Source organism: Zosterops lateralis, assembly GCF_965231275.1.
Source record: "Zosterops lateralis genome assembly, chromosome: 5".
Taxonomy (NCBI): domain Eukaryota; kingdom Metazoa; phylum Chordata; class Aves; order Passeriformes; family Zosteropidae; genus Zosterops; species Zosterops lateralis.
The window spans coordinates 15591035-15663123 of record NC_139766.1 but is presented as its reverse complement, the minus strand read 5'-3'; the positions used below and the strand labels follow the sequence as shown (position 1 = coordinate 15663123).

Here is a 72089-nt window from a genome sequence, read left to right as displayed (position 1 = left end):
AGGTTATCTTGAATAAAAGCAATGCTCTGTTCCTCTGATCTTAGTAAAATAGGAGATTCTTTATACTCTTGAAGTATTTAAAGCTATGAAAGACTGTGCTCTATCTATCCTCTAACACAGTGTTGTAGGATTAACAACTGTCTCCCCCTACCAAACACTGTTTTTAGAATTTCTTCTGCAAAACATTCCATGGATAGTGAGAAAAACTTCTTATTCAAAATGGCTGTTTTTTCCTTAATGGAAGTGACTTCCCAGTACAAAGTTGCATCTATACTCTGCTTAAATAGTCAAAGTCAGACACAGCCCACCAGACTCCCTGCCCTGACTCTCTGAGGGTATATTTATGGCTATGGGATTGGTTATAGCTGAGCTCCCAGTGTCCACAGTATGAGACACTCGGGCTGCCCATCAGTCCCAGCTACCTTTGTAGCATATGGTATGAGGCACAGGCTGAGTGCCCTCCTAGGAAAGATGCCAAGAAATTCAGTCTGCAGGCTGTCAGCCAGACCATGGCACCAGCATGGCAAAAGCCATGCAGAGCAGCAGGCTGGTCATCCTGCAGCTCAGCAGCCTGGTCATCCTGCAGCTCAGCCTGCAGACACACCAGCACAGCCCAGCCCACAGCAAGGGACAGAGGTACCCAGGAATCCATTCTGACCCTGCTCTTCCCTGGCTGCTTTGAGGCATGCAGTGCTGGTGTGCAGAGAGCTTATGATGAAAAAGCAGAGTAGAAGAAGCTTAAATCCACAGAGAGATTTTGAGGAGAACGGCATGTTTCCATTGTTCTTCCTGCAGCTGAGATCACAGGCTTCCCTTAATGAAACTAGCTGCTGGCTATATTCTTAATGGCAACATTATGATGACACAAGGAAAAAAAAAAAATTCTATTTTTAGGCCAACATTTGAATCTGGAACTAGAAATACAAAATTCCCCTCACTGGAATGATTTATTTTATTTGATGATGTTAGCAGAGCTTTCTTGGATGCTGTTTCTGAGCATTTCTCATGCTATTTTCTATGTACCTCCCTAAAAGGTCAATTTCCTTTGAAATTTTACATATTATATATATTGGATTTTGGATAATTACATGATTTCTACAAACTTCTTGTTTAGCTTGAGCTTAAATTTAACTTTATTTCAATGAAATCGGTCTTTTTCCTTGACACAGAATATTTTCTGCTTTTAAGCACCTGCTACTTGCACATAGGTCCTTGAAAACAGAATAAATAGGTCATTCTGTCTATTTCTCTGCCTCAAGGAAGAATCAACCATACCTAGGTCATTCCTGGCAGATATTTGTCCAACTTGTGCTAAACAGTTCTAACGATTGAATTTTCACAATTTCCTTATCTATTCCAGCACTTAAATATCTTCTCAAAATTGCAATTCTTATGAGATTATTAAGAATTAAACCATGCCACCACATCTTGAACTGAAGTCCTTTAAATTAATGTGAAATGACATCTTAATGTAAAAATGAACAACTGTGCCTAGCAGTTTGTTCATGATGGGTGCCCTCCCACTCACACAAGAGATAAAGAATGATCCCTAACCTTCCAGCTCTACAAGCAATTGCAAATTCCTTCTCTTCATTTCCCTTTTCCTAATTCTATGAGCACACATTCCATATCTGAACTACCTGCACGTCTTTCAAAGTTTCTCAGGAGGCCTTTACTGAGGAGATGTTGGATGTTTATGCAGGAGCAATCTGGTGCTATGATTAAAATTATACAGTAAGCATCTAGACAGTGTATCATGAACACAGATCTTCCAATTTTATGTACTTTCTCCTTGAATCATGTTCTCTAGCTGATCTATTATTTGAGACCTTGGCAATAATCTTGTGTCTTTGGGCCCCACCCAGCTATTGCATGCAATATAGAACCTTTACAAGAGGGATAGCTTTCCACTGACTGGCTTTGTCTGCTTTTGCCATCTCCCAGATGCTCACCCCATCCTGCCTCCTTGCAGGACTGAACTCTGGCTGTGAACTCCTGGAGAAAAGCTGTCTCCTCACCACACACTGGCACGCCTTGTTGAGCAACACCCTGATCCTTTCACAGTGCCAGTAATGAATAGTAACAAAGCATAACTAAATTCAAAATAATGACAGTATATCATCAAAAGCTGGTTCAGTAATATTAGTAGCAAACAGTTGTGAGTATTTCAAGTAAATAGCCAATCTTTTAAATTAAGCTGCTCTACAGGAAATATATTGCATTTCTTTAGAGATTCACAAAACAATGTTTTTATTTAAGAACTCTTCATAACACACAGTTTTTTGAAGAAATTTCAAGGTAGACATATAAAATTTTTGCTGTTGGTTTGGGTTTTGGGTTTTTTGGTGGTTGTGTTTTTTTTTTTTTTTTTTTTTTTTTTTTTTTTTTTTTTTTTTTTTTTTTTGTTGTTGTTTTTTTTTTTTTTTTTTTCACAATAGGGGCAGTAGCTGGCATGCTCCCTTCATTCACCCTCCTGCCAGCTACTTTATTAGCTGTTTTAGCTGTCGCAGCATAGGACAAACAAGCCACCAGAGAGACCAGTTGAAAGGCAGGTTAAGCAGCTGAATGAAAGAGGGCTGGAGGAATAGGGGAGCATAAAGCAAATACTTTTAAAAAAAATAAATATTTTGTTCTGCTTTTCTTTAAAGTAAAAAATGCTATGGGATTTACTGAGGTACCTGTTCTTTCTCCTGAAGTGCAGAACACTGATTTTCTAAAAAGCTGGAGACTGCTGAAATTGTCTGCACTCATAACCTGAACAAAGACTGACCCATCCTAGGGATATTTTTCTCTGTAAGTTATAACAACCAAGCCTGAATAGGCTTATTTATTATTGTGAGGGCACAAAGTAATTGGGAAGAAGAAGAAAATTAAGAGATCTTTTCCTGCCTCCATTACTGTTGGTTGCTGGGTCACTCTCTCTACCTCCTGAAAGACAATGGTGGGTTTGCAACTCTCCCTTGTCTCCAGCCAAGGTTGCCTGGGGTCATGCATCATACTTCCCTTGGGCACCCCTGCAACCTCTGCACTCTAAAATCCTTGTGGTTTTTATCTGCAGAGCACAGTGGGAAGTCCAAAGGGACCTCTGCTGCAGTGCAAAATGGAGCCAATCCTTTATGGGATACATCAAACCGAGTGTCCAAACTGCTTGGGAACCTCACTCTATAAAGAGAAGCTTCAGAAAAAGCAGATTCAGCTCCTTAAAGGACGAGCCCTGGTGGGGTTCTCCTGAATCTGGGAAGCAGTAAGGCACCTCCTGTCCCAGCAGAGCAGCTCAGAGGCAGATTACCCTGCTCTGCATGCACGCAGCTGAGCACAACTCCAACATATGTTCTTTGCTTTTTTGGCTGAAGTTACTGTTGTCTTTCCTTTCCTCTTTCTCTCCCCACAACTCTCTCTCGCTCTAACTCTCACAGGAGCAATAAATGCCAGCAGTAAATATTCTCAGCCTTACAAGGATTTCAGTAAATTAAGGTTCACATCCAAGCTTTGGGCAACTTCCTGTGTTCTAAATGGGATCCAAATGAAGGTTTTCCAAAGCCTATACAGTATAATAATAATAAAAACCATATCTAAATCATTAAAATGAGTGACAGCATTCCCTATACTAGTTCTAGGCTCCATAAATAATGTATAAAACCAATCTGCATTATATTAGCAAAAGATAAAAATTAGAAAAGGGTGAGAATAAAACGTTTTTATTTTTCGGTGACACAAAGAACATCATCCCCGCTCCTGAGCTGCGAGCTCCATCTTGTGGGGGCTGGTGGAGGTGCAGTCGTTTTCTGCTTAAGGCAATACTATTATTCTTTAAATTTTCGGGCATTTTAAATATATCATTATGCTAATGCAAACTCTTTATTGAAAAATAACAGCAAAATCAAAGGAGGTTAAGCAAACTAGCACAACACACCCCTTACAGCCTCACCACCTGACATGCCTCTGCTGCATCCCACCTTTTATCCCAAACTCTTGTTAGAAACGGGCCAGTAATTTGTTCTCATCACTTGTGGTTATAGCCCAAATGAATGCAGGATGTCATCCACCGTGTCCCCACTCGTGAGCCGAGTGCTGCAGTGCAGGGCCTCCCCTGCTCGCCCTGCCGCCGGCAGGATGCCCGTGGAGGCAGGGATGGGCTTCCAGGGATCACACGGGCTTTGGGCTTCATGGAGGTATCTGGGCCAAGCCCTGCTTCTGGTCCTACCTGGGGATGTTTCCACCAATGTGAGCCTTGTAATAGCGCTTTGGTTCAGCTCAGCTTTGCAGGGGTCCGGGCTCCCAGAAGGGCTCCCCGGGGCTGGACCCCGTGGGACACAGCTCCACCTGCTCTGGGCGGCAGAGGCAGCGTGGGAGCCCTGCTGTGCTGGGCAGGACAAGGGCTCTGCTCAGCCTCCCCTGCCGCCTGCTGTCCTGCCCACACCTGGCAGATCCCGCTGGCAGGAATCCTCCCCAAAAAAATGGTTGCAATTCCTATTTCATATGTGCAACATTTGGGATGTACTTCTAGGATGAAAGACTACTTATCTGGTTAGCTTTATTGCCTAATTTCATCCCATTATGCCTTGATATATACCCTTTGATGCCAGGAGTTCCTGTAGGGCAGCACTATCTCTTTGAGCCACTCTTCAGATATTTGTGAATACATCACTCATTCTCTTACCAAGAAACATGAGATAAAGCATTTAAAACCTAAGCTTTTCTAGTGATTGCCTTTTTCTTTTCTTTTTGTTAACGCACTCTACAAAGTTGGAGAGGCTTTAAATTTGACCATTATTTTCTGGGTGTTATTAACCAACAAGAAGTGCTTTGTTACAGGCAATGGTGAATAGAAATGTGGAGTTTACAAAGCAATACCCTCCTAAGCACTACCAAATGCAGCAACCTCAGTTCTGTCAGTCTTGTAAGTAATAGAAATTTGGACACAGCCTTGGCTTTTAAAAATTGCAGACCAGAGTTCAGAGAAGGCTTAAGGAATGAGACAATATCAAAAAAGGAAGGACATAGATATTTCATTAAAAAAAGGAGGACACGGATATTTCATAAAAAATGGGGAGAGTCTCCCTGGAAGACAGACCACAACAGAAATGACACGCAGAGTAAGCACATTAATGAAGTGTGTGGGTTTCCACAGCAGTTGTGCCACCAGAGAGACGCACAGGTAAGGAGCCACTTCCCTCCACCCACTGCTGAGACTGGAGCTGGATGTTTTTGGACTCAGGACATGCTTTGCATGCAAGGAATGGGAGGTGGGGGCTGAGCAGGGGACTCTCTCTGAACGCCCAGGTGTTTCTAAACTGAAGTTCTAGCTGAGTGTCCCAGCTCTTAGGGATCTGGAAAAGAATAAAATGCAGATCTAGTCCTCTTCCTTTTTGCTTCCAAAGCAACTATGTAGTTTGGCCACTTACGCTCAAAAGGATCTGCACTAGACCTCAAAAGTCCAAATTTCGTATTAAACTCATGGGACAAGTGGAAGCCTGCAGAGAGATGAAGGACAATGCCATTTCTTTCTCAGCTGAGGCAGGAGCTCACCTTGACAGTACTGGAAGGTAGAAGGTGCTTATCCTGCTCTCGAGTGCAGCAAAGCACAGACTTTCAAGCAAGGTGGTGAGCTGGGGGTCTGAGATCAACAATGCCTTTTGTGATGGAGGAGGAAAAAGCAAGACCAGAGGAAAGAGAGGCAAAATTAAGGTGCTTACAAATTTAGCCTTGTATATATTAGGTAGAATATAATGTTGGTGCTCTGTAACATTCATACTCAAAGCAGGAGGAAGTACTGTTAGGTGGATTGCTGCAGTTCAATGTCCATCAGCTGTTCATAAATCAAGTATCCAGACAGACTGCAAACTGCCCTGCTGCCATGACAAAGACACGGTGATTAATGGTCCTGTTATGGATTAGGGAGGCACTGAGGTAGTATTACAAACAATACTAAGATGTCACCTTTTTTTTTACTTCTCAGCAAAATTCAGTCAATATTGGTCAGAATCAAACTGTTAGGACAGTGCCATATGTTTTATAACATAAACACTTGCCTGTACTTGCAAATAGTTTTATATTTTTTTTTTATTATTTTGGTAAATTCAATAATTATTATGCAGTAAATTTGTCAGTATTTTCTTGCACTTATTTCCCTATTTGTGTTATTTAAGTTTCTGTACAGGCTGTATTTTAGCTTTTATGTATATATAATTCCATTCCCTTTGCTGAGGCAGTTTTTCAGTCTCTGCAGTATGGCATCAATCCAGTAGCTACAAATCATCTAGTCTTTTCAGCCTGGAGAAGAAAGGAATGGCTAGAAAACCTCCAGATTCTGCAGGGAGAATGAGCAAAAGAGAGTCTGAAGACTTTCAGCAGGAAGAACCATGCCCCAATTTGCACAGACACTGATCCTCTACTGCCCAGAGGATCAGGAGAGGGCTGGGATGGGGTGGGTACAGCACACATGGCTGTCCTGCATCGTCCCTCCCCTCTAGACCACAAGGCTCTTTCCTGTCAAATGCTTTTTGTATACAAACTCCTGCTAGTAAGCTCTGATTAGCCCAGCTTTTGGAAAGAAATAAATACAGGTGTGTAGCTGGACTGTTTTCCCCCATTAAATACATTCTGATAAACCTCAAAAAACTATAAAGTCTGTAAGAACCGCTCTTCTCCAATGCCTTTTTATGCTCCCTGTGATTCTTCTCTGCCTTTGTGCAAAAATTCAGAGGATTCCACAAAGGCATTTCCCAATCTCATTAACTGACCATGTTGAGGGGAAAATAAATCACAGACACTGATAGAGCTAATATCTGAGTCTGGATTTCTAGATGTTAAAATGTACCTGTGCCTTTGGTTTTCTTGCACAGCTGACCTACAGCAGGTCTGTTGCTACCCATTGCATATGCCTAGTGCCCATGATTGTGGGATTCTGGTGTTTTTAGCTGAAGGCACTGTCTGATAGATGGCACTATTCTAACCTAAACTGAAATACATTTGTGTGAATCACTGTAAGGAAAAAATCTAACCCTAAATTTAAAAACGTACTCTTCTGTGGTTTTGTTTGTTGATGAAAAAATAAGCGAAACGAAATGAACTAACATGCAAAATACATCCATCCCTACATTCATAGAAAAAGTCATTTGCTGCTATTTTAGCAAAATGTTCACAGAACTCATAAAACATATTTCCTCAGTTTCATGTTATTATAGGGCAATTGGTTCACGTCTATCAAAAACTTGGCAAAACATAATGTTCTTATGAGTGTTCTTTATATCTTTGTAATGTCCTTTATGATAAAAGCACAATATTAGTAGACTGTTCACCTAATTTTTTTTTTTGGCTTCACAAAAAAGGTAGCTGCTGTGTTTCGAATACCCACCATATTTCCAGTGCATTGCTTTGTGCACATCTCACTGTTTGCCTGCTCAATTCTGTCAGTAGGTATCTTATGGAGGGTACAGACTGCTGCAAATGATTCCAAATACTTTGAAATGTATTCACCCCTTTCTTTTTGCCTTTATTTATTAAAAAGACAAGAACAAAAGTCTTCCAGATCTTTTACTGAATTAAATAGTGCAGCTTTTGTGAAGCACAGAGGTTTCATGAGAAAAGCTCATCAAAGTAATTCATATTCTATACTTATTTGTATCAATCAATCCTCAATTATTCTTTTATATAAATATAATAATTTCTTCTTCATATTTCTCTATTATCCATTTCTTCCTTGTACAATTGATTACATTTTTAGTTTGACTTTACCAGGCAAAATCAAGACCATTACATGGGGTCAAAATTAAAAATAACATTATTGATGCTGGTTTTTCCCTTGGTAAAATATTAGAAGACATATTTTATTCACATTAATCTTCCTTAGCATACATTTTCTGGTTCAGTAGGTTTCTGTGATTTTCCTTTTGATTTTAAATAAAGCTTTTCAGTACAAATATTTCTTTCAGTCTATTCAAATCTTTTAACATGATAAACAGGCACTGAAATTTGAATGAATCACTAAATAGGTAAACAGTTCTTTATTCCACAAAAATTACAGAAAGTGTTGTGACAAGTATTTGCATTTTCATATACAGTTATAGCTCTTTCAGATACTCAGGAGAAGTATTTACACTAAATGCTTTGCAGTTAAGTCATAGGAAAGGCTCTTTCTTAGGTATGCATCTCATTTCATAAAGTGTCTCATTTGGGAATAACTCTATCATCTAACATTATTTCATCAGACAGGTCTAATCTTAAGTAACTTCAGAGCCTGAGAAGACAAAACACTCAGGCCTTATACTTACTGTGGGTACACAAAAGTCTTCCTCAGACTTCTCATATGACCTCAACATACCTGGTTGTGGTCTGCTGAGGTGCATGGAGCTCCAGGATATAGCAATGTACCTTAAGTCCTGATTTGGGGGCCCTAAGCTCTAATTCCTACCTTAGAGATCCTGGCAGTTAACAGTTTTGTTCTGTTTTCTATACACAGAAATGGTCACTACACATTTGCAGCGTGGATACTGCTCTTACACACTGGCTCATCCCTGCAGGACTTAGAGCTGTCTTCCTGGCACCCAGCTTTAAATGGACACTCAGCTTTCCAAGAGTATGGGATTCTCTGCAAGGCATAGCAAAATCTAAATAGGAGTAGGAAGGAGGTTGAGTCTACTTTTACTGTTCTTCTCACTAACTAGTTTACTAGTAGTTTGTTGCAAGAAGAACATACAGTAAATCAAAGTGGTTCCTAATAAAAGTGAGCAATAACATTTTTCAGTTGGTTTTTCTCAGGGGAGGAAGAGCTTCCTCTTGGCAGTGTCTGAATAAGATGATGCTCTGCTGGCTGGGGCCTCATCAGCCTTTGTCTTTTTAAATTTCCTTTGGCAAAGACAGGTCCTTGGCTCTATCAGTACCAATGGGAGAGGTGTGGATTATGGAACTTCTTTCTTCTCAAGAGGAGGAACTTCTCATGTGGTTTAAAACTGCAAGTGTGAAAATCTGTCAAGTTTTATCACCTACATGCTTTAATTATTGCAACTCAAAGTCTGGCGATATCTTACATTGAGGAATAAAGACATTTACAAAGCCCCAGCTCTTTATGGTAATGGTCAATGACTGATCAATAAATACAAAAAAAAAAAACTTCCCTGTGATGTAAAACAATGGCCCAGAGGAGACCAATAGTTTAGTGACACTAAACTGCAGCTTTCCTTATTAGAGCTCTTGGTAAGGTGTGCCCTGTGATTAATGACAGATCATTTATACAGCATTACCAGCAGGCAAATAATTCTAATTACCAATAACATTAAATCCTGATCACTATGCAAATAATTTACATAATGTAATGGAATATCTGGTCATTACAGGGCAAACAATTCACAATGTTAACAGAGGTTAGTCAGTTATCACAGAGTAAATAACATTAGAAATTAAACAAAGCCAAGCTAATATCAGGTTTTATCCAGTTAATAAGCAGTGAATGTATCCCTAGCAAAACACATCAGACCATGTAAAAACACATCAGAGCATGTTACTTTGCTGTCTAACGCAATACAAATTGGAGATAACATAAAAACATCTTATCTAGCAGGATGTTCCTGGCTATCTGGAGGTGTGCAAACAAAGGGGTGGAGGAATTCACAGCAAAGCTTACTGATTTTTATTGCTTCATAGATTATGTTTTCCTGTCTTTGATGCTTTGCCTTTGATCCTGTCTTCAGATGCAGGCCACAGGATCCTTACACTGTGGAGGATAAAGCACCATGGCAGTCAAAACCACCCCAGATGAGGCCATTCTGTGTTCACACACTTGAAACGTGGCTGTGGAAGTAGTATTATATTAAATCTGGCATCAATCTAAATCTGTTAACAATTATTTATAATCATGTAATCAGATAATGTCCTCGTCCAACATTCCAGGAATATGGTGGAAAGGAAGAACAGCACAATATACAGGAGGTAATATATTTGGGGAAAAAAGGCAAAAGGCAGCCCAGAGAAAGCTGGGTTACCACAATTCTGAAAATATGGATGCAAGAATTGAGTTACATACTTGACTGAGGAGATAAGGGTGGAGAGAGGCAAAAGGAATGGTTGGGTTTTAGTTTTTCATTTCCCTACTGAGAGGAAAGGATAAGAGACAGACATTACTACTTGAAATAATGCCTGAAACCTAACAGCTGTACTTGTGAGCTTCAACAGAGATTTTTTTACTAAATATATATTGATTTTATTTGCTTTTTCTCATTTTGTTTTGTCTTCTGAAAAAATGAAGCAGAAAAAGGTATTTGGGTTACAACACTGTACACTCAGGTACTCTAGGTAATCTTAGGGGCATTAAAGAATTTTTCACAAGGGACAAGTCTTCTTGTGATGTTGAACAACAGTTGGACATCAGCAGTGATTTGTAGTTGAAAACTCCATCCATGGTAATCAAACGAGAGACAAAGTCTTCATTTGGCCTCTATCCTTATTTAGCATTGCTCTTGTGACTAGCTTTTGTTTTCCCAGTCATTCAGGATAGGACAGACATTCTCTGCAAGATCCTACATGCCCGTCCAACCATTCTACCCCAGCTGTTTGCACAGCCAGCACTGTCTGAAGGCTCTGCTCCTGGAAGGGATCTTGGGTGGATGTGCTAAAATGCTTCTGGCAACCTTCACCCTGCTAGTCCAAACCAGTTCCATTGGCTGTTTAGATTAACCCAGTTGTGGTTGACTGAAGCAGAGCAGCAAATGCTGACAAGACTCTTCCAGAGGTCAGTACCCTCTAGCATAAGCAAGTACATCTGGGGGAGAGAGAGTATTTCCAATGGGCATAGCTGAGTGAATGTCCACCCTGATTTGGCTGGCTGAGATGAACAGCTGTACAGTAACTGAGCATATTGAAAGCAGATTAACAAAACTGGGTCCTCAAAGGGATGGGAAATATGGGGCATAGTCTTGAGGTTGGCATGTTCAAGGACCTACAAAAAAAGCTTCATTTTCATACATGCTGCCTGGTTTCTGCTCTTACAGAAATAGAGAATATGCTGAGTTGGAAGGAGGCATCAGGATCATCGAGTCCAACTCCTGGCTCTGTGCAGGACACCCCAAGAATCATCATGTTCCTGAAAGCTCATCTTGTCTTTTTTCTTACACACATAGGGATATGCAGGATAGGGAATACTGTTTGGAAATTATTTATGGAAACACTGTTGCATTACCTATGATCCACCTATGCTGTATTGAGGCTACATAACCTAAACTAGAGAAGAAAGGACATAGAACCTCCCTGTATCTACATGTTTACTATATGAGTATTTATTTGGCAATTTTCTCATCAGAGAACAGTTTTTGCATTTCATGCATATTCACATATTCTTCTTCCTAACCCTAACGTTGAGGTCATCACCTCTTTCATTTTAATTAGCATTGAGCAGAAGATGGAAATCTCACCAAAAAGTATTTATTTGCTGACCCCTCTAAATCTGGGCAGAGAAGATAGTGTTTGATGGATTGTACGCAGCAAGAAAAAAATAACAGTGTTTGCCTCTTTAAAGCTGATATAGCTAAGAGAACATAAATGAAGCAGGAGTAAGGCAGCAAAAAAGAAAGGAAAGTGATAACTGACTTTAGAAAATGACTTTAGAAAGGGGAAAAGTGCCTATACTCTGAACTAGGAAGGAGACAACTGGAGTAAGCAGCAGTAGAAGGCTTCAGGAAAATTTCAGGTTATGAAAGTAAGTTTTATGGAAAGGCAAGCACAAGCAGAAATGGGAGATAAAACTTGACAAATTTTTTAACTTGAGAGAGCGGAAAAGCAGAGCAACCTCCTATGTTGAGTGAGTCACAGGTCAGTATTGCAAGTATTGAAAACTTTCCAAAACCTTGAGAGAAAAGGTAATTTAAAAAAATAAATATTTTGCAAAGTCAAGAGAATAGAAACAGTGATACTGAAATAACTGCATGACCTCTGACAAATTAAGTCTTTTACCTGAGCGTTGTCAAACTTAACTATGAGTATCTAGCCAGCTCTTAAGCAGTATCACTTATGTCTGTGATCCTTGAAAACTGAAATAAACTTAACCATTCCATGCAAAACAACAGATCAAAATACATTAGAAAACCTTCAAAATTTTTGAAACCTTATGGCTGATAAAAGATATATTACTTTAACAAGTAAATATTTTAACCAAGGTTGCCCTGTTTCGGTGACTGAAATAGTCAGGAAGGCCCACAGCCAAAAGTCATTCCCATATGATTTTATTTATTTTTCTAAAGCCAGCAGTTACACTGGGCAGGCCAAACACAGGCCAGCTTTCCTACTGCAAGTTCAAGCTGTTAGGGAAGCAGCAAAGGTAGAAGCTCCCCAGTTCTTCCAAGGTGCAGCACATCCAGACACAGCACAGCCTTGTTCAGACAAAGATGCAGGGAACTGCAGGGGCACATGCAGAGCAGTCAGGATTCTGGAGGTGGCTGCAACTTGCATGTCACTTTTCAGCTGGGTTATCGGGGTATCTCTAAGATACAGAATGCAGGAGTTGTGCAGACCTCTCTGGGGAATGGTATAGAGTGCAGGAAAGGTTTATGGCCATAATGATTTAATAAATAGCCCCCAACCCAGTTTTATTACCACATGGCTTTGCCTTCCAACCACAAAGTAGGTTCAGAAAAGGATGGTATATGAGCTATGCATCCCACTACTAGCTCCCAGCAGTTCAGAGAAAGCAGGTTATTCTGTTAGAATTTGTCAAAGCAAACTGTGAGAAAGCAGGAGCATCATGGCACATACAGGTTCAAGAGCTTAATTTCCTCTGTCTGACACCCCTCATCAATCTCCAGCCTGCTGTGCTTTCTGAGCACCTGTAAATGGAAGTGGATTTGTTTTTACTTTGCTATATCCAGTGGAGTATTCAAAAGATCTGCTAAATGCCACTTCTCTCCTACACGAATCTTATATATTGCTGTGGTATAACTCAATAATTACAAAATATCTGTTATAGCAACATCTGGCTTCCTCTACAACTTTCATCAACAGTCAATCTTCAATGCAAGCTCCATCTCTGCCCCTCACTTAACTAGCTGCCACTGCCTTCTTCAAGGTGCCTGAAAATACCTTCTAACAGAAAAAGAACTGCCACTCTGCTGATGTACATACACAACGTGCTCAGTATGTCAGCTCAGATACATCATGAAATGCACCACTGCATTCACTGAAGTTTAGCAAATGTGTGAGTCATGAAATATGGGTAATATAGGCATTATCTGTGTATATAAAACAGGTACTTTATCCTGCACACAAGATAAAGTGCAACATACCAGACCTGGTGCATGTGCTAATAAAAAATCAGTTCTACCTACTTTCTACAAAACATTATTTCTTAATTCCCTGTGATCATGTTCCATTTGATCAAAACTGAAGGTGAACAAAGAAAGTAGAAAATATTTAAAGCAATCCAATAACATGGTGTTGTCTTAACTGAACTTCTCACTCTTCCCTAAGCAATCTTCCAAACTGGAGCTACCTGCCACAAATTCTTTCAAGAGAAGTTTCGCCACCTCATTACACGTGCACCTCCCTAGGAAAAAGTATCTCGGATTTTGTTCTACACCAGCAGGTCACAGGAGCAGTCACAAGATGGCAGCAGAGAATAAAAGATTTCTGATACTTTGCGTTTGCGCTTATGTGCTTCAATTAACGTTGATTTACACTAAAAAACAGTGAGATATTTTAGCAGTACCCAAAACATTTTATCTTTGGCGCTAAATTTATTAAATATTTTAAAGAAGCATAGTCAAATATTTAGTTTACATTGTTCTAAAGAATTTCAGGCTTTTCTTTAAAAATCTGCTTACCTTTTGATTTTTTCCATAGTGAGTCTTTCAAAGAGAAATTGTTCTTAAAAGCAGACAAGCATACAAAATTTACATCCATGTCAGAATTAGAGAATTAGTGATAATTCAACTCCTGGCAAGAATTTTTCACTACCAACTATGTAGATCTAAGTCCACAGTGAAAATAAAAAATACAGTGCAGGGAAAGATGCACTTTTAAAACTCAAGGAGTTACTCATAAATAACTGGACACATCAGTAAGACAGAGTAGTGAACAGAGTTCTGAGTTGAAGGTCTCTAAGATCAACAGAGAGGCAAGAATTAAAAAGGCTACCACAGGTGTATGCAGCCCCTGGAGTAAACTTGTCTAATCTAAATGTCCCTCAGAATTTGTGCTGTCTGCTTATTTTTCCCTCCAGAACTTGCAAGAGCCAAGCCACAGGTGGAATGATAGACTAGCCAGGGCATATTTTTCTCCTACTTTAAATATTCTCCCAAGGTGGCTTTGACACATCTCACATCAGCTCAGCAAGTGCTGTGTCAGTACCAGCAGCTGCACACAGCTATGTTGTGGGGCCTTTTGGTTTGGCCATGCAGTCTTTCTTTGTTAACCTAGCTGTGGCAAGTCTCTAGAATACAAACTATAACTAATTGCTGATTGTTTCCACAGCTCACAATGCTTTGTATTATTACTAAAAGTGTTAATCAGTGAATGTCAACAGAGATTGTGGGCTTGTTACCATTATTACAGGTATGCAGATTCAATAGGCTATGTCACCAATGTTTCCAACATATCCATATAATCCACGCATATTCAGACTCTATGGAATCCCTTCATCACATACATGACCAGTCCCTGCATGGTTTTCACCTCCAAAATGGCATAAGCTCACAACTGACAAATCAGGACCATATGAGTCACCCAGAAGCAATCTTCCCTTTGTGACTGCTGACACAAAGCCACCAGGATCACATGGAAGCAGAAGGCAAGCAGAGTGTGATGCCCTGGTCCTGCCTCCCGTGTGGTCCAGGTTACAGCAGCAGTGTGAGGTAGAGACCAGTATCCACCAACCAGCGAGACATGAATGATCTCAGTCAGACTGAAATACTTCTGAGCCAATTTTGTCAAAGCTGCAAAAGGGGGTGAAAGGAGAATATAGCAGAAGCATGAGGTGTGTCAGAGCTAGTCCACTACTTGACCTAGCTCATCCACAGGAGTGCAACCCCCAGCATTCAGTCACTTGGGGGCCTCTTTTGGGTTTAAGTGGTGAATTCTTTTCTGGTACTGCTAATTGCTCATTGTGTATTTGTACAAAGATCTATCATACTGGAATGCACAAAATCAGTGCATGTTTTGTTTAAACAGCTAAGCATGGGGACAGCTGGTGAGATTTCTCCTTTACTATGAGGCAGTATCCTGTCTCCAGCAGCCTAGCTTCAATCCCAATTGTTTTCTTCTGAGGAAAGAGCAAGCAATCCTGAAGCATACCAGGCTGGAATAAAAAGTGGTCATATAGACAGATTTTTCTAATTCTCATCAGCTAAACTTTGATTCATGTCCAAAAAAATGAAAATTAATTCTTACGACAGAACTGAATCTTTGCCAATTCAATTCTGGATATTATAGCTTCATTTCCTATTTGAAGCTGTTGTGCAGCATACCTATATGCTGTTAAAAGAGCTTTACTTTATCCCTATTTTGATTCAGTTTCAGCTGGGGCAATAGTCTGAATGCTTTTAGCCGGGTGGGGGTTTATATACTTGTGTATATATATGTATTTCTGACAAGCATGATTACACAATCTCTAGATGACAAAGTAAACCATTGCTAGCCTTTTGCTGAGTGTCTATCCTACACTGACGTGAATGATCTCAAATATTACCTTTTGTTAATTTATTGTAGCTATATGACTCCAGTAATAACAAAAAAATAAAATTTTGTGGGGCCTATATATTTTAAATCCAAGCTTAAGTTAATTAAAATATTAAAAAAACTGCTATTATTTTGAAGAATAACTAAAAGTCATTGTGCTTTAGATAATTAATGTAACCCTTCATTCACCTGCTATATCTGCAACCTTCCCATCTATCTTGTACTCAGAAATAAAACCTCATAGCTTGTAAAAAGCACCTTGTCCTTCCCTTTTGTTTCTCAGGCAAACTAAAAAAAATGTGTATATCATAGTGACTGCTTTTTTTACCTCTCACAGCTGTACTCTTCATTTCCTCTTAGTTCATTCATTTTTCATTGTTATCACTTGCTTTGTATTCATTATACTCTCCTGTTCAGACAGGAAAATTCTTGGAACAAAATTTTGTTTGCTTTTGTTGTGATTTTGTTGTAGGGATGATGCAATGAATTGATATGACTACATACACAACTGTAGCCATCATGCCAAGTAAATCTAGATGTAAACCAAAGTGATGGTATTTGCCTTCCTGTTTTATTTCCTATTTGAGGATTTCAGAGATTTCACAGCTATAACACTCATTACACACACCCCACTCCACGGCAGCAGGATTGGAACTAGATGATCTTTAAGATCCTTTCCAACCCAAATTGTTCCATGATTTTATGTTCCAGGACTAAGCACCACAGTTCTGGTAAAAGGTGGCATATGTAGTAGTATCCTCATTTTATATATAGGAAAAGAAGTGCTATAATGATTCTACATCTGGAGTAAAGAAAGAAACATGCTCATTCCATATGCTTTAATGATATACCCTTCTATTTTTCTTCTATTTTAAATGGTCATTTGTGAGTCTTCTGCTGCAGAGAAATCCTTACTTAGCCCCTTTGGCTGGGAAGCAGAGATGCTTTTAATTTGTATCCAAATTGATGAGATGGCTTTTTACTAAAATACTCTACTTTTTGTTCCACACAGTTCATTTCTTGTTGGATTCAAATGTCAACAAATTGATCCTTGGCAAACCAAGCTTTCCACTACGTAATATCATTTCCTCATTGAACTAATTACTTCATCATATCATTGCCTTTAAAGTAATTGGAATCTTACATATCCATATTCTTTATTCTTCTTATTCAAATTAAAATGGGGAAACTGCCTTGTTAGAATAGTTCTCAACCTGGAAATCCATTTCCCACAAGAGATGAAGTTCAGTTGTTAACCCACACCTAAATTTAAGTTCCAACTTTTAAACTTGAGTATCTAAAATGACACTTTACAATGCAGATCTAAAATTTTAAATACAAATGGCCTCCTTGCAAAACTGCTTGCCACCTCCAACTGCCTCTAATTCCAGTAGGACACAGTGCTCTCACGTTCTCAGCACTGAATTATCTGCTCAGTGATCCCTGAAAGCCCATAGAAACTGGGCTTTGCTTCACAGAAAGAGCTGGCCCAGGATCAGTCTATTCCTTAACTTCCTAGAACAGACAGCTTCTAGCATAACAGTGTTTGAGCAGTTATTGCAAACAAATGGGAGGGTGTTCTTCTTTCCCAGGACACCAGTTATTTTCCAGAGGGAAACACGCAGCTCCTGGCTGTGCCTGCTGGACACTGTGGTGCTCATCATGTGGCTGATTCAGCCAGGCATTAAATGTGCTCACCCAAGTTGGGCTAGAGGTCTGAAAAGCCCACAGGACTGTTCAGGCAAAGTTGTAAAGTTTGGCTGCTGAAGATTGGAGCAAAACATGTTTAAGGGGGCAAAAACAAGATGTGCCCTGGAGACATTGTAGGAAAAAAAAGGGTGATTTGGCATCACTTAAGTCACAGCCTCAGAAATCAAGAGCACACCGTGAGTAGGAAAGAGTAAATAAGAAGGCACACTAGTTCTGTGAACATCATTAAGTTTTTCTGCTAATTCTCAGGTATCTCTTTCTTAGTCCATATCAGGGACTCCAATTTAAATGTACACTTGGGCTCTGTGGATAATCTGAAGGCATACTTTGTATACTACCATAAAGTATGGTGCTTTCAATTAAGATGATGGCTTTGCATTCATCCAAGGGACAACATTCAGGCATTCAAATGTTCTTATTTCAATCTATAAATCTCCTGATTTCATTTCAAACAATCTCACTTAAGGAAATGGGAGAATGATTGTTATGGATTGTGAAATATAGGAGTACTGGGAGGGAACTGAACGTACCAGTTGGGAATATAAAAACGAGGGAATGAGTCATGTAATTTCCAGTAATTCGGAAAGGGTCATCCTGACTGGGCAGGGCTACAATTATTAAAATTTATGTATCGAGCATTTTATTCCTGAGTTGAATGAATAGTCTTCTAGCGGACCATAATGATCATAAACGACCTGTTAGCAATGCTGCAATAAAGGTTCTGTCAGCAATTATATTATAGGGATTTATAACACAGAACTAAAATAGTGCACCCTGGTCACTAAAATAACTCCAGAGTCAGACTTTGGATCAAGTTATCATAACCAAGCAACTGACTAATGCCCACAAAAATATCCTTATACAAGAGAGTCATCTTTGTGCAAGCTGGTTGGATAATTGCTTGTCTGGACTTGTTTTCATCAACACCTCCATGGGATTTTGGTTACTTGGTCAGGTGAACAGGCCTTTTTCTGTGTGCAGGTGCTCTAAACATGAATATCAATGCATATTGGTGCAAGTTTTTTAGGTCAGAACAAGCCATTAGAATGTAAATCAGCATATATTCATACAGCTGAGATAGAAATTAATCTAGTATTCCCCAGTAAATCCTGCTAACTCAAATGTTGTCGGTACTTTGAATGTAACAGTGTTTAGATACATCATTTACATGGCTTTTTCTTAGTCATCTGCCTGTGTTTGAAAACGTGATCTCATTTTCCAAGAATGAATATATTTCATTTTGTTTCAATTGCTAGATTTTTTAACCTTTGATGGTTTCCTCAATACATATGTTCTGGTATTCCAAATGTGAATTCAGCAGCTGACAAACAGAATCTCAAGTTTTACTCTTGATGTCTCTCCATGAGTTCTGTCAGCTCAAAATGTGACTCTGGGAAATATAAATTGCTGAAAATTACAGAATCTCACAACAATAATAATTTGAAAATGGAAAGGAAAAACATGTTTAATTACTGTTGTGCTATTTGCTTCAAATATAGGGCAGGTAGGGTTATTCTGCAGGAATATCAAGCATTTTCAGTGTCAAGTGCCTTTCTTTATGATCTGTCAGGGCTGAAAGAGCAATCCCAACACATTCCAGTGGATCTTGTTACTCATCGAGGTAGAGCAATACTCCTGCAGTTCCAAATGATAATTGGACTTGTATGGAGCCTGCCAAATTAAAATTGCCTGCTTAAAATATAAAACTTGAGCAAAAAAAGGACAGGAGATTTTGAGATCCAGCTGATGATGTGTTCTTATCTCATCAAGATACTACAGAGGGTCTTTGGCACATAAGAAATCACTCCCTTGATGCTCTAACTATGCTGTTGATAGACACAATTTGATATATTCATAGACATAGTTTGTAAAAGTATCAAAACTCTACACCTGCACACTAACATATAAAAGATCATCCTCGTTTTGATCAAAATAAAAGATCATACAGACTATACTGGTGTTACTGAAATTAATAAATAAAGCAAAAAAAATCTAAAGGGATGATTATTATTTAACAAAACCACAGCACTGAACAAGAATGGCTGATTTTAGAACATCTTTTACGTTAAAAAATACTTAAAGTTGACCTTGATTTCAGCTCCTAAAGTTGATTTTGATTTCAGTATTTTGTTGTCATATGTAAATAAACGTTTGTGTGTCTATACATAATAAAACCCAATATGTTTTCAAGAAGAGCAGTTCTGTATAAAGCTTCTCACTCTCATTATATTGTGCACAGTGACTGTGATGAATGTCCATATACCTCCTCAGCAAGTTCACTGACAACACAAAGCCGGGAGGAGTTTTGGGCTGACCCCCTTGAGTGCTGTGCAGCCTTTCAAAAGGACCTGGACAGGTTGGAGAGACAGGCAAAAAGAAAACATCTGAAATTCAGCAAAGGCAAGTTCATGGTCCTTAATGTGGGAAAGAATAAACTGGGGCACCAGCACAGGCTGGGGGCTGACCTGCTGGAAAGCCCAGCTCTGTGGAAAAAAACCTGGGGTCCTGGTGGACAACAAGCTGCCTGTGAGCCACCAGTGTGTCCTTGGGGCCGAGAGGGCCAATGGTGTCCCAGGGTGAATTGTGGAGAACATTGCCAGCAGGCTGAGGGATGGGATCCTGCCCCTCTACTCAGCCCTACTGAGGCCACACCTGAAGTGCTGTGTCCAGTTCTGGGCTCCTCAGTACAAGAGAGACACGGAGCTCCTGGAGCAGGTCCAGCAGTGGGCAATGAAGATGATGAAGGGACATGAGCATCTCTCTTATGAAAAAAGGCTGTTGGACCTGGGCCTGTTCAGCCTCGAGAAGAGAAAACTGAGAGAGGACCTCATCAATGTCTGTCAGTGTCTGAAGGGAGGGTGCCAGGAGGATGGAGCCAGGCTCTGCTCAGTGCTGCCAAGCAATAGATAAAGAGGCAATGGGCAGAGATTGATGCACAGAGGTTCCACCTGAATGTGAAGAAAAATTTCTGTACTGTGCAGGTGACCAAACACTGGAACAGGTTGCCATTAGAGAGGTTGTGGAGTCACCTTCACTGGAGATATTCAAAAAGTGTCTGGGTGCAATCCTGTGCCATGTGCTCTGGGATGGCTCTGCTTGAGCAGGGAAGTTGGACCAGATGACCCACTGTGGTCCCTCCCAATCTCACTCATTCTGTGATTCTTTACTGACTAAAGTCAGAAAACACTCTTATGTTTGAATTTAACATAAATTAATTCTCTTCTGAGTAGAGCTGTTTCCCAGAAGCAAGAGACTTAAGATCTAGAGATCTCACAACTTAATTTTAGACACAAAACTTGTATATGTATATATCTATACATATCTACATTTCTATATCTATATATCTTCTTACATTATCATAATAGAAATGCTCTTGCTGAATTGAGATTGTCAACTTATTAAAATCAATAGGACCATTTACAGCAAACCTAATTGCTAATGATTCTTTTAACAGAGATTTCCATCCCCACTTGGGTTTGGCATGACTGAAAACTCATAATGTAAACTCAGTCATAACCCCAGACACAATAAAACCGGGATTTTACCTCTGCTTCCTGCACCTGAAAAATATGAAGAAATGGTAGACTGAAACTTACACATTAGGAAACTCATATTTAGAAGTAACTTATTTTCTGACACACCAAAACAAAACACCAACCAGTTTCTGTAGGATACTGGAAGTTTCATTCTCAGGTACAGGAAACTCATGTTTAGGTGCTAAGACCCTATTTATGAGGTGATCTTTCTCAATTCTTGACTTTTGGAGCTCTTTATAACCATTTTTCCATCTGCATTTTCTCCACCGATTTCCTCCCACCTAGTTCTCTCACACTTCATGTCTGGCTTAGCCTTCCTGAGGAAGCAGCTGAGGATGGAGTCAAAGACAGCTGCACTTTTATTTTATAACACTTAAAACTATCTTGTCATGTATAGAGCCATCTTTGAATGTTACGTAGCTACAGTCACATAATATGAGAAAAAGAGAAGAGATTACAAAACCTTTTTTTTCCAGCATCTCAAGGTGAAGGTTGTGATGAAAGTAACTTGGAATTGAAGAGACTTAGAAATCTTGGTATTACTCTGCTTTCAAACTTTACTTTGAACTTCATGGGGAAATGTCCCATTGCAGAGTTCAGTGATGCTGAGGCTGAAAAGACACTTTGTTGCTTTTCATACATAAAAAAACTGTCAGAGGTTCAGATATCTGCACTCCAACAGAGGCAGCAGTTAAATATTAGTTGCGGAATTTTAAACAAGATATAAAACCTGGAGAAATCTTGGCACTGAGAAATGGAGATCAGGTCATGGGCAGGGAAACACTGTCACTGATGGTCACAAAAAAAGGATTGCCTTGATTAAAAAAAATCATGAAATTTGGAAGAGAAAGAAATATAAAAATAATACATTGGAAAACTCTTAGAAGTCTTAAAAATCAAATAATATCAATTTTATTTTTAAACTAATGTGAGCACTAATGTGAGCATGCATTTAAAAACTTGTAATACTGAACTAACTTTCTGTACCACTTCCCTTCAGTTCTGCTTGAACAATGGTCACAGGATAAAATGCCATATTAAAGTATCTCAAAGAACTATTTCTCCAAAACTTTCAGAGATGGCAGGTGTGGACAATTGATGTCGCTGGAAAGCACCACTGATTTTTAACTCTGGAGTAGCTATATAATGTGGTATCCAAAGCAAACAAACAATGGAAATGTACCAGTGAGAAGTCAAACTCGACTTTCAGGTATTGTAGTATTGCATAACATGATTTGTACTTTCACTATTCAAGGACAGGCTGATGTTGAGTAATGCCCCTAGCTTACCTAGGAGTCAACCTAATCTTTGGCTTACAACACAAGAAGAAATACAGTAAATTCTAGCATTGTTATTTTCTATTGAGATTTTGTTAAAAAGTAAAACAGCATATGAAAATTTCTTATACTGATTATTTTTCATATGTGAGGATTATCCCATGCAAAATTAATGTGCTGCTTAGATGTCGAACATAAAATGGAGAAAAAAGTCTTTACGGGATCTTTCCCCTGTGGGCGTAAACAGATATTTTTAACTTCAGCTACCAAACACAACTGACTGAGACAGAATTAGATTATATTTCCAACCAATATTTTTTTACCTTGCAAATATATGACAGCTGCAACTCTGAAAGATTTAGAACGAAGTTTGTTAATATCAGTTGTTGCTAAGAGATGCATTGCCAACAGTAGAAGAATTAATATGCACTCACATAATAACCCAACACAAAATAAATTGTTTATATTGCAAAAGGGGCCAAAAATATTTTATTGTGGAAATAAATCAGCATTATTGCACTTTGAATTCACCATGAATTTTGTTAACTTGCCTTCTCACAGAAAGTGTACACACCAATGACACTTCTAAAAATGAAAAATTATTGAAAATCACATTCAAGAGCATAAGTCAAGATGATTCTTGCAGCAAAGTCAATAAATTAAATAATTAAACTATACATTTTTAGTATCTAATCTGTTCTGAATGATATTGTGAAGCCTAAAGAAGTTTGGCCCTCACTAGCAAAAAGCTTACAATGGAAAGAAACCAGATGTTTTCACACTGTTATGAGTATTGCAGTTCCTTGTAACTGCTTCATATTGCATTGTTATTATCATCATTTTAATACCTGCCTCTTCTTTATTGTTGCTTAATAATGTATTCTTGTTTCACTTAACTCTGCTTGGGGCAGTACACCGATTTTCTCTAGACTTCTTTCACATTTCCTAATCACATGTCAACAATTTACTTCTCATATGAAATACAATTTTGGTGAGAGATCATTTTTACATGTTTCTATTATTACCTAAAAAGAAGATCTGAGTTTACCTCTTTTTAACACACACCACACCACTCATATATCATCTCTCTTAAAAGGGCTGAGTTGGTGGGGGTGAATGACATAGATGGCAAGGTCTGAAAAGACAACGAAGTTCTGCCAAAAAAAAGCACTAATAAAAAAAAAAAAAAAGCATTTTCTGAACATTTTTCAGTGACCTTTTGTTGGGCCTTGTGAGGGAAAAAAATCCACTACAAAAAAAGGAGTTTTAAGCTTTGTAAAATGTTCTTCAGAGTAAAAGAACTCTCCTCAGTAGGAGAGAGAGTAGTTGCAGCAATGAGTACTCAGGGACTAAATCACAGCTGAGCTGGATACGCTCTAAAAGTTTTAACACTTAACAGTGCCAGAAAAACTTTTCTGATATCAAATCAGTAAAACTCCCTCTGTGATGATTATGCATAAGATGCTTTTTGGGTAGTTTAAACATTAGTCTACTATACGTATGGAAAATTTAAGGCAAAAAATTAAGTAGTTTGTACAAAGAAAGCCCCAAAGATCAAAAGAGCTGACATTCCTAATAAAATTTAAGTAGCCCTTCTCTGTCTATATTCACTATCCTAGTGGGTTTTGCTGTTCTATGAATGAATCTGGGTTTTTTCCTGGGAGACAGTCATTGTTTTGAAACAATCCTCCCTCTCTGCCCCACCTGCTAATTATCTCTTGGGGGAAAAGGTGGAAATGCGGCTGCAGGAACATTGACAGAACTGTGTTTTGTTCTAAGAAAATCATTTCAGGACAAAGATCCGTGAACAATTATGAAACTGTAAAGTAGATTCTGACTGCAGAGTCACTCCATAGCATGTCTCAAAGCAGATAGGCTATAGAAGGAAAAAAAAAAAATCCACTTTTCCTGCCCAAAGAGCAGATGGTTCCAGATAACTCCCAACAGCATATATCATAATGAACCACTACTTCCTATATGAACACTGCTAACGTTTCTCACCAAACAACTTTTCTCCTCTGTCTTTGCTAATTCAAGGCCTCAGACACCTAAACACTGGATTCTGCTGCAGTTGGGTTGACCTTCCAGAAGTGGCCACTGTGCCAAAATATCCCATGTAATATTTGGAATATACATATTTGCATGTGAAAAAGAACATACTAATAATCCAGCAAATGATGTTTATAAACAGAATGTAAATACAGAAAAAATAATAAAAAAAAAAATGCAGAAGGACTCCATGGGTAGAAACTCAAGGGTATCTGCTCAAAGCACTTTTGAAGTGCCAAAAGTAGAGTGAATTCTACCCAAAAGTAAAGTGAATCATATTGCAGTCATAATATTATTGTGCCTTCAGCTGAATTACTTCAAGCAGAAAACTGAAGATCTTGTAAATTAAGCAAGGTTGTCTTGGGTCAACCCCTGAAGACAAAAATGTATGTGCTGTCACAACTGTTGCCAGCAACTCATTAGGCAGCTTCTCAGTGGGCCTTAATAAGATGTTAGATGATGTTTGATGCTGCAAGCACCTTCATTTTGGTAAGACTGATAATGAGGCTGTGACAATTTGTTGTCCTTAAATATCATGCAATGCACCTTATGGTCGGATAAGAGTTTCATACAGTTGGAAGAAGAGAAGCAGAACATCTCTCAGGGCACCATGTAACTTTGTATAGACTGCACCAGCCCTTCAACTGAGACAATCTCTTGGTTCTTTTTGGAGCTTTTGTTCTGCATCCTATTTTTCCAACTGCTTTTCACATCTAAAGAGAAAAGATGAAACTCCGCACTGATAATGTATAGTATAGTAGCCATCCTTGATGGCTCCTTTTATGATACTCTTATTACACAGTATCCCTGTCTGCAAAAAGCACTCCGCTGCCCTAAAACACAAGATTTGGATTTGGATACAAAAATTGGATTGAATACAAAATTAGATTGGATACAAAATTTGGATTGAAAATACAAGATTTGGCTTGAAATGCCAGATTTGGGGCATTTAGAATTACTAATGGACACATCCAGTCTATCCGAAGCCCGAAATGCTCTTTGAGACAATCATAAAATTAACTTAGAGTTATAGACGAAGACTGCTGTGGCCTTCCAAAGAACGAATAAAGCATTCTTTGTTTTCCCAGGGTGAGTGGCTAAATATTAAGCTGACTGAATCTGGCCTGTGAATGCATGATAAGAACACGAGAACTGAATGTGAAAGAGATCTGGTACTTGAAGTTCAGGCCAGGTATTTTGTCCTCATGCCCACGTGAATTCCCCTGCAAACAAGCGCTACCTCGAGCTGCCTGCTCATTACGCTCACGTTCGTGTGTAAATTACAAGCAGTCTGTAGCAGGAACAATTATTTTTCATTAGTGTGGTCTCTAGCAATCCTTATCACCGCCAGTACCGTGCCGCCAGGAACGAATGGCATTTCCAGCAGGCGATTTCAGGCGGTTTTTGGGTCTGGCGGGGCTCCCCGAGCTTTGCGGGCAGGGCAGCCGCGGTCCCGGCAGGGCGGCCCGGCCGGGGCAGCGCGGGGCCGTGACCTCAGGCGCCCGGCCCGGGCCAACTCGTGCTCTCCCGTTCATCGAAACCCTGTTGGCTTTAGAGTTAATAATTCACCACTCGCTTTCCATTTTTGAACAAGGTCTTTATTTGCGTAGCTCAAGGTTTAATCACCTCGTTACCAACCGCTTTGAGCTGCTGTCCCACGGCCCGTGGGGAGGGGAGCGTGAAACCGTGACCGCCACCGTGGGGAGGGGAAGGGGGGCGTGTAACCGTGACCGTCGCACGCGTTTTGCGAAAAAACCGGCAGAGGGCCCGCCGGTTTTGTCGCCCCACGCAAACCCGGTGCCTTCCGCTGCAGGGGCCCCAGAGCCGGGGGAGCCTCGGGGCGGGGCAGAGCAGCGCGCCGGGAGCGGGCCCGACCCCTGAGGGGTTAAGGGCGGCAAGATGGCGGCGCGCCGGCCCGCCCCTCTCCGCCCCCCGCGCGCGGGGCAGTGGCGCGCGGCCGGGCCCGCGGCTGTCGCGCGGTGATGAGTCACCGGCAGGCGCGCGGCGCGGGGGCGGCGGGCGCGCAGCGGGCGGCGAACATGGCCGGCGTGGCCGACCCCGCCGCCGCCGCGCCGGGCACCGGCGGGGACGGGCGGCAGGACGGCGGCCGCGACGGGCGGCAGGACAGCGGCCGCGGGGAGCCGAAAACTCTCTGGGGGAGCAGCGAGCCGCGGCCGCCCGCCGCCGGCTCGGGGCAGCCGTCCCCGCAGCAGCGAACGGAGACGTTGGGCTTCTACGAGAGCGACCGAGGCAGGAAGAAGAAGCGGAGCCTCTCGGGTGAGGGGCGGCGGCGGGGCCAGCGGCCTCCTCCTCGCGGTAGCGGGGCCGCGGGGTGGGGTGGTCCCCGCGGGACCCGGGGCGGCCGTGGCGGTGTTTCCCGGGGTGGCCGTGGCGGAGTTTCCCGGGGCGGGAGGCTCTTGGCAGCGCTGCCGCCCGTGAGAACTTGGGCGAGCGACTTCAGAAAGTGCCGCGGGACCGGCCGGGCCCGGGAGCGCGGGGCGGCCCGCAGGGAGCTCTCCCTCACCCCCTGCCCGGGGATTTGTTCCGTGGAGTGTCCCGGTGGGTCAGCCGTGTCCCGGCCCCCCGCACGGCTCTGTCGGGGAAGGGGAGCGCGGGCGGGCGGGTCCCCGTGCCCTGTCGCGCAGTTTGTCAACTGCTGCTGCTGCTTGGGAGGTTTGCGGGCAGCACGGAGCTCCGTGGAGTTGTGTTGTGCCCCGAAGGGGGGACTCTGGCTGTCAGGCTCGGTCCCTGCCCGGTTCCAGCGGGCGCAGTGTGTGTCGGAGCGTTCCCCGAGCCCGGCGGGCCGGGAGGCTGCGGCTCCTCAACTTTGTTCCTGAAGTGCTAGAGATGTTTCGTGGTCTTAGCAGTTCCTGTTACACGCTCACAGCTGTATCTACAGCGGTCTTTGCCTCTCCTGCTGGCAGTAGCGATGCCGTTAGAGCTTTGAAGTTGTACGCAGGTTATTAAAAGTCATTTAAAGTAAATGAAATTTACCAACTGGGGATTTATAAGGAAAAATAAGAGGAACTGTCCTGGCCTTTCCTATCAATATGCAGCTATATTTACATTCACACTTCAACTGGCTATTTCGGGTATCTACCAAGTAATTTTTGTAAATAGCCCTGCCGTTTTTGTAAAAACTGTCAGTCACCGTGTCAGAATTAATTTAATGTTGGTAAGGTTATAAATAACTGTATTAACACTGTATTCTTAATTAATTGGCTTGCTGAAAATCTGGAAAGTACTTGAAGTGTTAAACTTTCATGACTTTCTCAATCTTTGCCTGAATGTCATAAAACACAGGTCTTAAAAAAAGAATGGGAATTAGGATTTATCTTTAATAATGTGTCAACAATTGAATGCTTATGTTCTGAGTTTGGTGGATGCTGTATCTGTTTCTAATGTGTTATATCATCAGACATGCAGCATCGACTGCAGTTCTGTGCTGTTGATGAACACTACAGACTGTAAAGGTGATGTAATTTCCATAGGTATAAAGGAATTGGCTTGCTTGTAGTAGTACGAATTGCTTTGAGGTGAAAAAAAAAGAATGATCGAGATACATACTGATGTGTCTGAAAAATAACTGAACAAGTAACTTTATAAAAAGGGGATTGTTACTGGAGGTGGTGGAGAATACTTAACTATGTTCATGAAATTGATTTGAAATTTTAAAGTAGTTAAAAATCTTCGGTACTGTCTGACTCTTTATGGCAAGAAAACATAAGAACAGGCTTCTTGATTGAACAACTGAAAACTTTAACTCGTCTAAGGGTAGCAATATGTTAAATAATAGAAGTAAGGCTTTCTTCACATTGATGAAGCAGGACTAGTACTGTAAAGAAAAGTCGATTGGAGAAATACTTTCTTAAATATGTATTTTCTTGATTGAATAATTGGCATGCTTATGGAAGAAATGTGTATTTAGGATTGGCAGGAGTGAAGTGAATGCCTAGAATTGTTGTATTTATGATTATATAATAGAAACTTCCGAAGTGCAGCACATTTCACATTTAACATTTCCACAACTTTTCCTCTCCTTTCTGGTTAGTAGTTATCCTTTGTGCAGCGCTGCACTGAAGTATAACTTAGTTAAATCATTATCTTCTTACCTTGAAGGAATTTGTGTCCTTTTGTGTTTTTTGAAGATGCTTATGCTTTCCTGTCCTGGGGTGTGGAGGTAAATGAGCATACTGTAAGCATTAAGAGTATGCTGTTTGAACAGAGTAAACTTGGGTCACAGTCTAGAACTTTCTGACTGCAAAAGAGGGGAATTTGAAGTAGGAGTTAGAGTTTACTTTTAAAAGAAAATGTTTGATGTTTTGATAGCAGAATTGAGCTATTTTTCAAATGATTTATTACTTTGTTCTGCCTTGGTGTCTCACACTGTTCTTTTGGTTACTGTGTTTTTCCTACAGGGTCAGCCACTAATCTGTTTCACAGCTGGCACAGAGCTGGGGCTGGTGCTGGGTGGCAGCAAGTGCTCAGGGGGAGGTGGCCGAGTGACTGCACGCTCCAGTGCATCCCGTCACTGCAGAGATGATTTTGCAGTCACGCTCTGGAGCTTATGTATTGATCAACCTCCATGAGGATTGATCCCCCAATAGCTAAGGCATGAAAGTCTAAGATGTTGAAAACTTAAAATCATTTGGTTTTCAGCTATAGGCCTCTAAAATACTTTGTGTGAGGTAAGCAGTGGGAACAAATATCTCATTAGCTAAAATCCGAGAATATCTGAAGTTGGCAGGGACTCATAAGTTACCCCATGGTACTTGCCCATATACATGTATTTACTGTGTAGGAAACTTCAGTTGTTTGAGATTGCTTTAAGGTAGAGAAGGTTGGTTGTTTGAGGTGGAAGAAAATACACCTGGGCAGTTAACTGAGTAATTACTTGGTATGCTTATGCATATCTGTTTTTACTTTCAAGTTTTTAAACATTGAAGAATTGACATAACTAAAAAAGTTACAAGTGATAGTGTTACGAAGGAAGACTCCAGAAAACAAATTCATAAGAGGTCTGAGCAGTGATTTCATGGAATGAACTTTGATTGAAACTTAATACGTAAATATTAGTTTATTACTACTCATTAAGCAACATGCTTTGTTTGTTTTAGAATAAATATGTTTAGGGCTTCGAGTGATTTGACCTACTTAGTAGAAGTAGATCAGTAATACAAAAATTATCAAAATCACTATCCAGGGACGTGCTCATACGTGGGAAAATGGTTCAGTTCTCACAGTTTAAAGGAAATCATGATTTGTTAACAATACATAATTAACGGGTAGTTAGTGAGTTTTATAGCTGTGATCAGTATCAGCAGTGTGATAAATCGCAATACCAGACATACAGAGAATATTAATGCACCACCACAAACTACGGAGTGTCTAATCCTCCCCCTAAATTCTAATTACACCTCCTACCCAAGCTAATGCAGGCTGTAAGCACACCCTCTCTTGCTTCTTTTATACTTCTGCTTGAGCTGATTCCTTCTTTGCTTTAAAACTCTTGGTAATCTTCTGGCTACTGTGAAAAACTTCATCTTCAATGTGATGAATATTGAGAAGGCATTGCCTCAGACAGTTTTGCGTGAAATTCCTTATGCAGAGTGTCAGTACTTGCGTTCCCCTCTTAGCAGCTGTTATCTGAGTTGTTTTACTAAGTACAGTTTCTTCCTGCCCTGAGAAAGGTAGAATATTCGACCATGCAAGGTTACTTCTTCCTCCTCTAGCCCCTAAGACTTTGGCTGAAATTTGAAACATGTACTTGTATCATAGTAAGTGTCTGTAGCTTTTCATCTGTTTGTGTAGATAGGTGATTTTCATCTTCTGGGTGTTGTGTGAACACTGAGAGTTTCTGATTTTAAATACCAGTAACCAGTGATGTTGGACTTCATGATAGTATTCTGTCACTTCTGAAGTGTTACAAGGAGGTGGTAATGTCAGACCTCGTCTGTGAGTGTTGAAGCTTAAGTTCAACCTTCTTGTGCTGACAGCCTGAATTTCATAACTATAATTTCAAATGTTATTAATTTTGTAAGACTAATCTGTGCAAAGTCTTTTTTGAAAGCCATATAAGCTGCTTAAACACAGGCCAGTCAGCCCTCAGGTTACTTACCTACAGCCATTAAGGCATAAGAGATCTGTATGTGCTTGATGGTTTTTTGGTTGTGAAAGCCCTGATCACCAAAGATTCATGTGTTTGTACTGTTTGTGCACTGAGAGGCTTGCAATTGTGTATCTGTGCACATTTTGCTCTTGCAGAAAGCTATTCTTCAAATAAAGGACAAATTGCTAATGTTGCTGAGAGAGAAAATAGCTTTTAAGAAATCAAAAATAGAGTTTAGTAAATTTAGGAGGTCTGATAATACATTAAGGATTAGATTCACTCAGCATGTTGCATTTTGTGTAGCAGGTTTGAGTAATGTTTTACAGAAGTGGGATGTCTGCCTGGGAAAAGTAGCTTGTTTGTTGGGAGGCAGCAGGGGCATGAATGGGAGAGCACCAGACTTGCATCTCCTGTAACTCCTTCCATGCAAAGTTATTTAACAATCAGCAGAAATCTTCTGGGATAGAGGCCACGTAAATGAAACATGTAGCGAGTAATGAGTAACAAAAGTGTATAGCAGCTTCTCACCCTCTGGAGGTCGTGCCTGAAGTGTCTTCTGCTTGCTGTGTTTCTGAATAGATCTTTCCTTGCTGAGATTCATCAGTGCTGAGCTAACAAGAGGTTATTTCCTGGAACACAATGAGGCGAAATACACGGAGCGGCGAGAGAGAGTGTACACGTGCATGCGGATACCGAAAGAACTGGAGAAGGTGAAGTGTGCTTTAACATTTGATTCAATTTGGAGATGAAACCCGTTGAATTAAATTATTTAAAGAACTGTTTATTTTTAAAACATTTTTGCCACAAAAACAAGATGTAAACCTCTATAATGATTAGTTTTCAATGCTACTAACTTAATCATTTTTGTTTCAGGGTTTTCTTGCCTGTTTGCTTGCTGCTGCTGGCAGCTTGTTATTAGCAGAGACAAACAATTGCAGATGATGACAGATTAATTCAAAGATAAAGATGTCACTGATCCTTAAAGGAATAATCAAGCAAAAAGAAACATTTTGCTGTAAAAAGTTAATTTTACATTAGGAAAAAATTGTTTCAAAGATTTTTTCTGGTGTAAAATTCTCGGAGGATGGGAAGGTTTCAGTCCTATAAAAATATGGTGACAGATGAGTTTTTCTAACCTTTTTTACTTAATTTTTGTAGTCTTTTATTTTGCTTCTTGCCACTGTTTACCACATCTCCCCTCTCTTTCCTAGTGTTATGTCCCTTCCTGAGGGATTCTTTCCACTTCTTTATGTCAGCTTAGATATCATTCTGGCCCTGCAGTAAACCAATTTTGTTCTGGCTTAACCATTTTGATTTGGGAGGCAGTGGCAGCAGCAGTATGCTGAGGAAGGATGAGTAAAGCAACATCAGTAATAAGGTTTGTCTAGGCTGCAGTGTAATGATAACATTAAAATTAATACTGCTAAAATTCCCCATATCTCTAGGAATTAAGTTATACGGGGCTAAATAATTTTAATTTAGGCTGAACTAAGAAGCTTGTTTTGCTCTTCCTCCCATTTCAGTCTCCTGCTTTACCCATACTGCCTGTTTTGCATGAGCTGTGGTGCTTGTTGGACTGTTCCAGGAGTTAAATCCGCTCATAATTTGGCAGTGAATGTTAGACTTTCCTTGCTCTGTTTGCTCTGTGCTAGACTAGTGAGCTGATTTGCTCAGCCGGTGTTCTTGAGAATCCAGAGTCAAGGACAGAAGGGGAGCTTTATGACTAAAGATGAAAGAGCAGTGGAGGAGGGAGGAAGGTTGGGCAGGATTCCCTTGGTCAGTAGTGCTTGTGTTCCCCCTTCAGTATCATTGAATTCATCCTTCAGCCATGATGAGGCCTGGCTTTACCAAACTAAATTCCCAGTCAGTTACTGCAGAAAATCACAGAATAAATGAGACTGGGATGGACCCATGGAGTAGTCCATGCCCTTGCTTAAAGCTGTGTAACCTACAACAGGTTGTTCGGGTTTGGAGGCTTTGAACATCTCCAGTGATGGTGTCTTCACATCCTCAGTATTTACCCATTCCAGTTTATGATAGAATATTCCACTTATGGTAGAGACTTGGTTGAACGATACAGCATTTCAGCATCATCTCCATTTTAATTATGTAGATTATTACATGCTGTCTCCATGGCACAGAAATTATTCTGAAGTATTGGCACCATAGCTTTTTAATAAAACTTTCAGTGTGTAAGAATATGTAATATCCAGCAGTCTTTTTATAAATAAGATTAATGCTGTAAGTGGTACAATTGATGGGTTTTGCATGGTAAATCAAACTTTAGTCTGTGCTTTGAATATTAAATATTATGAAACTACTAATAAAGATATTTTAAAAATGATAGTTATCTTTTTACCATGAAATTATGAAATATTTTTTCGTTCTTTGCATTGGCTTAGTCTATGTTAGTATACATACTAGCTATATCAAATTGAGCACCTAGAAGTCAACTAAATAGTGTACACATCATCACCTGTTGCAGAAACCACTTGCTGATGTGATCCAAAAATCTGCTTACTTGAAATAAAGCATGTGAGACACTAGTAAAGGAAGAGAAGAATTTTCTTGATGGCTTGTTTTGTTTACTACCTAATAGTATAATTACAGAATAAGAATGAAAACTCTAATCAGGTAGAGTGAGAATAAATTGGAATAAATTTATCAAAGCCTAATCTTGGGAGATATTACTTAATAGGCACTTATTTAACATCCATAGTTTTAGAAAGGAGTGTAATGTTTTAATGGTAGTATTTGTTGTTGTTATGAGTACCCTTTTTTTTATTTAGAGAAGCTAGATAATTTACCATGTAAATGCTACGTCCACTCAAGTATTTTGTACAGTTTCAGTGGGAGCTTTTCATTGTAGTAGGTTAGTTATACTAAATAGTGGTCTGGTGGTTCTCTATTCCTGCCATCTTAAGGGAGCAGCTTTCAGTTAATCTCAAAATTAAACTTTGTGCTCCTTTGTTAAATTATAGTTATGATGGAAAAGCTCTGTAGGTTTTTCTATTAGTTCCTTAATATCTGGAATGGAGCAGCAAAAATAATGTTTACAGAAAGGAGTAGCAGGTTCAGCACTGATTATATTTCATCGGGTGCATGTAGTAAAAACATTGGGAAAATGAGGACATTAAAAAATAATTGTAAATATTAATGCAAGTTTATAGGATGTGAAAAACCATCATGCACTAAGGTGGAGAAGAAGTCTGTCTAAATCTAAAAGAAAAAGTAGTGTTGTTTTCGGGATTGTAAAGATGTCCTGAAAGATGTTGATTAGGAAAGATTATGAAGATGTTCCTGAAAGAACACAAGCAAAATGGCAGGCTATCTTTCTGTTTTGTTTGGGTTAAGGAGTTTAAAAACAGTAAGTGTTCAGTTCCAGTCATCTTCAGTGCTTGAATATTCAACACCAAGTTTAAAAGTTACTTTAAAAGAAATGGATAGCTTAATGGCATATTAAGGCAGTACCTAAATTTATCTGCAGTTCACGTAACCCCTCCTCCTGATAACTTTGAAAAATAACTCAAAATGCTGAAATTTTAGAACATGGTACTAGAGGTGAATGAGTAAATATCAGGAGAGAGACCTTGACATACATCATGATGGTATTGAAGTATTCTACAACTGTAGAATTGGTTGAAATAATATTATAAAGGAAAGTAAAAACTCAGAGATAATGGCAGTGCTGTTGTGCCTGAGTCAGTTGTCTTATGTGGCTTGTGGATAGTTGTTCTGGAGCGCGGTCTGTAGGATTGCTTCCGGAGTTACGAGGATGTAAGAGCACTCACTGGACATAGAACTGGCCATTGCACAAGCTAACAAAGAAGGTACTTTGCAAGGCAAAGGGATTGTGAGGGATAAAAGGAATTTACTTGTGCTTTGGTTTACACCTCTATTATCTTCCTTTCCATCAGAGCTACAAACAACTTTCACATGTAAATGCATATCTGACATGGATATCTAGGTCTGCTTAGATGTTGCTAGCCTTAATTGTGTAGCCAGTTAAGCTGGCTCCTATGGGATTATCCTTGCTGGAAAAAATACTAGCTCATGGTCTGACAGAAGCATAAAAGCATATTTCTAGACTTTGGAATTGTGGAGTTTATGTCTAGTTTAATTATCATAGAGTTGCTTGGCTTGTAGTCACAATGAATGGCTTTAATGTTTGTGTAAATTAAGGATAAAACATTAAAACTGAGGGCCAACTGAAAGTTTACCTCTTCATATTTTATATTCTTTGTATGAAAAAGGTGGTTGTTCTTTGAAGGAGATCTACCACAGCTGTAGTTAACTGTGCAATAGAAAATTTACTAGGTAATAGAAAACTTTTTGAGGACAGGAAATAATGTTGAAAAAAGAGGTAAGCAAAAAATGGCCGTGCACATTTACACACAGCTCTATAGGTTTTTCCCTCTAAGGTTAAAACATGAACTTTGGTAACCTGACAGGAAAGTCACCACTAGAAAATGAGCTACAGTTATATTCAACTGCAGTTTATATATTAAATAGACATGAAGTTCAGTGAGCTGTGAAAGTCTACAAAAGCCTTTACTGCTTGGACCTTGTGGTGCAGAATTTTTGCTGAATAGTCTTCAAATGCACAGCATGTTAATTTTTTTACAGTTCAGCTGATTGAGCAAGTGAGAATATTGTGCTTATTTGGTTAATCAGTCTTATGTAAATGTATTTTTCGTAACATAATTCTTTATAAACTTTTTGTAAATTTTATAAACTACTAACATACTTCTGTTTTATTTTTGTAATTTAGTTGATGTTTTTTGGAATCTTTTTGTGCCTGGATGCTTTTCTGTATGTGTTCACCCTGCTTCCTTTGAGAGTTATTCTGGCAATGTTCCGGCTCATCACTTTGCCTTGCTATGGCTTACGGTAAGTTGATTGAAGAGAAAGGTGTTGATACCCTTAAATAATGTCAGAGTTTGTGTGTGTGCTTCATTTTATGGCCTTTCAGTGCTGTTTGAACTACTAATGACTTCTTCCACTGTAAAATAGAAGTGTCAGTCTAAACTAGCCAAAGGAAAGGTGTGTAGGAGACCTTTAAGCTTTACCAGCAGTCACTAACTGTCATTGTTGCTCCCTTCAGACACTACAGTTTGATAACAGCACCACTTGGGCATATTCAGGTTAGTAAAGGAGAGAGATGTAACCTTACCTTATAGTTTTGTTCATTTATCTAACATCTATTCGAACATTTTTTAAAAATTTCTTTGACTTGGCTCATGTCTTTTGATAGGCTCTTTGATACTGAAACAGAAGTAATTTGTTTTTTAACAGTAAAAGCTTTCCTTATTTTCATGGAAAACTTTGCTGAAGAGATACCTGAATAAAATGTGTTCTTTCCTCTGAAGAATCCTATGGAGTGAAATATGAAGAGGAAAACCAATCAAAATATTAAGAAATTTTAGGTCTTAATGCCTTTATTTTCTGTTTGTATCAATACTAAAAAGTTGTTAATACATATAATTTTTAGTTTGGCCTTCTGGCATAGGCATCAAAAATTGGATAGAATTAAATTCCTTCATAAAATCCGCTACTTCATGGTAAAGTTGCTTGTATAAGCCTTAAGTGTAGCCTAAAATAGAAGGAGAACTTGTATTGATGTTGTCTTTTTTGCTTGGATAAATAAAGACTCCAGGATCTTTATTCTGAATTATCCAAAACTTGAAGTTGATTTATGGTCACTGATTTTTTTAATCAAGTTGTTTGTATTTGCATTATCTGTATTGTCTTTTATATGTGAAAGTCTTTTAGATGCATAGTTTAGAAATGTATGTTCTGATTACAGCAAATGCTAGTCTAGTTTCAAAAAAATAATTCAAAATATAGTCTAGAGTTTAAATGTTTGTATTTGGTGATGTTAAACACAGTCACTAGATGGCAGTCTCTAATGTTTTATTGTGCTGTTAATTTTGAACTGAACCTCAGACTATATCAAGGGAGTTTTCTTAGCTGTGTAAAAATGACAGTTATTTGGTTTTAGCCTGATGACAAGGCAAATTATGTGCCTATTTGTAGATAAAAATAAAAACCAGATACTTTTTCTGTTTAAAAATCTTCTTCCTCATTTATAAACGCAACTTTGCTTTTGGCAAAGAAATTTTTCTGCTCTTCTGAGATTACAATTAAACATTTCAAAAAAACAGTTGCTGGTTGAGGTTACTGTTCAGTATGCTGATGAAAGTGACATTTGAAGCACCATATGCACTCACATGTATGTGATTCATGTAGATCTACATACATGCACCTTCAATGCTAATATTTAGTCTGCTTGCTTGACAGTATTTTTTGTGTAAGGCACAATAGAAGCCAGTTTAATCTATTGAACTTGATTGTGTTAAAGTGTTACCAAGTAAGATGCATGCAACTGAGGTTATCTTGAGTGAGGAGGTCTTTGTTTTTGTAGCAGTTCCTGAAGCGATTTCTTTCGTCACAATTTCCTCCAATGTGTTTGGAATTTAATTTGCTAGAATCTTTACTTGTTCAGTACCTGAGGCTTTGTCTAGTTTATTCATGTTCTAAAGTTGGTGGCTTTTTACTGAAAGTTTTAGGACTCATGCCTATAATATGTACTGGAACTTCTTCAGATGTAATGATTCTTATTTCCAAGTATTCAGAGCCTGCACTTTGAATTTTTGGGGGTTTCTCGTTTTTTATTTGTTATGGCAAAAAAAAATAAATTATTGTTTTCTTCCAGCTCAGGAAATACATCTTTATGTATTTGTAACAAAATAGAGTTGAATAGGTAAAGCATATTTGTAATTAAAAAGGTACTTACAAAGCAGGTGGCTGTTTATCTTCTAGTTGTTCTTCCTTGCAAATACCAAATTAATGTTGACTAGTTGTTACTTGAACCTGCCACATCATATTCCATTCTGTGTAGTAAATAAAAGTGCTCCTCCCTTCATCTTTTTCTCCACATCTCAGTGAAGTAATTGAGTAGTGAGTGTTCTGTTTCCCTTCCAGTTTACTCTTCAGTTTATTTATTTCCTCATAATTCTATCTCCTCTTTTCAGTGTAGAGAAAAATTATATTACCCATTATTTTTTTAAAACAATAAAACCACATGCTATATAAATGGGCTGATTCCTGTCTATGTTATATTGTGCAAAGTGCTTAAATATAGGGGAAGTGGTTTATAGCCTCTTCCACATGTTGTAATATTTCAGTTTATGGAGTTCTGAAGGGAAAGAAAGAGTAATGTGTTTTAAAGAAAAGTTTCTTTTTTCTACCTAGACAGTGTAAGCACTTCAATTTGACTTCTGTCATTCTTCCTCATCACTTGATCTTTCCTTTTGAGGAAATTTAGTTCTATGTTTTTGTCAGAGCTATATTGGTGCTGACAAGGCAATTTTTCAAAAAACTTCAAGAACTTCAGTCAGAAGAATCCAAGATTCTGTCATTGGACGAACTAAACTGCTTTGTTTAATTACTGAGATCAAACTGGCAAAGGCTGAATCATCACATGGTGGTAGTTTTGGCAGGTGCAACTTCATTACATCTATGTTCTATAAGCAGCAGAGTGCTTCTAAAAAAATTAACATGCACAATTCACAAAATTAGATTACATCTTCTGAAATTACAAAAAATCAGCCTTACTGTATTTTCTTTTGAGACAAGAAAAGAACTTCCTTAAATTATTCTCTTTGAATCTTAGACTATTCACACTTTATTAAAATACTCTTTGATAGCATAAAAAGTTTGTTGTTCCAGCAAAGTATGTGCCAAGGTAGACAGAGAAGTGGACCTGGTGGAGTTCTGTTTGAGTTAGAGTCCTTAATGACATGTTCCTGAAACTAACTCTGCCGGAGGTTGAAAGGTACAGTTTCATTTTACAGTTCTGACATTTTTTTTTTCACTACCTCAGACTCAGAGATTCTGGATAGATTAATACTGCTGCCTGTTTTGAAGCTCTTTCATACAGCTAACTTATTATTTTTCTTGAAAATGTGTTGCATACCAATAAAAGGCTATGTGGGAATGTGGAGAAGCTCTTCTGCATTCTTTGTAAAACACCGTGATATGAAAGCATTAGCAATTAGTTAATGAAACTCTGAGGAGACTCTCAATTTAATTATGTTTAAAGGCATTTTACGTCATCTGCACAAAGCAAGAAAAGATTTAGGAGAGAAAGTGAGATTCTTTTCTCCAAATTCTAGTTTTTTCAAGAAAATACAGTAGAAGATTATGAATTTTCTTACATGTAAAGATAGATTGACAAAACCTTTACAAGAGACCTCCCACACACACCTCATCTGCAGGGGTTTCCCACCCCCCGCTGCCAGGACTTGGGTCCAGGACCTTTTGGGCTCTTCCCAAGGGATGAGAGCAGCACCTGGATTGTGGAAGCCCAGCAAGATCCTGTTTTGTGTGAGCAGCACCCACATACCCCTCACATGCCTCCCACTGGGAACTCGAGTACCGTGCTAATGACACCGAGGTTGTGGGTCCAATCCCTGCGCTGGCCATTTGCTTAAGAGTTGGACTTAATGATCCATGTGGGTCCCTTCCAACTCAGAATATTCTGTGAATCTGTACATTTTTCAATGTGGAAGTAGACATAGATTATAAATACATGTTCTGTATTTTTCTTTTACTCTGCTCTCTGAAGTAAGTGAATTTAGGTCCTGTCAGCAATAACACAACTTCTACTATATTGTATGTACATCTTAAAAATCCTGTTGACATCCTGTGAATTCACAGATTCATGTTTTTCAGTAGGAAATAAGTAGAACAGCATTGTTTCAAGAAAGAAAGCATATCTGGAAGAATAAAACAAATACACTGGCATTCTTGTGGATGTTTTTTATTTGTTCATATTATCGGACTATTAAATAAATTTGAACCTCTGTTGCACACTTATTCCTAAGCCTATTTTTTTTTTCTGAGACATTTAGCTATGAAATCCATAAACTTCCTTTTGTCACCATTGAGGAAGTTGTGCACCATTGTCATCATTGAGGAAGTTGGGCATCTGCCCACCAAAATGTGTAGCTTTCTACCAAACAAGAAAAGGAAGATGCATTCATTATTTTCTCTAGTATACTCTCAGATCAAGTACTCCTTTCTCCTTTCCATAACAGTGCATAGTGTAGCAACATTACAACCTTCTCTTTCTTTCTTTCTTGTAAATCAGACCGAAGGGAAGAGCACTTTCACTTCCTTTATAGGATGGAATGTGGTGTCACAGGGATTCCTCCTTGGTGAGTAAATCCTGATTTTCTTTTTCCTTCTGTGCTGTCAGCCAAATTCACACATCTACATGTAATCAGTAAAAAGGCTGCTTACAAATGAATAATATAGCTATTACATACAAGACACCTCAAAGGAGAAACCAACACTTAGTTTTAATAAAAAACACATTAAATTGATTCAGTGCTATTCATGGTAGGTATATTTTCTTATGTAACTTTATATCATTGTGGAAATAAGTTATCTTAGATTTAAAGCATTTTCACATAGAATGCCTATGAACCAATTTGGCCCAGTTTAAAAAAGGATCTCTTGGAAAAACCATAGCCCCTGCTGTACTTCAGTTTATAGTGCCTTAAGCTTTTTGAGGTTTCTTCTAAGCACTGCTTCAGTCAGGTTCCTAGCCAAATTTTTGTGTGTGCTTCGAGCAGGTTTTTTTGTCATGCTTAACCTCAATCTTAGGGAGTTCAGAAAGTTCATTGCCAGGTACCTTAGTATTAGACTCACAGATAATTCTGTGCATAATAAAATACAGCACTTTAGCATATGTTTGTTTACTGTCTTCAGTTATATTTGATGCTGTTATTTAAAAAATAAAAGCCTAATGAAAGCTTTTTCTAGTTATCACTTATTTGAAACTTCGTTTTTTTATTTTTTTGAGACAGCTCTCATCGGGGCCTAACAGCAAGGTTGGTTTTGTTCTATTCTTAGCATGGTCTCGTGCTGTATTGTGTGCATGTAGAGGCTTTTTATTGTTGAAAAAACCGCAACGCCCCCTAAACTTGGCAAGCTCAGCTCTCAGTTTCTTAGAATTTTTTATTTGCGACATATTTTTCTGATCAGTCTGTATAATCACAATTTTACAGCAGTGAAGTAGTGAACTGGAAATTATGTAGACTCAAAATAGCTTCTTTTCCTGAAGCCAAACTTGAGCATAATTGTAGGAAAATATTTCCAATAGATCACATAGTCCATTTAAAAAAAAATTAGTGTGTAGCTATGTAGGCAAGTTTACTCTTCAGACAACTTTGCTTGGATTTGTTTTCCCTAGAATCTTTACTTATGCTAACAGGAAAATATCCCCTTATGTGTTAATGTAATAATTTTTCTTAGTGCTTCATGTAAAATTAGAAATTTACAACATCACAGTTCATTAATGAAGGATATATTGAAGAATTGAGAATTTGATAAAGAGTACATGTAAAACAACGCCCCGTTGAACAGTTTCCGTGCAAGTATCTTTAAAGTAAAATGGAGAAAGAAAAGACGCTTAAGCAAGACTTCAACTAGACCACCATATCAATAACTGAAATATATTATTATAAACCTCAGTGGTTGCCTGTTTGAAAATGTTAGCATTGAATAAATAATGCAGTCAGAAGAGGTTTGCTGTAAAATACATGCTTGAACTTGTAACATGCTAAAAGACTTCTTCAGTCTGTTATTAGATTAACAATAAACCCTAGTAAAAAGTGTCAGCATTTATAGAAAATGTTACAAAAGCTTTAAAATATATGTCTGTATATTACCAAAATGAAAATACCCATCTAAAACATTTTTGCAGTGACACTGTACTCATATCTTTAAATTACTGTATATATGACATCAGTATTGGAAATTTTGCATGCATTGACTTCATAGGAGTAATTGTTTAGAATAATCTGAATTATTTGGATGAGACTAAATAGTCTAAACTAAAGGAAACAATTAAAATGCAGTGAATTGCGTCAATAAACAAGAAAAGATCTAGAATGTGTGTTGATTAAAAAAAAACAAACAAACAAAACAATCAGAACCCAAACAACTCTAAAAGATGTTTGGAAAACCATATGTAATCAGACTAGTGAAGAATTGAGGAGCACCGGGAAGCCTGGAAGACAAAAATGAAGAAATCATATGACATCTTGTGACAGTTTGTGCAGTTAAGTTTAAAATAATATATTCAGAGTGCATATCAGTTGGATGCCAAAGTGATTATGTACTCAGACTAGTGTACTTGACTGCAGATTACACAATGTAGTGAAACCATTGTTCATTTAACTGTCATTTACTGAAAAGCATACCAGAAACAACTGTAGTGAAACTTTTTTAGATGTTTTTATGCAGCAAGAACAATTTTCTCTTCCTCCAGGTTGCATTTCATGTTCCAAATGGTTTAACTTTAAATTCAATGAGAAAGGCTTGTTAAAATGCTTAACACACAATCTTGGTTTTCTTGGAAATCACTTGCTTAAGCAATTTTGTGCGTTAGCTACTAGTGATTTTGAAAATATTTAAGACAAATATTGGTAAGCCGTGATTTTTAATAATGCTCTGCTTGATGCTGAGTGACTTCAGTTGGAATAAAAACGAGTTTGGTAGGGTTGATATTAATACTTAGAAAGTCTTGAGCTGGTTTACTTATTTAATAAATTAAAAAAGAGTACTGTGAAATCCATCATGCTGTTCAGTAGCAAACATGAAGGATCAGTAGCGTGACCATCTGTGTAGTCAGTCATAGCCCATATGGATGGATGATGGAACCTAATGCTTTTCAACCAGTAGATGGAGACAGAACTCTTACTACTGTATAAAATGTGGGTCACGGCATTTTGAGTATGAAATACCTTGAAAATTACAGACAGATAACTAGCTCCTTAAGCTTTCACTGATTTCAGGAGTTTGCTTAAGAGGAGCACTGGTTTTCACACTAGATTTTTCTTCATTGGGTAGGTGTTTTACATAGTTCATGATATAAGTTCAACTTAATTTTGTAAGAGGGGATTTTTTTACAAGTGTCATAAGTCATCTTGAAAAAAAAAAAGATGTTTTTCCTAACATTTATCTAAGTTTGTGGGTAGCGAGCATATTTGGTAACATTCTAATTTGATAATATTTTAATTTAATTTTATAGAATAGCAAAGTAATCCTTCCTAACCATTTATAAGGAAATTTGCAGCTTTTAGCTTTCCAAAGGGAGAGGACATACACAGATCCAATGCCTTTCTAAACAGAGGGAAGACTTGGATTTACACTTTCTGAATTTGTCTCATGGTGGACAAATCATAAATTGGAAAGTTTGAAACATGAGTATTAAACCTTGATTTTTATTGTGTTGTAAAAAGTAGATTTTTTTTTGTGTGTGTGTGTGTGTAACAGACTGATCTGCTCAGTTCCTGGTTGATGTCAGTCTTTGCATTGTGGAAATTTTGCCATAGTTTGACTTTCAACTGCTTTAAATATTGTGGGATAAGCATTGAGTGTGGCATGCTGCTTCTTCTTTAATAATTGACTGGGCTGAAACAAGCATGCTGTGGTGGAATAGGGAGGTATAGTAGTATGGCTTACACATCACTTTGTGTTCAAATGAATAATAAGCTTGTATATCCCCTTAAGTATGAATTTCTGTGTTTGTGGTATTTTGAGAAGTAAGGCTTTGTTTCAGTGGAGATTTTCTGTCAATTAGTAGATTGATTGTAATGATAAATATAGCCAAAGGGTGAGGAGCTTGAACATCTTGTTAAGTACATGCTGTAGAATGGTGAAGTCTCTGTGTGGTTTTTTTCTGTATTGTCACAATTTGCTGGTTAACATTACAGTGCAAGAGTTTCTCTGTAGAGGAATGCTTGGATTTTCACTGAATTCATGTAGATTGAAGGATCATCACATGTTTAAACATTTTGGTGTATTCAGTGTTAATAATAGTAAAGCAATATAAGATTTTACATAGTGGATAATAGAATGGATAAGTCTTACTCTTTCATATTAAGGTACTTGTCTGTTTGAAGAAGTTTTAAAATTTGATTCCTTGATAGTCTAGGCTATACAGCTAATGTGGGAACTTGAGATTTAGCATAATGAAACCACTTGTAAAATTTTGAATAGAGCATCTTAAAGAGCATGACTTAAAGCAAAATATATTTGAAGTAGTAATGGGATAATCGTAGAATCATTGAATGGTTTGGGTGGAAGGGACCTTAAAGATCATCAGTTCCAGCCCCCCCTGCCATGGGCAGGGACATCTTCCACTAAACCAGGTTGCTCAAATGGCAGAAAATAATTAGGTGAAAAAATACGTATCATGTATCATAATAAGGTACATTTGAAGGACAGTCCAAATGCCCTGGATCCTTTTATTTACTGGTTTGAGGTGTGAAAATTGTGAGGTAAATTATATTCAGCTAAATTTTGAAACGATGTAACATTATTTCTGGAATCTGGTAGGATATTAGAGGAACTACATCTTGGAGAAAGGCTCTCATGATACTGTCTTTCAGGAGCACAGTTCATTAAAGCCAGGCAAATGTTAATATTCAAATCAATTGTGCAGCATCAGTGTATGCCTGGGATAGCTTTGAAGGAAAACTCTAACTGCTTTCTACAGAAAAATTCTACTGGCCACTGTTTTGTTACCTTGCTACCAGAAAGAACTTGTATTGTTGTAGTGCTCTTTAATTATTGTTCTCACTGTGTCACTCATGAGAAAAAAGACCCATCTGTAATTTTCATGTGAAATCTTCCTCACTGTCATACTTCATGCACAGCTGTATAAATGTGAAGTGTTTGGAAGTGAGCTAAGCTGTTTCAACTTCTCATATCTCCATTCAACAGTTTCTAAAGTTGTACAGTATCACATCACCTCAGTAATGTCTAATTCTTAAAACTTGAGTCCCTACTTTCAAGTGAGGTATTGAAAAAAACAGCACCATACTATGTTTTTCTTGTTTGCTTTTTGGCCTTTTTGTAGTTGTCATAGCTTGGCCAATGTGAGCTTTTTAATTTTGTTTCTTTGCGAATCTGTGGTACTCGTGATGTGCATGACTACAGCAGTATGAGTTTGTATGTGATATTAATCACAAGGTCTGATTAGTTAATGCTTAAGATGTCCTGAAAGTACTTTTCAGTGTTGGCATTGAGTAGTTACTGGAGACAATAAGTAAAAACATATATTGAGAAAAATGAATGCAGAATGCTGGGATGCTCTGACAGGCATGAAATCGCATCAGGCTGTGTGTGTTTATATGTATTAAACAGCTTAATGCAAAGGATAGGAATGATTTGTGACAAATAAAGATTAAACCTGTGTGCCTGATTGTATACTAAAACTGCAGCGGTCAGCTCTCACTGAGCACTGACTATATCATTTTATTTCTGCAGGCTTTGCAGTCAGTTCTGTGTATTCTCCAAAAGCTGACAAATCATTAGACTTAATCTGTTTACTTGATTTCCTTGTCTTTGTAGGAAATAATTGTCCCTTCTCTATATTATATTCAGAACCACACCTCAAAATCCTTTTTTAAATGTTGTTAATCAGAGCAGAAGATGATTCTGCTACAATAAAAATGCTTCTGTGGATTTATGGAGTTGACATGTTTAATCTCTCTCAATTGGAAACATGTCATAGTGGTACACTGTAGATTACTTATTTACAATATGAAAGGGTCATTCCTAGTATACAATGAAAGAACACTGGAATATATTTTAAATGCCAGGATCTTCTTACTCTTCTTACTTTCTAGAAAGCAGTTTTCTCTAGTCAATCTTTGCAGTAATCCCTTGTAGTGAGTAGAGGGTTGAGATTCTGGCAGCTATTCTGTCATCAAACTGAGGAAATTGAAACCGTGAGGATATTTTCGTGACTTGAGATATTGTGGTTTAGTCCCAGCTGGCAACTGAGTACCATGCGGCCACTCACTCACTCCTTCCATCTTCCACCCGTGGGGGAAGGAATTGGAAAGTTAAGGTAAAGCTCATGGGTTGAGATAAGAAAAATTTAATAATTGAAACAAAAAAATGCTAATAACAATACTAAATACGATAATAATAGTAATGAAAAGGAGAAGGAGAGAATCTAACAGATCCCTAAGAGAAACAAGTGGTAAGTTGTCCATCAGCCACTGCCTGGTACCCAGCCCGTCCCTGAACAGTGATAGGCCTCATTCTGGGTAACTCCCCCAGTTTATATACTGGGTGTGATGCTCTGTGGTGTGGAATATCCCTTTGGCCAGTTTGGGACATCCTGTCCTGGCTACACTCTGTGCCAGCCTTTTGTGCAGCTCTTCAATAGCAGGGCAAGAGACACTGAAAAAAATCCTCGACACAGGGTAAACACTTCTTAGGAACAACCAAAACATTTTGGTGTGTTATCAACATTCTTACACTAAATCCAAAAAAACAGCTACTAAAAATAAAAGGCACTCTTGTCACAGCCCAAACCAGGACACTTGCTCTGAAGTTGTCACAACATTACTGTTGGTTCTGCCTCTCATGTGGATGAGAAGCACAAGAAGTTATGAGAAGTTATGTAGAACTTTGAATAGAACATTAATGGATTGTCATGTTGAGAGGTAGGATAAGAGGACTTCACATTGTGCCGGGGATGTTTAGATTGGATGTTAGGAAAAGTTTCTTCACCAAAATGGTTGTAAAGCGATGGAACAGGCTGCTGCTCAGGGGAGTGGTGGAATCACCATTCCTGGAGATACTTCAAAGATTCATAGACTGTGGTTTAATGATAGACTTGGCAGTGATAAGTTAACAGGTGGACTCGATTATCCAAAAGATTTTTTCCAACCTAAATGATTCTAAAATCCTCTAAAAACATTATTTGAATGGGATCTGTTCTACGAAAGTTTAATTCCTGTAAAGCACAGCAATCAAGAGTAGTTGATCTGACTCTTTAGGGCAGCTTTTGAATTGAATCTCAATGATAATCAAGTTTGTTCTGTACACAGCACATTCTCAAAGTCTTTTAATTTTACCAGTGTATAGGATGCTGTGTGCAAGATTGTATGCAACTTCATACAGAGTTAGTCTCCTGAGATAGTTCTCAGAGCTGAGACCACCTTTAGGAGAGTAGATGTGCTCCTGATTTTATGTAGTCTCTTCTCAAAATTTGTAGTCCCCTGTGATGGCTGCTGAATGCATTTACAATGGCTTCTCCTGAGTTGGTTTTACTTGGTGTAGTCATAAAGCTGAAAATCAACACAAGCAGAAGACTGATAGAGTTATCAGTGCAGAACATCTGCAACTTGTGACTGGTGGTTGAGCATCTTTGATGTTACTTGTAAGCCAGAAAACCTTTGATGTGGTATTTTCAGTCTGTATTGATTTGTGGACATCAAAGCATTTTCCTATGAGAATCTTTCTGGAGTCTTTCAGAAGCTTCATAAACAGATCCTACTCACTAGTGATTTCAGTAAGAGACCATCCTGTCATTAAAGTTGGTACCTTAGAGACTGTGAATGAGATTTTCAAGTGGATGTCTCTTTTCTTCATCAGGTTTTCTCTATCAGGTAGTCACTACTTCTCTAATGATAAGGTAGTTAGTTGTTGGCTGGAAGAATGAAGATGCTGATTTTCTGAGTAGTAAATTCTGATTCTCTTTTTCATGTGCTAAGGCCTGGCATTATTGTTGTGGCATAATAGTTTCTTTACCAATGTATCCCAATCTGTATGTCAGAGTTTGAGTGTTGGCTGGGAACCTTGTACAGAAATGACTGAATACACTTCCAAAATGGAAGTAGATTGGAAAAAAAGGAATATGCTGTTACTCAGCATATGAACAGTAATCATAATCATAGGCTTGTTTAAGTCTTGTAAAATTTCAATATATACTATTGTATTTTAATATCTATAATAATTTAATTCAGATGTAGTTAAATAAGGCAGTAAATTTTCAAAGTGTGATTTTACAGGTTGGGGAGGATGCAGTTTTTTGTGGGTCATGCAAAGACAGTCATAGGCTTTTTAGGCAGTGGGCAAAAGGTACATGATCAGTTTTCTTTAATTTTTTTCAATTAATGTTTGCAGTTAAAACTCAATTTGGAGACTGAAGAAAGGAAGAAAATTCACTGAGGCATTTTGTCAAGGACTTAGGCTGAAATAAGATATGGTGTGAATATTGTTTGTTACTGGAGGACTTCTGAAAGCAGGAAAATGTCTCTTAGGGAGAGAAAGCCCCTGTAAGCAGATCTGGTATGCTAGGCCAGGTTGGATTCTTTTATTCAGAATGTAATTGATTTTAATGCAGTTTATGCAATAAAAAGTATATACTAAAAGGAGCAGTTGCTCTCTGTTCAAAGTGAAATACTGTAAATCTGAGAATTCTAAAAACTTTCTTGCTCATACTCCCAGCAAGAGCATGACCTATTTGCCCATTGTGGAATGTCACTGTGTGGTTCCAGGAGTGATATAACACATGAATGTTGTTTTCAGGGCATTTTTCTTTTGAATGGAAGATAACAAAGAAACACAAAGTATAACATTCCAGCTGTGATTTAAATAGAATGAGTGAGGTAGCAGGGATTTTTAACTTCTCTGCAGGGTCTGTACACCTACTCCAGAGGTCATAAGTAACTATTTGGATGTTTTTTACAAATGGTGTACATTTTTACAATTAACTCTAATTTTTTTTTTTTTCTAAATGTATTATCAGTTCATGGGAACATTGCCTAGTGACTGGATGAGCTGTTGATTTAAGAATATGGAAACTGGAAATTCATAACTTGAATTATGCTAATTGCTTGCAACTTCTTTGAAACACTAACTTGTGTAACAGCGTTTCAGTGTATTTAAAAAATAAATATATTTAATAGAAATTATTCCTCCTTTTTTATATTTAATTCTCAACCTTTTTATGTAATTCAAAGGCTTTTTAACTGCTTTGCATCCTATTAATACGAAACTAAATAAATAGACAAGTGAATATGGCTTTGCAATTTCATTATGCTTATGTATACTGTTGTGGCAATTGAGATAAAGCTATTTTCTTCCTGTAATTTTACTAGGAAGAAATTGTGTAATGATTCCTTTAGTCTCCTGGGTTACTCAGGAAAACTGCATTTGGTTCACATTCAACCTCCAGCTCTGATGTCAAATTGTTTGCATTTACTCCTGCAGAGCTTAGAGCTAAAAGAAGATACAGAATTTACAACCTGTTCCTCAGCATCTGGTTCATTATACTGAAATTGAAGATGACTGCTTCATTTCTTTTTGATCATAGTGAATACAATTTCTGTACCTGAGGAAGTCAAAATCATAGAACTGTGTGGAAGAGGGATAGGAAATTAGAAACCAAAGGGCATGCATGCAGTAGGTTATTAAAAAGTGGGATCTCTCAACAAATGCAGTGTTTTAATTACAGGCATGTAGCAAGAGACTGTGATCCTGTTCATGAGTGTGATATATAAATGTATATCATAATCATGGTTTTGGAGTGAAGGCCAGGGGAAGGGGCACAATAAACTACATTAAATATATCCGTGGTGAACAGCTTCTGTAAATTCATATTAACTTAGTAACATCTGCGTTTTGTGGGTACATGACATTTAGTGGAACTTTTTACCCTTTGTATTTCAGTGACAGACGTTTGCTACAACCTGCTCAGGTATGTGACATGCTCAAAGGAGTTATATTGGTCATCTGCTACTTCATGATGCACTATGTTGACTACTCTATGATGTATCATCTGATAAGGGGACAGTCTGTAATAAAGCTCTACATCATCTATAACATGCTTGAGGTAAGAATGTTGGCATCAGAATATGAAGTATGCTTTTCTCAGACTATCTAAAATATTTTGTGTTCCAGTATTTGTACTTAGAACGTGGCACATCTGGTATTCTCAGAAATCTGCACACACCTAAGATAATAAGTGTAGATGCAGGGAAACAGACAGGTTTGTTGTGAGCAATAAAGTTTTAGGTACTGTTTCATGCCTAATTTATGGAGCTCATTAATCAATTTCATGGCAAGAAACTCGAGAAATGGAAATGAATGGTAATGAATGAGATTTTGAACTCTCCAAGAAAAGTTGAAGCTGTTGATTTGAAATAATGATAAGATCCTGAGAGAGAGCAAAGGAGGAGGATAAGAGAAAACCTGGAATTTGGGTTTTAATACATCATTATGGAAATACAGCATTCATTGTATACAAGGACACATATTACAGCTTTACCTCAGTCCTGGCTAGCAGACACAAGCCTATAAGGTGAATGAATAAATGTAGTGACACAAGAAAAAGAAATTCTGTTTTGGGAGGTAAGATCAAGAGAAATTCCACTGAGAAAAACAAGTTTCTGCTTTGCTATTGATGTGAAGTAAAAGATTTTTAATTGTACTTCTTTCATCAATGATTCACAAAGTAAATAATGTTTTCATAGGCACAATCTTATCTCCATCCTGCAAATAGAGGACATAGTAGGAATATAACCTCTTAAACAGACTCAATCAGAGCTTTGTACACAAAGGTTATTCTGCTAGGGTTCTGGGATTCCTGATGAATACATTAATCCTTGTTTGAACATCTGTTGTACCTTTGTTTGAAGACTGCTGAAACAGGGTTACGTTCTGCAAAATCTGAATATTCTGACAAGAAGGCATTTCTTCTTTCCTGATAAGATATGTAAATATTTCATAAAGAAGACACTTCATTATACTAAGTGAAATAAACATACAAGCCACCTCAGTTGTTAATTCATAGGGGTTTTGTTGCCTTGATTTTATATTTGCTGAAAAATACGTACAAATATTAAATTGGCACTGAGTTACCATCTGGATTTTAGTTGTGTGGGGAAATAGTCATGCATATATAGTTCCATAATTGATGAGAGATTATCACTTACTAAATAAATCCATGTGCTTAAAATAGTAAATTCTCTTTATTTCAAAACTACTTCAAATCACTTAGTAGTGTACTTTCTCAGCTTTATGTGCTTACCACATAATTGAAGTGATACTGCAGTGTTTGCTGTGAATTGGAAGCCATGTGCCATCCTGTTTAGAATGAGGAATTTAATTACTTTGCTATGTTTGGCAGAACCAAAACTGTGTTTTAACTAAGGGAAGTGCTGTGTGAGTTTGTTTCTTTTAGGAAAGAGGGAAGTCTGTTACTACTTATGGTTATTAGAAAAATTACATTAGACTTCGAATTTGGAAACAGTATTTAACTTCCATGGTGTCTCATGAAACCCAGCATGCCAAGCAGAGTGTGTGTTTTTAAGGGGCTTTTTTACCATGACAGTTTACAGCAATATTGGCAGAAAATGTTCATGGTATCCCACTGAAAGACTTGGTTGATAGTCAGCTTTCAACTGTTTGAATATTGGCTTGCTTAGACTACTTTGGTGATTTTTACTAAAAGTCTTTGCTACTGATGGAAGCAATTCTTTTTAAGGAATTCTTAATATGCCCTTTTTTAAGCAATACACTTCATATTTTTTCACAAGTTTTCAAAATAAGGAGGATTTTTTTAGTCTAGTAAATCACTGAGCAACAGAGATGTTTACAATGCCCTAATGTTTTCGGCTGTTGGCAAGTCCAGGGAATATTTTCCTGGACAGATATGAAGAATGCAAAATCTTCAAATTACGTGCTGAATGCTCCCAACTGACAGGCTAAGGGGAGCATTCAGCACATTTGGCTTAAATGACACTTTTCTTTTTTAGATTCAGACCCACCGGCTCCTGCTCCTTGTGAAGCCCCAGTGTGCGTTACGTTGGTGACAGCACTCACCATGGAATTCTGCTGGAGCCTGGAGCCGGCATGTAGGGTTTAGGTAAGTCATATTTGGAAAAGCAAGCAACAATATTGTGTGGTGGGTTTTAAATTTTTCTATCCTTTCAGCAAAGAACCAAGGACTGCTTAAACAGAAAGGAAGGCAAAGCCACCATTTTATCTATTAAAACCCTCACAATATTGTGAACAAAAACTTACCAAACTCCTAAAAGTTCTGCAACTGGTGTTACTACACCAGGTGTAATTACTCAATGGGTCATCACAATGAGCAGGAACCAAATAATGCAGACAATGTCAATTTACAAAATCTGAAAGCCGAAAACAGTGCCACTGTAAATATCTCTAAAACTGATGGGGTAGGGAGCTTCAGATTTATGATAATTGGTCAGCTCATGGCTTTGTGCGTTTTATTTCATAGGCGATTCTTAGAGTGCAGCACATTGTACACTTGCTTGAGGCATCCTATAAAATTTTGTTTTAATTCAATTTTCATATTTTAGGAAACTTCATTCAGTAAGAGTGTCAGAAATAAATATGACTTTCTTCACTTCAGTATCTTTACCTTGAGAACTATTTTATTTTAAAAATGAGGAAATTATTTGAAGTCTAGGTTTGTGTTGTCCTAAGAACTTATTTTCTATTTAGTAGAATCAATATTTGCCGGTACATTGTGCGTCTGCTTCTGTATTGTTTCATGTTGATTTAACATGTCAAAAAGTGTTGCTTAACAGAAAGACACTAATAGAAAATATTCCTTGCCTTTTTTAGATTGAGATAATCAGTTTGTCATCTTTAGCTATTTCCATTTGGTTGAGTTAGTAAGCAATGAGAGAGAGCTCTTTTTTTTAGCCAGATGTGCCAAGTTTAATTTTTGAAGTTCTGGTTTTGTTGCCCTGTGCAGCTTGGTTTTAAAATTACTGAACTGCAGTGTATAGGTGGAAAAAATGTTCTTCTTTGTAATGATTTTCAGTTTTATGTTTGCTGCTGATGTTGGGAACTGGTGGAATTCCCTGTGACCTTTCTTGCTGTCATATTAAATTACAAGTTCAAAATGCTGTCCATATGTTTGTTATCTATCTTAAGAATTACTGCTAGAACATTCTTTTCCTGTTTGTGCATATATTCTTTGGATTATACTCCAGGTGTTTGTTGTTTTTTCAACATATTTTCTCTTTTTGGCAGACTTTCAGGTCCCTCTTAATCTCTTGTTTTTGTGTTATAGTACTTTTAATTTTGAATTCTGCTTTATGCAGACATTTGCATTAAGTATATACCTCAGTATATAGAACGCAGTAGTGCCAACTCCAATTTCAGGGGGTTTTTGTACCTGTAAGCTAATGTTCCCTGTCATCTGGAATTCACTTTTCATTGTTGGGGTTTTTTTCCTATTAAACCCTGAGGGATGGGGAAAAACATTTTAAATGGTCTGATACAACGCAAATACTGCTTTACCAAAGGTTAAGGTTTGAACTGTACTTGAGTGTCTTTCAAGAAAGCATCTAAGATAACAACATATGATTATTTATTCTGAATTCTGTTGCAGAGGGGATAGTAAGTTTGAAAAGAAAAGTAAACTGCTTAATATACAAAAGGAACAGTATTGCTGTGAAATCCAGAGACAGAATGGAATAAATAAGAGATCAAAAGTGATATAAATAAATATATATATATATATATGAAACTTTTTTTTTTAAATTGAGCTGTACTTTTGGTTTGAACCGGGCATATTCAAGTGTTGGAGAGAAAGGTAGGCAGTAAAATTGTTCTTGTTTAGGTGGCTGATCGTCTGATCTCTTCATTTGGACAAGATATTTTGGATGCTCTTTATTGGACAGCTACAGAACCCAAGGAAAGAAAAAGAGCTCACATAGGTGTGATTCCTCACTTCTTCATGGCAGTGCTATATGTCTGTATCCTTTTTCTTTGAAAAATTACAAAATTTTCTAAGTTAAATTACAGAGTAATTGCTCTGCATTATTTTATTTTAATACATTTGAAAATTTGATAGTATTCCTTAATCACTGTTCCTTCACTTGAAAACTAAGATTGCCATCACCACCTGCTTTAAAAAAAGGAATCCCTTCATGATGTTGTACCTATAGTAAAGTGAAAAACCATAGTTGGATAGTTCAAGGCAAATTTAATTTCCTATTTGTATTCGAGTATTTTGGCTCACAGGGCCTTAAAGATAGTGAGGTTTTGTTATTTAGTGGAATGTTAAATGCATGTAGCTTGAATATATTTTCTCAAAGTGAAGGAATAAACTCATGTATATTCAGGATGCAAATGTTCTTGGTGTGAAATTATCTTAGAATGAATTGATGAATCTAAAGAGATACCATAGTCCAGTAGTTTTGGTAATGAATTTAGAATTCTTACCATTTTTTCCCTATTTTCTTTGAAATCTTTAGGCTGAATCTGAATCTTTATCTCAGATTTTTTTCTTCAGATTGTATTGATGTTTCTCAAGACTAATGTCATTGGGTTGTTTTAGAACAAGAAAAAATTACATCTACAAAGCACTGTGCATATATTACGTGTAAGTATTGTCTTGCCGTAAGTCTGGAAACTTTCCTGTTAAACTTCGAAAGCAAAGTAGGAAATCTGTGGTTCACTGCTCTTCAGTACTGTTGTGCAGAAAACTTATTTCAAATATTCTTCCTTAACCCTGTTACGCAGTCCTGCATGCTATTCTTATAATGGTTCAGGCAACAACCCTTAATGTGGCCTTCAACTCTCACAATAAATCACTACTTACCATCATGATGTCCAATAATGTAAGTATGTAGCTGTATCATATAGCTACTCTAATTTGTTTCAGAATCTGATGTCTTTGTGTATAATAGGTATTAAATAGTAATATTTTAAAATAACATCTTTTTTTATAATATTTGTTTATATCAGGTTTTTATGAGTAAAATCTAACTAACTGTTTCTAAAAATTGCAGTTCGTCGAAATAAAAGGAAGTGTTTTCAAGAAGTTTGAGAAGAACAATCTTTTTCAAATGTCAAATAGTGGTATGTATAGCAGTGCTGATCAGGAGAAAGTGTGAAGAGAGGCTGTTTATTTAATTCATTAATGTATTTAATGTAATCAATATATTTAATATTATTCTTACTATAAACATTTTATCTTGGTGCATTTGAGTCTTCCAACTTGCATTCCTCATCCCCCCTTCTATTGTTTGGTTCAGTAGGGTGAAACTGAGATCCACTCCAAAGAGCACTTACTCCTTTTATGGCAAGTTTTTATTTGAGGTGCTCAAACAGCCTACTGGCTTTGTGCTGAAATGTCTGGGCTTCCAAGAGATCAAGTCTTTTGTTTTCAAAAAATTGACTTTGCGCTGTATTGACGCAGTGATCTCAGAATGCATGTTGGGTGGCTGTGAGGGTGGATCTTGAAATAACTCCCCCCTAACCCTAAAATAAACAAAAAAAACAAAAAACAAAAAACAAAACAAAAACAAAAACAAAAACAAAAAAAAAAAAAAAAAAAAAAAAAAAAAAAAAAAAACAAAAAAAAAAAAAAAACCAAACAAATAAAACCCCAAACAAACAAAAAAGCAATGTAACAAATTACCTGACATATGAGGGGGATACCAGAGATTACTCTTAATTTTTGATATACTTTCAAGATCATAGGTAGAGGGTACTTAGGAAACATGCTTCTTGCACTTCTTAACTGTGTTGCTGCTTAGGATGAATTTTGGGAACTCATACTCAGTGTGTCTCATGAGGAAAAGCTGTTCAGGTGTCCTTTGGTGGAGATTCTTCTTAATACTGATATCAGCTATTTGAAATATTTATTGAATTTATGCTTTCAAAGCCAGTAGGAGTGGTTGCACTTTAAGGTTGTGTTAGAGCTTCTTTGCTTGTAGTAGTTTTTGTAGAATGTCAGAATGCCCTGAGCTGGAAGGGACCTCAGAGATTGTCTCGTTCCAACTCCCTGCCGGGGGCAGGGTCACCTTCCATTAGACCCGGTTGCTCAAAGCCTCATCCGCCTTGGTCCTGAGCACTCCAGGGATGGGACATCCACAGCTTCTCTGGGCAACCTGTGCCAGTGCCTCACCACCCTCATGGTGAAGAATTTCTTCAGTATACCTGATTTGAATTTCCCTACTTTCATTTATACAGATGAGCAAGGAAAATAGAATGTATTCTTTTCATTCCAGCTCTTAGTTTTTAAACCAGATAACTCAAATGTGCAATAGGTTAAAAAAAATTAAAATAGCTACTTATTTAAAAACAGATGATTCATGTTTTTGTATCACAAGTTAAATTTTCAACAGGCTTTCAACAGGCTTTCAAAACATCAGGTTTTGAGTTCTGACTATTGGTATGACCTTTGTCTAATTCATCTGCAAACTGCAATATTACATGCAATTTTTTTGTCATTCTTTGGATGAAAGACTGTTTACAAAAAACCTTAAATGTATCACAGAAAATTATACAACAGAAAATTAACACTAAATTTTAAGCTACCACACAGATGCTCTTAAACCTCCCCAAAAAGATCTTCCCAGCTATGTTGATTATCTGTTTATTCTGTGATAATAATACTATTTTTGCTTCCAAGATATAATTACTTATATTTTTAAAATCAGAGATATTTAACTTTACAGTGAAAATGCTAAAGATGAAATTTACTTATCTATTGACAGAAAACCTAGATAAGGTTTCTTATTAATGCAGAAAATAGTTACAACTATGCATCTAACTCTCCTACCTAAAGATGAGTTCTCTTTCATGTTGAAATAAGCAAGGAACTAATATTAGAAATTGCTAGTAATTTCCTCCATAAAAAGAATAGGGTATCAGTATTTTATTGCTGGACATTGTTATTGAAGACCCATAATAGCAAAACCAGGTCATCCTTTATCAGTTGATGGAAGAAGTATTGCCATTCATTAAGCAGTGTGGAGATGGAAGCAGTGAGTACTTACATAGAAGAGTGCACAAAACAAGCTAATTTATTCCTTTCAAATAGATAGCTTTTCCTGGAACACCTTTCAGTATGGTTATAAATAGCAGTGTTTTTCTTCTCATAGATAAATAGCAGACAGATTTTTAGTAGAGCTTTTCACCTCTTTTGAATTTGAACAGATGTACTGCATCACAGCTTCAGTAAGGATGGAACAATATTGTTTCAATTCAGGTATTCTGATCACTTTAGTATCCTTTAAATGTTTTATTTCATGCAGCTGAAATGATGGTGCATTTTGTGTTGGCATGCTATGCCAATACTTTATCCTACCCTGGAACTGAGGCTGGTCTGGTCCTGTCAGCTGAGCTTCCAGTTAAACTTTGGAATGTCTTGTGTCCTAGAATACATTGTGCTTAAACTGCATGCCTGGTCTGAGCTAAACTTCTGAAAGGAAACACTAAATCTAGGCACTTCCATATATTTCCCATCTTTCTCTGCTTCTTCCAGGAGTTTTCTGAGGTCTGCAGTCATCTGTAGGGTAGGGATCGTAGCAGTAGCTGATTAAGCTTGGACACACTGAATGGATTCCCCTTGCCCCAACTTTTCTGGGGCTCAGCTCAAAATTTTACTGTTGTCAAATATGTTTTCAATTCAGTGTAAAGGTATTGATTAGTGCACAGTAGCTAAATACAGTCATTCTTGAGGGGAATAACAGGAATCTCACAGGGGCATCTGAGGAATTTCTCATGAGTAGGTGAAACTCTCTTCATGTTTAACATGTTAATCAAAATGAAAATGTGATGTAGCAGAAAAGGTAAGCAATGACCACAAGAGTACAGACTGTGTTCAAGAGAAGTTACTACCACTAGAATTCAAAAGCAAGTTGTCTTGGGAATAGAAATGAACTGTGCAAGCTGTACTTTCTAAGACGTGCCCTGTATCACACGGTGAAATACCTTGCAGAGCCCTGCCTGTCTCAAGCTTATGTGTAGTAAGACATCAGTATGGGAAGTGCCACCAAGCTACCAGTTTAGATCTGGAAATGGTGAAATCATTTTCACTTGGAATCATTTCTATTTGTTGTTTCCCAAAACCAGTAGGTAGAGGCTCAGATAATATTGGAGGTGCTTAACAAAATGATGTAACAAGCAATAACAGTGTCTTTGGAGATTTTCTTAGTAGCTCTATCATCTAAAAAGACGTCTTTGGATTTCCTAAATTGTGATGACATTATGTTTTCGGTTTTACCCTGTCTTTCAATAATACAGTTTCAGGAAGGTGTTTTTTAATAAGCTAAAAAATGTGATGCTTCCTGAAGCAAGCTGTGCGTGTCATCTTTGGAAACAGGACACCAAAATAGAAAAAAAGACTGCCTTGTCTGGGAGGCAAGTCATAGGACTTTGTCCCTAATTAGATTGCTTTTGTGTTACAGTGCTTACAGTTTTGATAACTGTGCTGATACATCCTGCTGTTCTCTTTTAAGATGGAAGTGTGAAAGAATGGTAGGAACCTTCTAGCTGAAGTGTAACAGTTTTCTTCAAACATTTGTTTTTCCTTCTACTGAACCCAATATGCAGCAATTTGGGTATCTTTGGTCTGTAGAAAATTAAATGTACCTTGCTAATAGCTTGAAAGGACAGATAGGTATATTCTCTTCATTTTAGTAACAGGAAGTTCTGGTTCTTTTTGAGGGAATGCACAGACTTTATCAAGAAGAATGATTATTTTATTAATGTATTAGAAGAGGTGATAGTAAGTCACAAGTCCGTTCTGCTGCTGGGAACCCCAAGTTGTGGCAGCATCAGATAGACCAGGTCACAACCTACTGGAGAAATCCCGTCCATGATGTGGTTCCCAGCATTTCCCCCGCCCCTTAAATTCAGTTAAATAATTTGTGGAAAATGTTATCTAATCCAAGAATTAATAAATGATAGAACCTGAGAGTGACTAGATATCTTTGTATGCAAATAAATGTTTTTTTGGAGCTGACAGGTTTTGTTTTTTTAATCCAGATATAAAGGAGAGGTTCACCAATTACGTGCTGCTACTAATTGTATGTCTAAGGAATATGGAACAGTTCTCATGGAATCCAGGTGAGTAAAGTAGAAGAAAAACTGCTGTGCTATCAAGAGCTCTATCCCTTGCTTCTTCCCTTAATCTGAAAAATGAGGGTAATCAACACATTTTAATTAACAAATCTTAATTTTGTCAAATACCTTAGATTATCATTTTTCCATTTCTGGTATTTTTTTAAGAACGAGTGTGTTCTTTCTGCTAGAAATGTATATTATTATGTTATAAACATGTATAGTTATCTTTCAAGCAGTGTCTGTGATGATTTCTTCCCAACCCTTTTCTTTCCTTGGAGTGCACTGTGAATGAAGAATCCCCTAGAAAGTGGCTAGTGAGAATGAAGTGTAATAAAGATTATGTTAAAAATACAATTCTTAATTTAATATTGATTATACTTAGGATCTTAATGACATATTTAATAAATATTGTGCAAAATAGCAATTTTATTAAAACATTGTTTTAGTAATCTTGACCCCTGATCTCTGTATTGTATTTTGCCTGATTCTCATCAGTCTACCTAAATTTTACCTTAAGTATCTAAAATTGCAGATGCTTTGTCTATGCCTTACACGTACTGAACATGTAGTATCTAGTACATACAAAGGTTGTCTTCCTATTAGAAGTAAAGGTTTACGAAGTGAAGAGTTTAGAGCCCGATCCTAACTGTAATGTAATTGTATAGTACTGATAAGTTTTAAGGACAGCAGCGGAATAAGCAAGAATTTGCATCACTCAGTGGTGATGTAAATTTACAGATTTTTCAGACTCATGAGGATATTTCATTGTTGAATAGAATTGTTATAGTTCTTTTTGTATGCTGCATTAAATTAAATGGCCTTGCTTGTTTCTTCACAACCTGCAGATCACCTTTGGGTGTTATTCCCGGATGTTTGCATGGTGGTTGCTTCAGAAATTGCAGTGGATATTGTGAAACATGCCTTTATAACAAAATTCAATGACATCACGGCAGATGTAGGTATCCTGTTTGGAATGCTGGGTGCTATTTTAAATTGTATTTAATTTTGCTATTTTTTTTAAATACTACAATTTTTTCCAGTGCAGAAAACATAAAATTTGTTATTTTCATATATTTGGTATCACTTGGGAAAGCTTGCTTATTTCCTGATACAATATACTTTTGAGCATCTTTGTAATGTGTAACTAACACCTCTGCTTCTAAATTAGTAGTTCCAGATGCATAAATTATTGCAAGTGTTGTATAACTATATTAACTCTATTCTTGCATGTGTGTTAAAAGTGGAATCTGAAATCAGTTTTTTTATTTCCCCCCTGTCCCTGGAGCGCTAATACGATGTAGGTTATGTTAGTTTCCCATTCCTAAAATTTCTTAGGCCGTATATATTATCCAGTCCTTCTTTTAAAGCAGTAGATGAGGTAGCTGCTTGTGTGCTGCAGCATGATAGATACATGCACCATTTGTGTTCCACACTGTATGAATTCAAACATGCTTGATAAATTTGTGAACATGAGACTTAGTGTCTTTTCACTGTTAAAACCACTTCTTGGGAAATAAGATCAGAACTTGTGAAGTGCTTTCTTTTTCAGCATCTCTAAAGTAACTACATTGTGGGGTGTAGAAACAAGTGTAATAGATGCACTTAATAAGCTCCCTTATGCCAGAGGCATTTATGCATGCCCTACTTTCATATAGAGTGTGGAAAAGAGCAGTAATGAAGTCATGGTAGCCAAAAACGTAGCATGCTTCAGAGTGCTGAAACAGCTGGAGGATGGGGGTAGTTACTGGCAATTTTGCAAGGTTTATTTAATAAACTTTGTGGGGTTTATGTATGAAGCTAAAGATTTATGGTTGCTAGGTCAGACTTTATCCAGAATTATTAACACCTGCAGAGTAAGTTTTCCTGCCACTTATCCTTAAAACAGATGCTTTTCTTTCTTAATATGCTGAGCTGTTTTAAAGAGAAGGAAAAGCTTAATTCATCTTCAGATGCAATTTGCTTTTTTCATAGGATCATTTGCTTAGTGTATAAGAAAACTCTCTCATTTGTTTAATTTAATTCCAGGGCTAGCTTTTCTGTAGCTTAAAAGCAGTTATGAATTGTGGGGGGAAGAAACTAAATGTGATTAAGAGGATTTCTGTTATTTTGTGTTTCTCATGATCCTGAAATTCAGTAAATTTAGGAAGTCTCATTCAATTCCTGAAGCATAGCATAGTGTTGTTTGTTTGTTGTATATATATGTATATATATGTGCAAATTACTTTATTGCAGAAGTAGAGGCTCATCTCTTGAAGAGTACAGTTAGACCTCAGAAAAACTGGTTTTGACTCTTTTCAGCAAATGCATAATTTCGTAATATTTTATGGAAATAATGTATTAATATCTGTGTTGCTTTTATAAAGTGTGACAATAAATTAATCACACATCTGATGTGCTGGACTTTTTCCAGGTCTACAGTGAATACAGAGCCAGTCTTGCATTTGACCTTGTTAGCAGTCGACAGAAAAATGTAAGCCTGAAAATAAAATGCACTTTCCTGTATTAACTAACACAGTTGTTACAAGGGGGATATTGGAACAAACATGTAAAGAAATACATACAGTACTGTTAACACTCCTGCAGCACTGAAACTCTGCTCTGCTTTCTTTAATAAGAGATAGCAGGAATATTTCTTTATGATTTATGTTATTTTTATCCAGTTGTTCAGGTCAGTTGGAGCTTTATTTAATATAGTGCTGAATAGTCTCTTCCAAATACACTTACAGGAAGGGGGGTCAGTTGTAACAACATTACATTTTTGACATCCATGGGAAGTAAGTAAACTAACAAGGTAATTTTAGATTACTGTTCTTTTCATGGTATTTTAACTGTGTCAGGTTAAAACACAGTATTCATTGGGAATTTTTATTTCTTTACAGACAGAGTGCACAGATGTTTAGAGATGTTTGCACTGTGCATGTTACTGTCATGTCCTGGATATTTATAGAACACACAGACCACTTGTTTTGAATTAGTACCATTTTTTTGGAAACCTGTTTACTGCACACCTTCCATGCATGAGGACTTGTTAGGTTTCACCTCTTAGCATTCCACTCATCAGTGCTTTAGATGTGTGCTCTAACTATTAAAGGAACTTTATTCCTATGATTTCTGTAGTTTTCTTGCGCTTGTTTCTTGGGCTGTTGTGAGCAATGCAGTAGTTAAACCTTATAAAAAAGCAAGATACCATCAGCTACAAATAGTTAATAATAATTTCTTAATAATAAAAACACTAGTTTATTAGTTTTGAAAATTCCAATACTGGAATAAAATAGCATCATTTAGGCACTGACTTTGGTGTGATGTTTAACACTGCAGACAAGCTGTTGTGCAAAGTATTTGTGTTTTGAGTTCAAATGTAAGAACATTTTCAAAATAATTTTAGCACAGTTATCTTAAGGCTATTTATGGATGTTTGTAGTATGATTTAAAATTGCTAGTGTGGTGGATAATTGTTCTTTTATCCCTGTAAGTTTTTTCTGTAGAGTACTTGAGGATCAGTCAAATTAATACAGAAAGGTCTCTAAGCTGGTAATAATGTACAGATGAAATATCAGCGCCTTTGGATTCAGTGTCCTAATTGCTCTCGATTTAGAGATTTGCATTATACTCCAGTTGCTCTTGATTTAGAGCACTGAAGCTAATCTTACTAGTCATGGTAGTATTATATTTTTGTCTGAGAGTGCAACTATCTCCATTTGAATTCCAAAATGTGAATGGGTACACTTTATACCACTATAGTGTTTGTTAACAGAGCTTTATTTTTATCTGGAGGGTGTGCCAAACTAAAATAAGCTCATTCCTTTGCATAAGTAGTTCATTATTCTTCCTATTCTTTTCCTAGGCATATACAGATTATAGCGATTCAGTTTCCAGAAGAATGGGTTTCATTCCTCTTCCACTGGCTGTTTTAGTAAGTTGTATCATTCCTATCAGTTTTCTGTCAATAAGATCTCACTTTGAGAATGTGTCCCTCTGAAACAGCTGGCTGGATGTGTTGAGGATGAAATTATCCTTTGAAGTAACTGAAATGATGCTGAAAGGTTAACACTCAGTATAACCCATATCACATACTACTTGTGGCTTCACAAATGCATTATTGTTTCTTGGCCTTTCATAGAAAATCAAATATATATTACTTTTGTAGAATTGGTAAGAATTTGAAATGTACCAGTGAAATTAAACTACATCTGTGTTTACTAAACATATATTCCTTTTGGCAGTTGTCCTATTCATTCATTTGGAATAGTCAAAGCAGCTGGTTGCCAGAAGGTTAGCAGTAGTGCAGCAGTTAATTTAGGTTTTTCATAGGAGTCCTTGTGGCTGTCCCTGTAATGGCAGCCTTAATGACCCAATATTCTTTGATATGGGGCACTGAGCTCCTGAGCTGTTGTTGAGTACATCACTCTGAAATAGTTTGTTATACATAAATCTTGCTATAAAATGAATGACTTCATCAATAGAACTGTGTCCACATGCTGGGGTGAATTAACTTTTGCAGAATGTTTTGTCTAGATAACTGCTCTGACTTTCCCCATACACACATGTAGACAAGCAGTAGTTATCATAATGCTGGGGATCTGTACATGCTTTGTCAGCAAATATGCTAATGCACAATGTTCCTGGAAGAATTGCAATATGAATTAACTTAAATGTAATGTTCTCCCATAGAGATGGGGAAAAATACTATTCACAGGATTTGTTTAAACTACTGAAATAAAACTGAAATTTCAGGATGCATTTGTTAGTCAGACTTGGGAGTCATACGCCTTGTCCACAAAGCAATTTTGTAATCATAAGGTTAGCATAGTGTGTAACACTGATTCTGTTTTGCGTTGCATCTCTTGACATTTTCCTCAAAATTTGTTAACTCTCCTCTAGCCCTTGAGTTTTGGAGGTTTTTTCCACTTCCTATTTTGCTTGAAAATCAGTGTTAAGGAAACATTTTCAGGCTCTGGTTTTGACAAAGTTGCAACTAAGTGCTAGTATAATACTTACCCAAGTCAAAATCTGGGGTATTTAGTACTGCCAAGGGAAACATTAGACTAAATTTCTGTTAATTTAAATGTTTCTGCTTTTCCTTGAATTTACCAAATAAGAAATGTCTGTTACAATGTTCTGTTAGTAACTGTGTGCTAAATTTTAACTTTTATTCTTAAAACAGCTCATCAGAGTCGTAACAAGCTCAATAAAAGTACAAGGAGTCTTAGCTTATGTTTGTGTTGTGCTGTTCTACTGTGGGTAAGTAAATCCACACAACTGAAAAGTATTCACCATTATTTGATTACATATGTGAAAGCAGTTTCTGTTGATACTTCTGAATGTAAGGACAAACACAATTTATATTCAGTACAACATAAATTTAAAACCCTTATGCTCATAATCTGAAATTGAGAGTGCAGATTTGTCCCTAAGTACTTTGACTACATTGGGGGATTATAGCCCTCAATAAGTAACTTCAGTAATGGAGATAACTTACTGCAAAAATACTGAGAGAATCTGAGAGACAAGCACCATACTTCTGTGTAAAAAAGGAAATTGAATTCCAAGGAATGAAGTTTTCTGTAAAAAGACCAAAAGATTCAATAAGCCAACAAAAATAAGCAGTTCAACTGCTCTGAGCAGATCGTGAATTTTTCTCTCAAGTAGTTAAATGCAAGGTTTACTTTGGTTTAGGAAACTGCTGTTAAAAAAAAATTAATAAATGCAAAGCTCACCTTTCCTGGGAAGGGTGGAGTCAATAAGTAATCTTAATCAAGAAATACAATATTCTATGGCAATTCCTTTTCCATAGCCAGTGATGTGCAAGAATCCCTTCAGCGTTTATACTTGTCTAACCTTTAACTTCTCACCAGTTGATAGGTACTTCTGAGGCTGCATAACTTTACATCCAATTTAGTTTGTCTGTCTTGAGACACTTTCTGTGTGTACTATCTGTGGATGGCCACTTTCTAGGAAAGTTGCATAGTGCACTGTCATGGTTTGTTGTCTCTCAAAATTGGCCATAAGCAATTAAGTGTTTCAAGTTGCTGACAGAAGAAGAACCTGCCTGAAGTATTGTGGGAGTACTTCTTGCAGTGTCCTACCAAGTTGTGTTGTAAGTGAAGGCAGTAAGACTTCTAAGGCTGTGGCAGTGGTTCAGCAGGAAGAGAGGAGACTACTGTTCTACAATAACTTGTGAAAAGAACATGATTACTACACATTCTTTATTGATAGGTAGACTCCTATCTCTAATCTGACCCTCATCTGCGAAAAATAGATCGTGATCAGATGTGTTTTGTCTACATCAGTGTAGGTTTACAGATAACTAAGACTTTGAGATATTGCACATAGGCCAAACAGTGAAATTTTAGCCACCTTCCTCTGCACCATACTTTGATTTTTTTTCCCCAGCATACTACATTCTGTGCCCATGTTCTCCCTAAAGCCAGCTTTGTATAATTCAAAGCACTATGCCCTGATCATCACATTCAAACTGTGGTATACCAAGGTCAGCAGTTTCATCCTGCTCAGTGGTTTTTTTTTCCCAATATATGTAATATTTTCCTACCTCTACCATTCCACTGCTGCAGCCCAGGATTTTTCACTGTCTCTGTTGCTTGGAGAATAGAGGGCAGAAGGAAGTAATGTGAAGTGTTAAATGCTGCTCTTGAAAAATGTAAGTCACAAAAGTAAATACATTTTGGTCTATTTTTGTCCTTATTGAAAAGTGAGAACAAATTTTTACTTTTGCTGTGATCTCAGACTTGGAGCTAGCTCACCACTTGCTGCATCTTTCAAGTATTTTTTGTTCTGAACATAAATTTCAGCTTTTCATCAGATGTGAGAATATATATAGAATACAAACATAATAGCATAGATACATGAGAAATAACATGTTAAAAACTGAAGCAGTTAACTGGGCAAAGAATTGAGCCTATACTATGGGTGAATTCATTTTGTGTTCTTTATTAACAACTCCAGTTAAACTTTAATTGTAGTTAAAGAGCCTTGCCAACAAAACCCTTGAGTTTTCTTTTTCTAGAATTTTGAACAACTGCAAACTTACATTCTTGTTAGAAATCTAAGCCTGGGGTAGGCTGGCAGAAAAGAATAAAGGAGAATTGCTAAACACACTTGCATAATTTTCCATGGGAAGCTGGAACTGATAGAGGGAAGTGGTGATTTATGGCCTTTTACACTTCTGATCTCATTAAATCAGAGTCAAACTATGCTGTAGAAACCTACTCTCTCAGAACAAAAACATATTACATAAGAAGCATAAGAAAAACCACCTCTAAAACATTAAAAATGAAGGAGAGCTTCTCAACACTGAAATAAAATCTCTCCCAATAATATAATAAAATTGAAGAGAAGCACAGCTTTCAACCTGTATAAAATGATATCTTCTTTGTGGTTGCTTAGATACTAAAATGTCACTTTTTTCTGAGTACTGAAAGTGATGTGCTCTGCTCATTCTTCCATTTCTCTATTGAAATGGAATAAACAAAACTTACTTTTTCCCTTAAAAGTGTAGTATAGTTTTTTTTCTGTTTGACAAGTTCTGACTACATTTAAACAGAGAGACAGGGGAGCTGCTGCTGGAGTGTGCTTGCCTCACTTTATGATTAAGCAGTTAGACCTGCTCCATGGATCTGTGAATGTTCATTCCAAGTTGTCTTTTTAGTCTGTTAATGATGTACATGATAAACAGACTTTTCAGAGAGTGGAGAATGAATTCAGAGTCTGCATTTGGTTCACTCTCATTACATAGCTTGATTTGCATAGAGAGTATTTCATTCATCCTGCAGAGAACAGATCACTCTCTCCTTGTCATTCTGCAATGAGCCATTTCTCCCTGGAGTGGACATTGCTCTACGAGTCATGTGTTGCTAGTAATGAAAATTAGATTTTGCAAAACTCTGTTGAATGGTAAAAAAGCACTTGATGGTAGATGAGGCCTTTCTTTTTCTTCAAATGCAGAGACACGTGTGAAAGGGATTCAGTGATTTTCTGAAGTTTGTGCTGCAATTTAGTCATAGTAGAAAAAGAATCTGCCATCATCTGGACTGTGCTAAGATGGTAATGCAGTGTGGCCTCTTTAGATCTGTTGAATTTTATGGACTGTCTTCTGTGATGTGAAAAAGGACTTATGATTAGCCTTTAGTTTGTAAAAGTTAGATATTGGACTTGGCAGTGCTGGTTTAATGATTCTATGATTCTGTATTTGCTGTCCTGTGGTTCCAAGTCTACTAGAGATCCTTGGCCGGGCACACTTAATTTGGGTGCATTTATTTTGGACATGCAGTATTGATGGCCCTTTTTAATTCTGTTTAAATATTTGAGATCTTAAATGGCTGCTTAACTGTCCTTGTAGTCCTTTAGTTAAATAATAAAACTTGATGCTTTCCTCTAGATGCTTTCTGGAGGAAAAAGAAAATTAAGCATTGAATCCAAAACAAAATGTTAGGGAAAAGAAATTACCTTTTGATCTTGGTATTGAAAGGATTTAATTTGTTAGCTAATCCTTCTAAGACAGCACTTACCATATGCAATTATTTTCATCTTAATAATTGCTGTATTAATAATATGCAGTTATTTAAATATGCCAATGCAAATATGTAAATTTTTTTTTTTCCAGGTTAATCTCTCTCAAAGTCCTTAACAGCATCGTATTGCTGGGGAAATCATGTCAATATGTAAAGGAAGCAAAAATGGAGGAGAAATTATTCAATCCTGTCCTGACTGCCACCCCAGGGAAGCCAGCTGGCAAACAGCAAGGCACATTTAAATCTACCCAAGGTAAGGACAACTGCCTCGGTTTGTTTTCAGTGAAAATTTTTCAGACAAAATTTGATATTAAACCAGATCCATGACCATGTTTGCTGCACAAACCCTATTGCTGGACCTTAATTGTGCCATAGCACAGCTGTGAACACAAATCCGTAAATACAATAGAGTTTATTGATTTTCGTTCATGCATCTTCTTTTGGTAATAAATTCTCTTATCTCTGATAAGATTTCAGTGTGATATGTAGAGATGATAGAAACAATGGAATGGAAGCATGCTTTTGTTTTAAAATCATAATCATAGAATGGTTTAGTTTGGGTTGGAAGGAAGCTTTAAAGACCGTCTAGTCTAACCCCCTCTGCCATGTCACTGACAAGTAAGTAAATATTTACACATAACCTATGTCAGTGCTTTAAGTTTAGTAGGGAAGCAATCTGTGTTTCTCATGGAAATCAAAGTGAAACATGGTTAGTTTACACATAGGTATAATTAGTTGTAGTTGTCATGAACACATAATGAAAAGCTTTATGAAATCCAGAGAGGAATTTCAGTGGGTCTCTACCCTATTTCCAGTCTTTGCAGCACAATTTCCTCTTACAGGTCCTCATTTATAATGGGAATATGGCATTATTGTGTTTGTGTGACACATTATAGAAGGAAACAGAAACCTTCATTGTTCCCGTCAACTGAATTGGATTGCATCTTCCTGTGGGAAAAGCTCAGTGAGAGCCTTAGAGAACTTTACAGTGGGGCTTTTATTGTGTTCCCTCCATGGCTTGCCAACAACTTGAACAGCTTGAAATGCAAGGTGCTCATTAGTCGTCAGAGTGTCTCGCCAGCAAGGGCAGAGTTAAGGATCTGTCGCTGTTTGGCATAAACCTCTGTATCTCATGTGTCAAATCACATCAGGCAGAAACCTGGTGCAAATGTTTACTTTTAAATTCATACAACTGCTTTACTTTCATGATGAAAGAATGTGATATAAATTGTTCTGAATTCATATTTGCATTCAATTTTGCATTTCATTAGAGGACTATAATGATGATAAGCATTCTATTACTGCATTTGGATATGACGCTTAGTAAGTTGTACTTACTTATATTGAGATTTAAGTTACAGTATATAAATCCTGAAGACTATTTTGAGCTGAAGTAGCAGGGGTGCTTATTTTCTTCGTTGGAAAGATTTTGAGAAAAGTAGCAACCAAAAGCTTTTGTGGATTTTATTCAGAGTATTCCTAGCTTCCACTGGTGATGGGAAAAACTCAATTTCACAGAATTTTGGGGATTTTATATTTTTTTATTAACTAGAAATCTTGATTATGTGAAAGAATGATTTTTACCTTCCCTCAGCTTTTGCATTATTACTGCTGGGCTCTGCAGCATTAGTTAATCTCTATGCCCCAATTATCAGGTTTTTACAATACAGTCTCTCAACCCATCTCTTACTAGGATGAGGGTAAGGGAATTAATACATCTGGTCTCCTTTCTGCCAGTTTATCATTTAAGACAGTTTATTTTTAAGAGTTTCCACCTTGTCCACAAAAACAGTTAAAATTTTGGAGAGTAAAATTCTAAAACTTGCTCTTGAAGGATGAAAGCTCTAATTACTGGTAATCATTTACAGGCTGACCAGCTACCAGCTATCTGGAAGCTGCTGGGTTAATAAATAATTATGTTTGTAACCAAGTATTAGAGTTAAAATTACTCCTTTCTCAATGCAAATTTAATACCTTTAACTTGCATAAGATTAGAGGGTAGGTAATCCATGTACCTCCAAGTAGTAGATGGCATACTGTGGACAGATGTTCTGCAGAAATAAGTTTTTTGTAGTAATTTGGATGGTGCTGCCATTCTGACAGATAACATTTCCTTGAGCTGGTCTGCAGTACTCTCCACATCAGTCAGATTTTTTTCAGATTCCTTTAGAAACAATAACTCAGTCTTTACTGAGGAGGAGATAATTTTTAAAATCTTTTTTTCTTACCTGCTTGTCATTTGCTTGGGCACTTTAATTTTTTAAACGCTTTAGGAAAATATGGACAAAATACACGGATATTACTTACCAATATCCTAGGTTAATGAAGCCAGTGTTCAGTTCCACTAAAGTAAGAGACAGGAATAAAAATAGACATCTTTAATAGCACTGCTTTAAGAGCCAGTGCTATTAAAGTGCATAGCAGTGCATGAGTCATTTATTAGCTATCCCTGGAGAAGGCAGGTTTATTGTACTTCTGTAGAGGATTAGGCACATCTAGTTCCTGCCACAGAGATTCCTTTTTGTTCATTTCAGTAGCAAATGTTTGTGTGGTTCACACAAGGATCGTCAGAAATCTTTTTGCATAAGCCAACAAAAATAAGCATGTATGTCCTAACTTCTGCTTATGCTCTTGCTGATTATTTAAACTTCTGTAGAATTTGTTTTTTCTGTCTGTTTATTGTCTATGTATTTTCTAAATCAGAAAAGGAAATCTCTTACAGTAAAGCTAAGAAGAGGTAATAGCTTCCAGAAAGCATTTTTCTGTTGCTTCTGCTTACTTGTTGCAGCACACTTTTTCAGGATACCTTTGGATGAATCTGGATGTTGCACATTGTATCAATATGTCTATGTTAAATTCATTATTATCTTTATAATTGCCTTCTCTTTCAACAGGAATTTCCACAGATGAAAACGGTTCTACATCAGTTACCAATCAACCAGTGCATCAGAAGGAGAATATGCCATCTTTACTTGTAACAAGCAATTCTGATCAATTTCTGACAACTCCTGATGGAGAAGAAAAAGATATAAGCCAAGACAGTTCAGAATTAAAACACAGGTCTGCAAAGAAAGACTTGTTGGAGATAGACAGGTTTACTATTTGTGGAAACAGAATTGACTAAGAATTTATTTTTTTTTAAATCAATGTGCTAAGGATACTGAGCTGTTGGGACAGCAGATGCTACCAGAATGGACAGTTGCCAAAAGGCACATAAATATTTATTTAAAAACTTAAATTATTAATGGCAAAAAAAAAAATATTAATTTCTTTCTACAAGTAACTTGGCTTGGTATCTGGTCAGGTCAAGTAAGTGATCTCTAACTTGCCTCTTGGAAAATGTGGTGGATCGTGAGTCTCTAGCCAGGTGGCAGAGCTGCAGTATCACTTTTCTGGAAAACAGACTGGAAAAAAGCATAACCCTGTTCTGCATTGTGAAACCATGCTTCCAGAACACTTTTTCATGAAGGTTCCTCCAGTGAAAGGATATTCCTGGAAATGTATGGCGACTTGACCGGAAGCTTGCCTATCCAGTTACCGTGTTTTATTAAACATCTGCGAGCAGAATTCAAAACTTGTGCTTATATCAACACACACATAAAGCATTGGTACATAAAACAGTAAGTCAAGATAGTTATTCTTGTCAACAAAAATCTTTTCAAGATGTATCTTGAAAATCTTGTAATCAGAATAAAACTTTGCCTTTAAGTGAAAGACTTACTGCTTAGTATTTTATCTGAATACTAAACGCCAAGGAAAGATCACAGTAATGAAGGTTCTGCTTAACTGAGCAAACATGAAGCATATTTATTTCATGTGTTATGTGTCCTGCAAGGCAAATAATTTAGAAAATTATTTTTAAAAGCTGAGGATTTTTTTGTTGCTGTAGGAAAAAATACTAAAGGGGCACTTCTGATGTTAAGGAACGGCAGTGTTAATTGCAGCAAACAAGTGTTATGTTGGAACTGTATGTATGACATTAACACAGCAGTAAAGAACATTGCACTGCATTTTGCATTTAACTCTTAGAAGAATGACATCTGTGTATTAACTTGCCTGAGAACATGCCTATAAAAGCTCACGCTGACAATCAAATCATAATCATCCATTTAATGTAATCGATTGGTTGTAGTCAAACTTCAGTAGATGGACTAGATCTATAAAGAGCATTTAAGCACTACAATGCATCTTAATTTCTGGTGTGAGATGCAGAGTTGGGAGATTGAAAAAAGAACTTCTGGAATCCTCAGATCAAGAATGGATTATTCAATTTGAGCTCAAAACATAGGCTGGAGAGTTTTATCGGAAGAGACTCCTTAGTTAATGATAAATTCTTCATATGTTGTAAAAACACATCATTAGCTTCCAAAATGCCTTTCAGACATTCAAGTAAGCACCAATTTTACTTTCCAAGGGAAGGTATCATAAAAGTATTTCAGTGCTGAACGAATGAAGACAATTTGCTCTTTGCTAATTTCATAATTTGTCAGAATGAGAAAGCCAAAGTTTATTTGCTGTATGAACATGTGAAAGTTAAATGTATCTGCTAATCCCTGAAACTTGCAGGACTACAATAATATAGCAGATGGAGGCAGTTGGACAGAGTTACATGTCTGAGCAGACTTGGTATTGAGAGAACTCTGCTGTACAGTTTAGGGTTGTCTGCTCTGATGGGAACTCCTTGCTGCAGTCTTTCAGCCTCTCCTGTCCCATAAGAGCAGTGGGAGTAATGGCCAAAATCTGTGGTTATGTTCAGGGATGAAAGTAAAAAGAAGAGGACTTGTGCTGTGGAAAAATTTGAAAAATCTTTAATTTTTGATGTATTTTATACTAATTGGAGATGTTCACACATTGAAATTAAGATTATCTGTCAATTTGGTGTATCTTATTTTATAATTATTTAGCAGTTGCTAAAGAAAGCTTGAAATTGCTTTCATTTTTTTCTGTTGAATGACATTCTGTATCGATTTTATAAGTGCATCTTGTGTGAAACTCAATAAAATTCAATTTTGTAATATTTGTTTAAAAAAGGAAAAGTACAGCGTTGACATTTCTTTTTTAGTATTTGGAGTTGGTGATCTTGCAAAGTATTTAATGTATTAAATCCCAATTTCCATAAAGTGAGATTCTTGCAAATGTGGGACATGAATGAGTCTAAGAACTGGGTTATCAATGGCTTCAGATCTATTTCTGTAGGAGTTGGTTGTTGCCACCTGTAGAAAGAAGATATTGATGCTAACTTATTTTTAATTTGATTTTTAAGGGCACGCACCATGTGAATGAAAAAATACAGTGTCTCAGGGGAGTTGTAATTTCTGTAGTCAGTTACTACAATTGAATTTACACCTACACAGCAAAGCCAATTGTGAATGCAGGATCAGCACAGGCAGAGCCCTTGCTGAGCACACAGTGGTGGCAGTGGAAGAGTAATAGCTCACGGCACTGCCCTGAATCTTCCTGGGGCTTTATTCTGACACTTGAATTGTGGTGCCTGGGTCTAAAG

At 37.4% G+C, this 72089-nt stretch overlaps 1 protein-coding gene across 1 annotated transcript; it reads left to right on the top strand.

Moving 5' to 3' along the window:
* Positions 1 to 26253: 26253 nt before the first annotated feature.
* TAPT1 (transmembrane anterior posterior transformation 1) lies at positions 26254 to 71614 on the top strand. The gene is made up of 14 exons (XM_083860835.1): positions 26254 to 26506; positions 30918 to 31048; positions 35110 to 35228; positions 48888 to 49050; positions 52819 to 52954; positions 53724 to 53821; positions 53993 to 54062; positions 57981 to 58061; positions 58904 to 59013; positions 60469 to 60528; positions 61903 to 61971; positions 63223 to 63299; positions 66679 to 66839; positions 69481 to 71614. Exons 1-14 carry the CDS (start codon positions 26269 to 26271, stop codon positions 69708 to 69710), a joined length of 1743 nt encoding a protein of 580 aa, XP_083716961.1. The 5' UTR covers positions 26254 to 26268; the 3' UTR covers positions 69711 to 71614.
* The last annotated feature ends 475 nt before the right edge of the window (positions 71615 to 72089 follow it).

What these genes read in the sequence shown, in the direction of transcription:
- TAPT1 (XM_083860835.1), top strand. Translation starts at nt 26,269, where the DNA reads ATGGCCGGCGTGGCCGACCCCGCCGCCGCCGCGCCGGGCACCGGCGGG. An exon ending in TCATCTATAACATGCTTGAG is followed by an intron (nt 49,051 to 52,818) that starts GTAAGAATGTTG and finishes GTTCTTGTTTAG; the next exon opens with GTGGCTGATCGTCTGATCTC. An exon ending in GTTGTGCTGTTCTACTGTGG is followed by an intron (nt 63,300 to 66,678) that starts GTAAGTAAATCC and finishes TTTTTTTTCCAG; the next exon opens with GTTAATCTCTCTCAAAGTCC.